We start from the raw sequence: 72089 nt of genomic DNA on the forward strand, positions 1-72089 counted from the left end.
GGCAACCGAGATAGGAAGGACGCCTGTATCTTTGTGGTGACTGGGTGTATTGATAACTTCACCATGCTCAAAGGGATATTTGTCTGCTTTTGAAAAAAATACATGCCCTACTTTGCAAGGCATTGGAAAACCTCCCTGGTCTTTGTGGTTAAATCTGTTTGAAATTCACTGCTTGACTGAGGAATTACAGATAATTGTATGTGTGGGGTATAGAGATGGGGTAGTCATTCAAAAACTGTTAAAAAGGGGCTCCCGAGTAACTCGGTGCAAGAGGCGTCACTATTATTATTACAGTCCCTGGTTTAAACCCAGGCTGTATCACATCTGGCCATGATTGGGAGTTCCATAGTGTGGTGCACAATTCTCCCAGCATCATATGGGTTTGGCAGTCATTGTAAATAAGAATTTGTTCTTAACTGACTTGCCTACTTCAAGGTTAAATAAAAAACACTATTGCACACAGTCCATGCAACGTAAGAACATCTTTGCTCCTGAACTTTAGGCTTGCCGTATCAAATGGGGTTGTAATCAAGAAATTTCATTTTTTTTTAAATCATTCCACTTTGACAATATGGGCCAGTGACATTTTAAATGCAGGCTATGATAAAACAATGTGGAAAAAGTCTAATAATGTCTGAAGGCACTGTAAATACTCCTGTGAGGGTGTTTGCTGGGAAAACATGAACATCGGGTCAAGAACATGCATGTGGGCATTCAGTACTTCTGTTGATCATATTGTAGAAGTGGCGTTATCAGTCATTAAATTAAATGTATAAAAGATGTGCTCCAATGTGTAATTTCCATGAATCGGTAAACTGCATCGAACTTCAGGTGTCTATCACTGTAGTGTTTACACACAGACAAACTTTGCAAAAGTTTTTTTAATTCATAAACATTAATATTAAAAAGGTGTTCCTACACACCAATCAATTTGTGACATTGCAATGAGGATTGTTCTGAAAAAGAATTTAAAAGGCAGAATTTGGCTCATATCAGTGCATCAATGAAGACAATCAAGTTTGATTTGTGAGATTATTTCTCTCATTGCAGTTAACGCTGCTTCTCAGGTTGTAGCACCACAGTGGCTGTCAGCTCATACCCCTTTGTACTCATGTGCACAGTAACCTGTAAACAGAGGCTCAGCTGGTATACCACGCCTAGTAGAGCAAGAGAAGACAGAAGGGGGGGAAGAGAAAAAACAGGAAGAAAGAGAGGGTGTTACCACATTGTACAGTCATGGCCAAAAGCTTTGAGAATGACAAATGTACATTTTCAAAGTCTGCTGCCTCAGTTTGTATATACTCCAGAATGTTATGAAGAGTGATCATATTAATTGCAAAGTCCCTTGTTGCCATGCAAATGAACTGAATCCCCCCCAAAAACATTTCCACTGCATTTCAGCCCTGCCACAAAAGGACCAGCTGACATGTGTTAATGAGAGAATCACTGACAAGTGTGAGTGTTGAGGAGGACAAGGCTGGAGATCACTAATGCTGATTGAGTTCAAATAACAGATGAAGCTTCAAAAGGAGGGTGGTGCTTGGAATCATTGTTTTTCCTCTGTCAAATATGGTTACCTGCAAGGAAACATGTGCCGTCATCATTGCTTTGCACAAAAAGAGCTTCACAGGCAAGGATATTTCTGCGAGTAAGATGGCACCTAAATCAACCATTTATCAGATCATCAAGAACTTCAATGAGAGAGGTTGTGAAGAAGTCTTCAAGGCACCCAAGAAAGTCCAGCACGCGCCAGGACCACCTCCTAAAGTTGATTCAGCTGCGGGATCAGGGCACCACCAGTACAGAGTTTGCTCAGGAATGGCAGCAGGCAGGTGTGAGTGCATCTGCACACACAGTGGGGCAGACTTTTGGAGGATGGCCTGGTGTCAAGGGCAGCAAAGAAGCCACTCCTCTCCAGGAAAAACATCAGGGACAGACTGATATTCTGCAAAAGGTTAATTTCTCTGAATCCCCTTTCAGGTTTTTTTGGGCATCCTTCAAAAAGCTTTTCCGGAGAAGACAAGGTGAGAGCTACAATCAGTCATGTGTCATGACAACAGTAAAGCATCCTGAGACCATTCATGTGTGGGGTTGCTTCTCAGCCAAGGGAGTGGGCTCACTCACAATTTTACCTAAGAACACAGCCACGAATAATGAATGGTAGCAACATCCTTCGAGAGCAACTTCTTCCAACCATCCAGGAACAGATTGGTGATGAACAACGCGTTTTCCAGCATGACGGAGCACCTTGTCATAAGGCAAAAGTGATAACTAAGCGACTCAGAGAACAAAATATTAATATTTTGGGTCCATGGCCAGGAAACTCCCCAGACCTTAATCCCATTGAGGACTTGTGGTCAATCCTCAAGATGCGGGTGGACAAACAAAACCCCACAAATTCTGACAAATTCCAAGCATTGACTATGCAAGAATGGGCTGCCATCAGTCAGGATGTGGCCACGAAGTTATATGACAGCATGCCGGGGCGGATTGCAGAGGTTTTGAAAAAGGGTCAACACTACAAATATTGACTCTCTGCATCAACTTCATGTATTTGCCAATAAAAGCCTTGACACTTATGAAATGCTTGTAATTATACTTCAGTATTCCATAGTAACATCTGACAAAAATATCTAAAGACAATGAAGCAGCAAACTTTGTGGAAATAAATATTTGTGTCATTCAAAACTTTTGGCCACAACTGTATACTTGAGTCAAGAGTTTTTTTTCCCCAATTCTTATAAGGGGGGTGCACCACATAATTAAATAGAACAGTACGTTTCTCTATGGGGGCGACTTACTGGACCATGCGACAGCGGTGCTGGATCAGACGACTATAAGCATCGTTTGTGTCTTTCACATCCTTGTCACTCCACAACCGCTCCCCCACAGCACTGGCACGGGGCCTGGGGATAGGAGAGAAACATCTTCACAGACTAACATTACAAACAGTGGATGGAGAGAAAAGGTATCCTATAAGATCTTTTTTGAAACATTTGAGTTTGTCTGCAGCGTACCAGAGTCTGGGGGTCAGGTTGGTAGCGTCCACGTATTCCCCCCACAGACAGGCCTCTCCGCCGACTACCAGCTTCTTCTGAGCATCTGTGCCTGGGTTCACAGGGTCAAATGTAATTCAGGGGTCAGGAGGGAATCACATGGAAAAGTTTCTGTATGCCCATTTCTGCATTTAATCTTTAAATGATGTGAATGGAGTTATTCATTCTACTACTTCAGTCAACAGGGTTGCACAGAAATAAAAACGCATGACCATCGGATCACAAGACAGAAGTGGTGGCTTTTGGCACGGAAGGAGTTCCCTGTTCAGGCTCAGAGCAGGTGGGTTGGACCTTAGCGGACTCGTATGACACAGGTCTATTAATTTAAAACAGCATGGTTAGGGCAGTCTTCCTTTATCACAAACAATAAAAGTCAATGTATTGGTCCTTGCTGCCCTAATGTAAATACAGTGAGGTATCGCGATAAGTGTCGCGACCTGTCGATGTAAAATATAAAACATGAAACTCCAACAGTCATTTATTATTATTATTTTTTAAATCACACAGTAAAAGAGTATTTTGTTTCAGAAATAAAGCATCTGCCTAAAGTGTCCAGATAGACACACACACCATTAAAGTCCTGTGGGTCTGCCTTGTAAGCGGCCTGCCAGTCTTGGCCGTAGGAGATGCGGTTCAGGTACCAGGGTGTGGAGAGCAGGGCCTGGTAGCCTGATGCTGTGACCCTTGCCATCTCAGCCTGGTACTGCTGCTGGTTGCCTTTCCACACGTGGATTAGCGTGTCTGCCTTCAGCTACATACAGTAGACACACATCACATACTGTAGATACACATGCAACGTTTGATTGAGGAGTATCCTTAGTAGTACTAATACTACACCTAAATACTAAGTGTAGAGTAGTATTTTTTTGGTGGGGGGTGAAGAAACTTAAGAAAGAATATGCCACAGGAGAGCCCTCCATGGAGAAGCGTGCCTCTGGGCTACATTCAAGACGCAAAACAACGTTGTAGAGAAGTGACAAATTGAAGCTGTCCCCTTGCAAGATGCTTCCAGTGAGGTGGTTTTCAACACATGGATCTCTTTTCATGGTGGGGCATCGCAAAACAAAATGGAGTAAAGTCCTGAAGTTGGCTGTATTTGTAAGGTTTCACGTCAACTTCTTGCTTATAATGTTCAACATGTTACAGTGTTGCTGATCTTGAATGTACCCCGAAATAAGAGCAGCGCTGTGAAGCCATGAATCATGTACGCCAAGTGAACATGCAAGAGTTGTCAGGGCTAGTATCTGGAAAGCCAAACGCGCTGCAGCAAGCAACAATGGTCAAATCAAGAAGTTCAATGTCCCAGTACAAACCAGAAACAAGACAGCCATAGGCCTCAACCTAGACCAGAACCAAAATGAATACCAAGCAAAGGCAATGCACAGCCCTAACTGGTTTACCCAACAACAATCTCCATCTCTACCATGAACCAAAGCTGGATACAAAAAAAATGTGTATGTCAGGTTTACCATGCTGGTCTAAAAAAAAAAAGTCTCTATACGCTTCGACTTTGGTCCAGAGAGCAGATGTTTCAATATGATACAGCAGTGCAATATTCAAGTGCAGACCTGTTGAATGAAGTCATTCAAATTTGAAGAAAATTTTTGCATTTTCAACCGCGGCATTTTAGTCCAAAACTCAGAGCTATTCCAGATCTCCTAGAACCCGGTCATCTTCTTTTATGTTGTTGTTAAACACTATCTGATGAAGATTATATTTTTTTATTAGGATCCCCATTAGCTGACGCCATAACGTCAGCTAATCTTACTGGGGTCCAACAAAAGGGAGGTGTCTGATGAAGATAACTGACCATTGAAGCTGAGTGGTTCGACCTTGTAGTACTTCTGCCAGTCCTGTCCGTAGCTAATGTAATCTAGGTACCAGGGGGCGGAGAGGATGGTGGTGAAGCCCGCCTCCGTCACCTTCTGAAGCTCCTCTTCAAACTTGTTCCCCATCCACACATGCACTACTGTGTTTGACTTCAGCTGCAAGTATTACACTGATATGTTACTCAGAAAGCATGTTTATTATTTGCAGCTGTGGTGGTCAGACATTGGTTTGAAATAATTTATTCTAATACTTTGAGCGCTAGCTTGAGTCTGCCTGGAGTGCCAGATGGGCGGGATTTGCAGTTCTGGGACTTTTCTATTGGTTTATTAAGCCAGGCAAGCTCAAACAGGCACAGATAAATACATTTTTTCAGTATTTGAAACACAGGTCTGGTGGTGGTTAGGAGATCGTATTAGCTTTTACTTTGTTACTCTAACAGGGGAAAAAAAAAATATATATATATATGAGCCAAGCCATGAAGCCACATGCACTACTACGTATGTAAATACCAGGTAAGAAGTGAATAAGGTACAGTTAAAGTCGGAAGATTACATACACCTTAGCCAAATACATTTAAACTGTTTTTCACAATACCTGACATTTAATCCTAGTACAAATGCCCCGTCTTAGGTCAGTTAGGATCACCACTTTATTTTAAGAATGTGAAATGTCAGAATAGAGAGAATGATTTCATTCTTTCATCACATTCCCAGTGGGTCAGAAGTTTACATTTACTCAATTAGTATTTGGTAGCATTGCCTTTAAATTGTTTAGCTTCCCACGATAAGTTGGCTGAATTTTGGCCCATTCTTGACAGAGTTGGTGTAACTGAGCCAGGTTTGTAGGCCTCCTTGCTCACACACACGCCTTTTCAGTTCTGCCCACAAATGTTCTATAGGATTGAGGTCAGGGCTTTGTGATGACCACTCCAGTACCTTGACTTTGTTGTCCTTAAGCCATTTTGCCACAACTTTGGAAGCATGCTTGGGGTCATTGTCCATTTGGAAGACCCATTTGCAACCAAGCTTTAACTTCCTGACTGATGTCTTGAGATGTTGCTTCAATATATCCACATAATTTTACTTCTTCATGATGCCATCTATTTTATGAAGTGCACCAGTCCCTCCTGCAGTAAAGAACCCCCACAACATGATGCTGCCACGCCCGTGCTTCCCGGTTGGGATGGTGTTCTTCGGCTTGCAAGCCTCCCCCTTTTTCCTCCAAACATAACAATGGTCATTACGTGCCAAACAGCACTTTTTTTTTTTCCATCAGAGGACATTTCTCCAAAAAGTATGATATTTGTCCCCTGTAAAGTGGCAAACCGTAGTCTGGCTTTTTTAATGGCGGTTTTGGAGCAGTGGCTTCTTCCTTGCCGAGCGGCCTTTCAGGTTGTGTCGATATAGGACTCATTTTACTGTGGATAGAGACACTTTTGTACCGGTTTCCTCCAGCATCTTCACAAGGTCCTTTGTTGTTGTTCTGGGATTGACTTGCACCAAAGTGCGTTCATCTCTATGAGACAGAACGCATCTCCTTCCAGAGCGGTATGACAGCTGCATGGTCCCATGGTGTTTATACTTGCATACTATTGTTTGTACAGATGAACATGGTACCTTCAGGCGTTTGGAAATTGCTCCCAAGGATGAACCAGACTTGTGGAGGTCTACAATTTTTTTTCCTGAAGTCTTGGCTGATTTCTTTTGATTTTCCCATAATGTCAAGCAAAGAGGCACTGAGTTTGAAGGTAGGCCTTGAAATACAATTGACTCAAATGATGTCAATTAGCCTATCAGAAGCTTCTAAAGCCATGACATCATTTTCCAAGCTGTTTAAAAGGCACAGTCAATTTAGTTTATGTACAATTCTGACCCACTGGAATTGTGATAGTGAATTATAAGAGAAATAAATCTGTCTTTAAACAATTGTTGGAAAAATTACTTGTCATGCACAAAGTAGATGTCCTAACAGACTTGCCAAAACTATAGTTTGTTAACAAGAAATGTGGAGTGGTTGAAAAACGAGTTTTAATGACTCCAACCTAAGTGTAAGTAACCTTCCGACTTCAATGATAACTGAAGATATTTTGATCATAGAAATATTAGAATTTCACTTCAGAAAATGGAGTCTGATTTCTAAATATCAGAGAGGCTGCTTCTCTCTGCCTGTGCTAATAAATGCTGCTGCTCTGTTACCTTAACTCCATTGTCAATCACCTCCTGCCAGATCATGTAGCCCTTGTTGGTAGTGGTGACGATATCCAAGAGCCTATCATGTGACAGAAAATAACCACATGATAATATGAATAATTCATCTTCGGACAATGGAGTGGGACATTTTTTAGAATATGCGGAAGTTAGTGGTTTTTTTTTTTTAGGTTGGCCGACTTACTTATTTGCTTCACTTTAAGGCCATGTCTAACTGAAGCCACACACCTCTGAATATAGAAAGACTCCAGCTTGCTGTAGTCCGTCCCAAAGCCTTGCTGCACCATGAACTTCTGGATGTCTGGGTTGGACTTCCTGTGGATCACAGAGGCAGAAAGTAGTGTTTTTATTGATGTGCTTGATGTTGGCGGAGACAGCCTACAGTACTGTTTTCATTTCCATTGACTGTCAAACAAGCCAGAGTCACATGGCTGTTGACAATTGTGGTCATATACTATACCTTTGTAGTGGATAAGGAGTCTGTGGGACAGTTGGTGCTGAATATTTAGACTTTGATTAAGTAACGTTTGAAAGAAATATCTGCTAGGGTATCTGCTATCTGTTTCTCCCTGCTCAACATAGTTGTTATATGCACCGATTGCCAGTCACCCTGGATAAAAGTGTCTGCTAAATTACAAATATAAAATGTCCTTATAAGCCTCTCACCAGCAGCTGAAGTCAACCTCGTCTCCTCCTAGATGGATGTAGGCATCGGGGAACACTGTGCTGACCTCCTTGAAGAACATGGCCATGAAGTCATAGGTGGTGTTGAGGATAGGGTTGACCGGTCCAAACGAGCCAGAGGGGCTGGCTCCAGAGTAACAGGGGGTCAGTAGGTCCTTCTGGCCTGGAAAGGAGGCATGAGAGAGGAGCAGACAAAACCAATGCAATATCAGGTAGCTGCACATTTCACTTCAATTCATACAAAAACATTATGCAAATGTGCATGTCTAAAAGGACAAAAGACTACCCTTACCCCCTAGAAATGAACCCCTTGATACAGCCAGAGGACTTTCATCTGAAATAACCCTTAAGTGACCCCACACTCACCTTTGCCCCATGACTGAGTGTGTCCAGGGGTGTCAAACTCAGAGACGACACGAATGCCCCTGAGGCGAGCAAACTCAATGATCATCTTCACGTCAGAGGGCGTGTACACATGCGTGTACGGGTGGTATGCTCCCTGCAGAAAAAAAACGATACATCAAAACAAAAGCTGTCATACACAAAAGGGAATTATTATATACATATGGATATGCATTGAGTAGTTTAAACCTTTACACTAGCCCTTACACGTTTACAACGTTGAAATGACTGATTTGGTGTAAGCAATACGGTAATAGATCCACCAAGACCACAAGGCTTGTGACACTCCCACCATAAACTTTTCAGCATTTTTTTTTGTTGCCATATGACCTTTGCCCATCTGGTCTTTTCAGGTGTGTGAAAGCTGTAGGTATAGCAGCTTAAATGGGACCAGGCTATTGATAACGTCTGCCTACCCACTCACCTGCTGGCTCAGCTGTGGGAAGGTACGGCTCATGTAGGGGAAGGAGGGGTCATCTACTATGTGCCAGTGGAACACATTGAATTTGTTCCACGCCATTGCTTCCTGTGTGTGGGTAAGGGGAGAATGAGGTTGATGATGACATTATGTAATGTTATGCCATTAATATACAAATTAATTTAACCATAACAACAACAAAGTGAACTGAAATCAGAAATCACATGTATCGTCCTCTAACCAGATTGGCTAAGATGACTTTGATGGGCAGGAAGTGACGAGAGCTGTCCAATAAGAGGCCTCGATGTGTAAACCGTGGAAAGTCCTGGATCTCTGTCCTATTGATGCTTTTCTGTGAAAATAAAACAAAGAAATTGAAAATGATCCATTAAAAAAATAGAAGTACCATTGAAATATTTCTACAATTTAATCCATTTGATGAATACTACGGAGGCAAAAACCACAATGTGGAATTGAAAATAGCTCGCTAAGTTGCTGGGAACTGAATTTCCAAATGCGTTGATGCATTAGAATGACTTGGAGTAGAGCTACTGTAAACCGGTAAGGTAGGCTACTTCCTCCATCATGTGACTTGTGTTCAGGCATGAGTGAGGCCTCCTTGTTTAACAAACTCTATTCATATGGCACTCATGTCAACTTACTGCTCCATATTCATCCTCATACACCAACTGGCTAAAAGTCTCCAGACCTGGTAATAAAAAGAGACACACAGACAATGATTAATAAACAGAATCACAGAACAACCACAACAGGATTGTAAACACATGCTTTACAACACACTGTAAACGTCTTGGATATGTATATAGTCTCAAGTCTAATCAAATCAAAGTTTATTGTAATCTGCACAGGATACAGTGTAGTGTTGTACAATGAAATGCTAACTTGCAAGCTTTCCTCTCAGTACGTAGGTATGAATTACAACATTTCCTGTAGCTTTCAAGGTCAAGACACAAGATGCTATACAACCACAGAAGTTGCACAAGCGTTATGAAAATAAGTGAAACGTTATAACAATATAGCTATGTAAATAGAGGAAGGCCTCACAGGTGACCAAACTTCTTTCACGACTATAAACATAGCAAAAAAGTATGTGTCTAGCATAAAAGCCATGACCCCTACCTCTCAGTGCACCCCACACCTTGGGTGCTTTCAGCACAGCAACAGGAGAGTCCACCGAGAGTTCGTCTGTGGACAGGCAGCAGAAAGAAGACTGTCAATCCTATGGTTGTTCTTAAAAAAAAAAAACTTATCTGATAATGCCCACTGATTTAAATTGCATGCATATGTCACTGTTACCCATCTAGGTAAGTGGATGTTTCTTCTTTGATGAGTAAGTAAATGCATGTTAGTTTCTCTTTTTTAGTCTGGGGCCTTAAGACACAGCTAAGACCAAACTTGCACGTGTACTACAGGTGTGCATTCATGAAACAGTAGCTAAGTGTCTTAACAACAAAATCCGGTGGTCTTATGCCTACTGACCTATTATCTTCCAAGACATTCTAGGTAATCTTTCTCTGTCTACTGGGGGATAATACCTTCCTAAACACTGATGTAGGATGACGAGACCCGGGCCTCAATCCTACTGGGAAGGCCCCTCGACTATACTTGTGAAGACTCTGCTATTTGTATTTACCCTACTAGAGTCCCAACCTTCCAAACTTGGGTCTGAATTCAGAGGAAAAGCGCTGATCTCGGAGCAGGTCTCCCTGTACATATAATCCTATTCATTATGATCTAAAAGGGAAATCTGATCCTATATCAGCATACTCTGAGATGCTTTGTGAATACTGTACCTGGCTTAGAGCACCAACAAGGAAGACAAACATCATGCCAGGGCACTCACATGACTCGTCAGATGTCACACTTGGGTAGCTGTCACACTCAGAGTCAGCTGATGTGATCCACACCTGTAACTCAGACACAGAGGCAAATGCCTTCTTTTTGTTTTGCCCTTGCATTCTGGAAATGGGGAATATGTATTCGTCATACCTGCAGGACAAGGAAGGAAGAACAAACCAGTTCACGTGACTGTATGTGAAAAAACGGCGAATTTCTGTGCATAAAACACATTCAACAGTTATAGCTCTATTCAGCACACAACGTTTTTCATACAATTTAACTAAAACGTGAATGATTTCAAATCTTACAGAGCCAACGCCAAACAAACATTTACATTACAGTAGGCCTGTCTTTGAAAATACGTAGGCGGCTATTCATTCACAATCACATATTATACCTTCGATATGCATTTTGAAGAAGGCTGCAGCTCGCGCCGGAAGACGATTCTTTCGCGTCAACTATCTGGAAACTAACACCGCTGAGTTTGAATGCTACCGTTGATATTTGGACTTTCTGAGGCAACGGCCAGAGAGATCCATACTGAGAATCGCCCAGGGTAGGCTCCTCGACATCTTTATAACCATAATCTTGCGTTGCCCGGCAGACAACAACAGCAAGTAATAATGTTGTAAACTTCAGCGTTGCGACCATGATGTACAACTACTGTATTGCCAACTATCAGTCAGCTGACAACTGGCGAGACAGGGGGGGTGTTTTGGTAATATAGCCTGGAGAGGGCGGGGCTTAGAATCAATGCGGAAATGTTAACTAACAAATCAGAACATTTCATAAAAACATTTTTTTTTAGCAAAAACCGTAAAACAATATATAATGTGATGTATTCGTGAACGCATAGTGTAATTGTTTGTTAAATTCATATATGCATAAAACAATTTATTCTGGTTATTCCTGAGAGTTAAAAATGTCCTCAGTCAGATACCGAGGCTATTTATTGTAAATACTTACTAACTAATGTCGAGAATATCTGCAGAAACACACCACGCCATGATTAGATATGTTAATTTTCATAATTGCTCTCATTCTCACCAGATGGACCGAAGACTTATTGCCACAGAAATAAATTAGGGAACAATAAGCAAATGGACAAAATACATAAGAAGCAGGTTGAAAGGTAGTCTTATGACAGTTCTTATGGTCACATATTATCGGCTGCCTAAACAAACAAATGCTCGATGTTCAGCTATAAAGATTTTTGACTCCTTGCTCTTTGAACTTTGCAGGCTCAACCCTCAAGCGTGGATTTTGTCCAGCAAGTGGCGTTGTTGTCATTTAAATAAGTGATTCACAAAATCATTGGTGATGATGAAGTTTCAAAGTTGTTTCCGTATCATTTATTTTTTCATTCATCATCGATATCTCTTCATTCAAAGACTCAATCATGGACACTCTTAATGACAGTTGTGGCTGCTTTGCGTGATTAGGTCTCTCTTTATGTAGTGGTGTGTTGTCTCTCTTGTCATGATGCGTGTTTGGTCCTATACTTATATCTATTTTTTATTTTTTTTTAATCCCAGCCCGTCCCCGAGGAGGCCTTTTACCTTTTGATAGGACATCAATGTAAATAAGAATTTGTTCTTAACTGACTAGCCTAGTTAAATAAAAAAAATAAAAAATCTCCACATTTCACCATTTCTAACTTGATTTGGGAAAATTTGATCAGACAAGATCTTTCTACAGTTAAGCTTTTTAAATGTTGTCAGTGTTGCATGCCAAGTAATGTACAGTATATACATCTAAATCATATTGTGCTGTGGTTTCTGTACAATTTCACAAATATGAACTAATTTATGCTGTAAGGCCCAGGCATGCAAAATGTATATTCCACTTAAAGTAGCTGTCCAGTGTTTCAAGATTTCTATGAATTATGATCTATAACTATTTACAATATGAGTGAAATGGTTTTCCTTCCCCAAAAATGTAATTATTCTGAAAGAGCCAATGCTATAAACAAACATTATTTACAATGAACAATTCTGATATATTTCATATTTTCAATGATATGTACGATATTTAACTGTCTTAAACTTCTATTTTGTGTGTTTACGATATTGAAGTGTATCAACATCGACCTCTTGCAATAGAATATGTTTGGAATATTACATTACTCCTGGATGCATACCCAGGTGTTTGTACTTTGATACTGATTATATGGTCCTGATTATATGGTCTTTCATTTTGCTTATAGAAAGAACTCTGATGGCCATTAACATAGTCTAAAATGTATTTATTAGGACACTGCAGAATATTGCATCGCCTCATATTTTAATTTCTGATGCAAGGACATGTTCTTGTTTTCATGCTTGAGGGTTGATGCTACAAACTTCAAAGAGCAAGGTGTCTAAAGCAGTTTTTCTGTGTTTGAATGGTGTTGCCATACCCCAACAACAGTTTAGTTTATTAATTTGACCGTTTAAAAAAAACAAGCACCGAGGATAACACACAATAAAGTCTGGGACTTATTTTCCGTTGTGGTCCTCTTGAGACAAGATGGCTATACAAAATCGAACACAGTATGGCAGTGAAATAATAAAACAAAAACATAAAAGAAGAACATCTATCTCATCATTCCACTTACATCATAGGGGTTATTCATATGGTCACAGAGGACATCAAACATATTTTTACTTTATTTTTAAAGCTGTCCAGAGAGGATGTTGTTTTTATAGGCAGAGGCAACTCATTCCATTCTGAGGCTCCAGTATACAAGAAAGTACCTTTCCCAGCATTACTCCTGAACCTGTATAAGCGCACATCAGCAACACTCCATCTGATGCTGTGATTGTGTGCATCCCTAACACGAGGAAAGTAATCACTTAAATATCTGGGCGCAGGACCATAAATACTCCTGTAAACCAAACCTAGTCTAATCTGGGACACACTAGCCTCAACAGGCAGCCAGTTTAGTTCCTGAAAGCAGCTCCTGCCTATGTGAGTACGTGGACTCACCTTCAATACTACCCTGATCTTATTCTGGGCTATCTGGAGCTTCCTCTTCATAAGTTTAGATAAGCTCCCAAACCAGGAAGTACTAGCATAGTCAAAATGGCATTGAATGAGGGCAGTAGCTAGCACTTTCATGGAGTCCTTATCAAGCAGCTTGGGCTTTCTAACCAAAAACTTAGTCCTGGCATTAACCTTCCCTAGCACCTTATTGGCCATGCTCACACCTCCCAAGCTTCCATCAAGGATACATTCCAAGTAGCTAACAGAGGTTTTAGTAGTCAGCACCTCACCCCCTAACTCCACTCTGATTTCAGACAACATACACAATTTAGGTCTGGATCCAAAAATAATTGCTTCAGTTTTCCCTAAGTGCAGAGATAGCTTATTATCTCCAGGCCATTTGCTAATGTTAGTGAGCTCTGTGCTAAGTATACTCTCCAACATAGTTTTACTTTTGTGAGACACCAGAAGTGTAGAGTCATCCGCATAAAGAAAAAGACGGCAAGAACAAGCATCTTTCATATCAATTAATATATAATAAAAACAGCAGAGACCCAAGCACGCTTCTTTGCGGAACGCCACAACTCATTGGTTTTGCCTGAAACAGTGAACCATTAACCTCTACTACTTGCTCCCTTCCTGATAAATAGGGCTTTATCCAGCCTATAGGGATACTGCTTAACCCCAGTGGCTCCAGTTTGGAGATTAGGAGACAGTGGTTAACTGTATCAAAGGCCTTCTGTAGGTCAAGCAGTACCATTCCACAGAGATTTCCCTCGTCAATCTCTTTACTGATGAAGTCAGTCAAGTAAAGTAGACATGAATCAGTGGAGTATGTTTTTCTAAAACCCGACTGAAAATCATACATTAGACCCTGTTTGTTAACATATTCATACATTTGCTCATGTACAATTCTCTCCAGGATCTTTGATGTTACACAGAGGATAAATACAGGCCTATAATTCCCAGGATCAGATTTGATCCCCTTATACAGTGGTATAACTTTAGCTTGTTTCATGTCCCTGGGAAAGGTGCCTTGTTCAAGAGAGAGATTAACAATATGCTTAATACAAGGGCCAATTTGCTCAGCAGAATCTATTAGAAACCTTGCAGGAATATTATCCAGGTCTGTGGCTTTGGAGCATTTAAGCTCTGCCAGCATACTGACTATTTTGACTGTTGCTACCTTTGCAAAAGAGAAAGAGTTTGGCTGAACCCCTAACTCTTCATAATACTTATTGGTGTGGGTGAATACTGGTCCATAAAAAATATGAATGACAAGTAAACAGCTGATTGGCCAGCTCAGCCAATTAGATGTCTCTACAAAAAACATGATGTTCATTATTTATGAGGAAATAGCAGCATTATTTTTAACATCTGTTTGAGATACAAGTTTGAGGTGGGGGTTTTGAAGAGTTTATTTTCTAATTTATGCTTTGGCCACAAATACAAATATAGGACTAGTCAACAACATTAGTTGGGAGTTAACAGATTATAAACTTTTAAGAGTGAGATTTTCACGGGACACTTACCCACCCCCCAACCCCAAACCACCTTCTGCGGCTATGCACAGGTATGGAGTGCATTCAGTCAAAGAGAGGCCTATATGAAAAAAAGCGTTATTCTTATCGTCCTCACCGTGTACACCTTTGATATGTGCCTACGGTAATTAAACTTATCCGTATGGAATTCTTGCCATTATTTTATATTTGCTGCTATGTGCAAAGGACCCAACCAAAGATCGACATAGCAAAGTGCAGGTGAATATTTGCAATCCCACGCCTGTGCTAATCTTTCATGAACAGATTCAGTGTGCTAAATTGAGGAGCTGACCAATTACACAAGACTTCAATTCTGGGTTAACCGAGATTACACCTGTGCTGGAGTGGCTATTAGGAATGTATGATGGCACAAGCCACTAGGCCCTGCATACAAAATGTTGATGATGAAACGCATCAATACTCCATGAGGAAGTTATAAAAAATGTATGGAAATGGACTTCCTGGAATTCAAATGAAGCCTCATGTAAATAATATCTGGTGCATTTTATCCAGTAGAATATGATGCAAAAAATATAAGCACATAAAAGCCTACATTACAGAGTGTATAGAGCTGTCCCAATAATGTACTGTTAAGGAGTGTAGCCGTGGAGCCGACCCTTAACATCCAAGGACCTTACTTGTTACTGTTCAGAAACAAACAGGTCCTGGAAGCCAAAACAGCCACATACTCCATCTAAACATGAATTGATTCTAAGTTATGGTATGGTTCTAGAAACATAAAGCCCTCTTCTTTCATATAACATCCAAATCAGTTCACAAATGCTAAATATACATATACTCTACACGGTTTCAACTTGCTTTAACAGCAACCAAAAGTATTTTTCAGTTACAACACGTTTTATTTTATTTTAAATTCTTTCTTGCAGATATGAAGGTTAATAAGCTCCAAATGTTTCTAAAAACGTATCTCAAACAACTCTTATAAAGGTTAAGAAAGAGCTTCGGTTCAGCGTTGGATGTGGAATGAGCCAATGCTTACGATTGGAGCCATGAGAAGTGCTAGTATAGCCCTACTCATTGATCACGATCCAATTCGTCTGTCCAACTTCCGTTTGTAATAAAGTTCTGCAGATGAGTAAATATTCACACTCTTGGATGTGAGTCGGCAGTTGGGCTCTCTCACTGGCTTTCACACTAGTTTACTGTTTTATTACCTCCACCTTGCCTTCTGATCAACAGAGGGCCCGATCTTCAGGTCTTGCGTTCTCAATCCATCGTCTCTACCTCTTGCTGTTCCCACCACAACACTAAGCTATTTTGCATACCCCTCCCACTCGCTTCTTCGACACGAGGATGGTCCTCCCCCTTTCTCACTATAAACACACCCCATTGACTTTACCTAGGGAAGACCCGACTCACCGAGCGCACGACATGCACTAACTAGCGACATAGAACTGCTATAGGATCAGACGCACGTCTGGAGTCAGGCTTGCTAGCGCAAATCCTTCTCCTTATTCTGTATTTATTGGTCCTAATTTTAACCTGGACAGAACGCTGAATTTAGAACTGGAGATCTAATCACTGAACTAAACATTTGGATGATTCGAGTCCATTGATATTTCGATAGGGATAGAAATAGTGTCTAGGTCCTCCCCAAATATAGCTATTCCTTACCGAGGAACACAAGACGCGCATACTCACAAGCACAAGTGGCTTGCTTGAACCAGCATCGTGGCTACTTTTACAGCAGTGGCATGTTCGAGGGATAAAGCGGACAAAATTGAACTCCCACCTAAGGAGGTATGTAATGGCACATAGCCTACTTGTATTTTCCACATTAGCGAATTGTTAATTGTCATTATTGTTATGATTTATATCCATGCATGGAGTAGCTGAGCATATTCTCATTCTCTCATTATCCATTGAGATGTGGCGTCGTGGACTTCAGAATTCATGGAGAAGCTCCATCATTATTGTGCCTTATTTTGGGGAAACGCGTAATTTATGAACATAGCCTAAAGACACGTTGTTTTAATGCATTTTGCAGCAAGATATTTAAAGCAATTCATCATACACAGGTCTATATGAGATCAGATGCCAAATTATAACAGTTTAGAGGGCAATATTCATAGGGAACTTTATTTTGTTTAACGTTTGCATTATCATGTTATTATTCTAGGCTGCATGTATTCTAGCCTAACTCAAGGAGAGAAGAAAGACAAAGCAAGGATTGTGATCATATAAAATGTGCTATTGTTAGGGCATAAGCTACGAGGAGTTTTAGACTATGCAGGCTATGTCGTTTAAATACAATATTTGATTGCCAGTCCCATCTAGACAACACACCAAATGAGGCTATTGGCTATTTGTAAACAGAAGAAATCATCCCTTGCAAATGTAATCCTTGCATTTTAGGATACCCTTTATATTGTGTTCTCTTATCATTGATTGCACCCGGTCTGTTCTACGTGGTCTCTCCGCGTGCCCTATTACAGCTGCTCCCGGTGTAACCGTATTAATAGGGGCACCAGGTTCGATATGGCTCCAACATAGCTGCTGATGTGTCATTTATGTTACTAATTTGGTTAAATTCGGTAAGGACCACAATTTTAGTCCCATTGAGCGTTGGGCTTAAACACAATTAACCTCTCGTGCAGAGATGGTGACACCCGGTTGGGGACCGCGCTGATTATATCGGTTACATGACAATTAGGACAGATTATATTTAATATACACTGCAGATGAGCATATGGTGGCAGTTTACCCAGACGGGTATTGTTGACATCTTGCCCGGTGACAGGGTTAATTTCTCCTGCAGCGATTGAACAGTTATAGGATATAGCCTACACTCTGAGAAGTAAAGGTGCCTGGAAGAACCTTTTGTGTTGCCACACTGGCAGAATCTTTGAGGAAACCCTTCTGAAAAGGATGTTTGAGGAAACCCTGTATAAAGGTTCAAACTGGGATCTTTTTTTGTGAGGGAGGGGTTCAATTTTGAACCTTTTTAATAATATATTTTTGATTGGATACCAGATTGGAGGCGCAGTTTATTGGAGGTGTGGCTTTCAGATAGTTCATTTTGGCCACCCGTTGGCATTAATCTCTGCAAATAAAAATGTCCTTGAATATTTATGCATATGACATATTCTTAAATATAATATTCATATTAACATTGCTAATATTTTATTTCACCTTTATTTAACTAGGCAAGTCAGTTAAGAACACATTCTTATTTACAATGACCACCTACCCTGGCCAAACCCGGACAACGCTGGGCCAATTGTGCGCCGCACTATGGGATTCCCAATAACGGTCAGATGTCATATAGCCTGGATTCAAATCAGGGACTGTAGTGACACCTCTTGCACTGAGATGCAGTACCTTAGACCACTGCGCCACTCGCAATAAAGTGGTAACTGATCCAATTTTGGGATTAGCACAGGTTTTTGAGGAACTCATACACCTCTTTTAGCTTTGTTGAAGCTACAAAACTGTCTGTGTTCAACTTTAATGGGGAAGAAGTGAAAACAGTAGCTTAGCATTACAGATTAGTTATACGAAGTAAACAGCCACCTACAAACATGTCTGACGACAAAATATTTGAGTGAGGAAGAAAACTACCGGAGTGCCACAGATGTTTATAATCTGTAATATATGTTCTATGGCAATGGGGCTCAAAGTAATTATATTGTTAGGACAGGTGGAGGTGGGGGTTACGAATACACAATAGACCAGACTACATGCAACCAAATAGTCCTACCCCTGGTGGTTCCTAGGACCATGTATTTCCCGCAAGGCTATACAGTTGTTAAAAACATGAAATGTTGTCATGCAAATGAACCATGGCTAGCCAACACATCAGACATTGGTGATTATTATTATTTAAAAAAATAGTAGACCTGATACTAAGTCAATTGCCCTTTCCTGCAGTCAATGACCAAAGCCTCATGGCTGCCCTCTTTGGCCTCATGGCTGGAATTTTATTCATATGTTTTACAATTTCATAATTCATATTTATGTAAAAAAAAAAAAAAAAAAAAAGGAAAATCAGCAGTTTCTGTCAAACAGTTTTTTAAATTATATTTTATATATATAAAAATGTATTTTCAACAAAAAAAATGTTCTTTATTATTTTCATTTTACTTTTTAAAATTGTATTTAGAAAATACACTTTTTTTAAATATATAAAATATAATTTAAACAACAGTTTGACATAGAAACTGCAGATTTTCATTTTGTTTATATTTTTTTACATAAATATTAATTATGGGAAAAAAAATGCTTTTTATAATTTTCATTATATTAATTTTACTTTGACCAACTATCCAATTGGTAGTTACAGTCTTATCTCATCGCTGCAACTCCTGTACGGACTCGGGAGAGGCGAAGATCGAGAACCGTGCGTGCTCCGTAACACAACCCAACCAAGCCGCACTGCTTCTTGACACAATGCCCACTTTAGTTAACCCGAAAGCCAGCCAAACCAATGTGTTGGAGGAAAGACGACCGTGTCAGCGTGCACTGCACCCGGCCCGCCTCAAGAGTCCCTAGTGCGCGATGGGGCAAGGACATCCCTGTATATAAAGTGTAATATTGGGATTCAAGTTCTCAGTGTAATACATTTCAACTCTACATCTGACATGATGCAGGTGTTTTTTTTAAAGGCCACAACCATGTGTGTAAGGTGTATGTTTTTGTTTCAAAGTAGATTTGTTTAAGACTACCAATAAACATTCTGTGTGACCCTGATTAAGCCCACTGTAGTAAAATGTTTTAAAATGCAACAACACCTTTCATTTTTATTCTGTCCATTCTGCAATATGACATGACAAAATGCACTCTCTATTACGATGTAAGGTGACACAATTACTGTGTATTATCTCCTCAACATATGCTAACCAGTACAGCGCCTATACTACAACACTATAAGATCAACTCGAACTGCGATGACTAGACTACAAACTTCCGCACGCTCGCTTTGACGCTTTCTCTTCTCAAAAGCGCCTCTGTATTTTGGCACGGCGACAGATCCAATCCATGGGAATACAGAAGGTACAGTTCTGTCTTTGAATTTTCTTCTGTGTTTTGTTTACCATCGTTTCTGATTGTATATCTTTTCATAGTCATCATCAATTAAGTGCTTACTAAACACATCGATTTGCAAGATTGGATGTAGTGGTGTTTTGTTCATATTTCCAGTCTTTTAATCGCGACTGGCCATTTTCTGCACCTGTCTGTATCTATCAACGGAAGACAGTGACATTTTGTGCCTTCTTCCATAAAACTCACATCTGTGACGTCAAACTTCAAAGAAGGGCATACAGTGCATTCAGAAAGTATTCAGACCCCTTGACTTTTTCCAAATGTTATTACGTTACAGCCTTATTCTGAAATGGAATCTGTCATGTTTGTCATTTATTATCTTGTCTTGTCCCTGTGCTTCCCATGCTATTCGTTTCCCTCTGCTGGTCTTATTTGGTTCTTTCCCTCCTTCTAGCCCTCTCTCTCCCCCTCCCTCTCTCACTCTCTCGCTCTCTCTTCTCTCTATCGTTCCGTTCCTGCTCCCAGCTGTTCCTATTCCCCTAATCATCATTTAGCCTTCCCACACCTGTTCCCGATCCTTTCCCCTGATTAGACTCCCTATTTATTCCTTTGTTATCCGTTCCTGTTCCATCGGTTCCTTGTTTTGTATTCCATGCTGTAATTGCGTTTCGCCCTGTCCTGTCGTGTTTTTTGCCGTGATTGTGTATCACCCTGTCCTGTCGTGTTTTGTGCCTTCTTCAGACGCTGCGTGTGAGCAGGTGTCTCAGTTGACTACGGCCTGCGCCTACCCGAAGCGACCTGCAGTCTGTGGCCGCTTCTCCAGTTGTTTTCCCCTCTACTATCTAGAGGATTTCAGTTATTCGGTTTTGAGCATTAATAAACTCTGTTTCTGTTAAGTCGCGTTTGGGTCCTCCTTCACCTGCATGACAGAAGGAACCGATCAAAGAATGGACCCAGCGACTTCAGACGCTCGTTACACTGCCGTCGAGATCCAAGGAGCCATGCTCGGCAGACACGAGCAGGAATTGTCTGCTGCTCGTCATGCCGTGGAGAACCTGGCCGCTCAGGTTCCGACCTCTCTGGACAGTTCCAGAGTCTACGTCTCGTGCCACCTGTTACTCCCTGGCCTGCCGAGCCTCCTGAACCCAGGGTTAATAACCCACCTTGCTACTCCGGGCAGCCCACTGAGTGCCGCTCCTTTCTCACGCAGTGTGAGATTGTGTTCTCTCTCCAACCCCACACATACTCTAGAGAGAGAGCTCGGGTTGCTTTCGTCATTTCACTCCTTACTGGCCGGGCTCGAGAATGGGGCACAGCTATCTGGGAGGCAAGGGCTGATTGCTCTAACAGATTCCAGAACTTTAAGGAGGAGATGATTCGGGTTTTTGACCGTTCAGTTTTTGGTGAGGAGGCTTCTAGGGCCCTGGCTTCCTTATGCCAAGGTGAACGGTCCATAACGGATTATTCCATTGAGTTTCGCACTCTTGCTGCCTCTAGTGAGTGGAACGAGCCGGCGCTGCTCGCTCGTTTTCTGGAGGGACTCCACGCAGTGGTTAAGGATGAGATTCATGTTCAGCACGTTCGACGTGTTCTACAGCGCCTTTTAGAGAATTGTCTCTACGTAAAGGCTGAGAAGTGCTCTTTTCATGTCTCCTCCGTTACTTTTCTCGGTTCCGTTATTTCCGCTGAAGGCATTCAGATGGATTCCGCTAAGGTCCAAGCTGTCAGTGATTGGCCCGTTCCAAGGTCACGTGTCGAGTTGCAGCGCTTCTTAGGTTTCGCTAATTTCTATCGGCGTTTCATTCGTAATTTCGGTCAAGTTGCTGCCCCTCTCACAGCTCTTACTTCTGTCAAGACGTGTTTTAAGTGGTCCGGTTCCGCCCAGGAGCTTTTGATCTTCTAAAAGAACGTTTTACGTCCGCTCCTATCCTCGTTACTCCTGACGTCACTAGACAATTCATTGTCGAGGTTGGCGCTTCAGAGGTAGGCGTGGGAGCCATTCTATCCCAGCGCTCCCAGTCTGACGATAAGGTTCATCCTTGCGCTTATTTTTCTCATCGCCTGTCGCCATCTGAGCGCAACTATGATGTGGGTAACCGTGAACTGCTCGCCATCCGCTTAGCCCTAGGCGAATGGCGACAGTGGTTGGAGGGCGACCGTTCCTTTTGTCGTTTGGACAGACCATAAGAACCTTGAGTACATCCGTTCTGCCAAACGACTTAATGCCCGTCAAGCTCGTTGGGCGTTGTTTTTCGCTCGTTTCGAGTTTGTGATTTCTTACCGTCCGGGTAGCAAGAACACCAAGCCTGATGCCTTATCCCGTCTGTTTAGTTCTTCTGTGGCTTCTACTGATCCCGAGGGGATTCTTCCTTATGGGCGTGTTGTCGGGTTAACAGTCTGGGGAATTGAAAGACAGGTTAAGCAAGCACTCACGCACACTGCGTCGCCGCGCGCTTGTCCTAGTAACCTCCTTTTCGTTCCTGTTTCCACTCGTCTGGCTGTTCTTCAGTGGGCTCACTCTGCCAAGTTAGCGGGTCATCCCGGTGTTCGAGGCACTCTTGCGTCTATTCGCCAGCGCTTTTGGTGGCCGACTCAGGAGCGTGACACGCGCCGTTTCGTGGCTGCCTGTTCGGACTGCGCGCAGACTAAGTCGGGTAACTCTCCTCCTGCCGGTCGTCTCAGACCGCTCCCCATTCCTTCTCGACCATGGTCTCACATTGCCTTAGACTTCATTACCGGTCTGCCTTTGTCTGCGGGGAAGACTGTGATTCTGACGGTTGTCGATAGGTTCTCTAAGGCGGCACATTTCATTCCCTCGCTAAACTTCCTTCCGCTAAGGAGACGGCACAAATCATTATTGAGAATGTATTCAGAATTCATGGCCTCCCGTTAGACGCCGTTTCAGACAGAGGTCCGCAATTCACGTCACAGTTTTGGAGGGAGTTCTGTCGTTTGATTGGTGCGTCCGTCAGTCTCTCTTCCGGGTTTCATCCCCAGTCTAACGGTCAAGCAGAGAGGGCCAATCAGACGATTGGTCGCATACTACGCAGCCTTTCTTTCAGGAACCCTGCGTCTTGGGCAGAACAGCTCCCCTGGGCAGAATACGCTCACAATTCGCTTCCTTCGTCTGCTACCGGGTTATCTCCGTTTCAGAGTAGTCTGGGTTACCAGCCTCCTCTGTTCTCATCCCAGCTTGCCGAGTCCAGCGTTCCCTCCGCTCAAGCGTTTGTCCAACGTTGTGAGCGCACCTGGAGGAGGGTGAGGTCTGCACTTTGCCGTTACAGGGCACAGACGGTGAGAGCCGCCAATAAACGCAGGATTAAGAGTCCAAGGTATTGTTGCGGCCAGAGAGTGTGGCTTTCCACTCGCAACCTTCCTCTTACGACAGCTTCTCGTAAGTTGACTCCGCGGTTCATTGGTCCGTTCCGTGTCTCCCAGGTCGTCAATCCTGTCGCTGTGCGACTGCTTCTTCCGCGACATCTTCGTCGCGTCCATCCTGTCTTCCATGTCTCCTGTGTTAAGCCCTTTCTTCGCACCCCCGTTCGTCTTCCCTCCCCCCCCTCCCGTCCTTGTCGAGAGCGCACCTATTTACAAGGTACATAAAATTATGGACATGCGTTCTCGGGGACGGGGTCACCAATACCTAGTGGATTGGGAGGGTTACGGTCCTGAGGAGAGGAGTTGGGTTCCGTCTCGGGACGTGCTGGACCGTTCGCTCATCGATGATTTCCTCCGTTGCCGCCAGGATTCCTCCTCGAGTGCGCCAGGAGGCGCTCGGTGAGTGGGGGGGGTACTGTCATGTTTGTCATTTATTATCTTGTCTTGTCCCTGTGCTTCCCATGCTATTCGTTTCCCTCTGCTGGTCTTATTTGGTTCTTTCCCTCCTTCTAGCCCTCTCTCTCCCCCTCCCTCTCTCACTCTCTCGCTCTCTCTTCTCTCTATCGTTCCGTTCCTGCTCCCAGCTGTTCCTATTCCCCTAATCATCATTTAGCCTTCCCACACCTGTTCCCGATCCTTTCCCCTGATTAGACTCCCTATTTATTCCTTTGTTATCCGTTCCTGTTCCATCGGTTCCTTGTTTTGTATTCCATGCTGTAATTGCGTTTCGCCCTGTCCTGTCGTGTTTTTTGCCGTGATTGTGTATCACCCTGTCCTGTCGTGTTTTGTGCCTTCTTCAGACGCTGCGTGTGAGCAGGTGTCTCAGTTGACTACGGCCTGCGCCTACCCTTCAGCGACCTGCAGTCTGTGGCCGCTTCTCCAGTTGTTTTCCCCTCTACTATCTAGAGGATTTCAGTTATTCGGTTTTGAGCATTAATAAACTCTGTTTCTGTTAAGTCGCGTTTGGGTCCTCCTTCACCTGCATGACAGGAATCAATCGTTTTTTTCTACACACACAATACCCCAAAATGACAAAGCAAAAACAGGTTTTTAGAAATGTGTGCCAAAAAAAAAATCACTTTACGTAAGTATTCAGACCCTTTACTCAGTACTTTGTTAAAGCACCTTTGGCAGTGATAACCGCCTCGAGGCTTCTTGGAATTTGACTCTACAAGCTTAGTACACCTGTATCTGGGGAGTTTCTCCCATTCTTCTCTGCAGATCATCTCAAGCTCTATCAGGTTGGATGGGGAGTGTCTCCAGCGATTTTTGATAGAGTTCAATTCTGGGCTCTGGCTGGGCCTCTCAAGGACATTCAGAGACTTGTCCCAAAGTCAATCCTGCGTTGTCTTGGCTGTGTGCTTACGGTCGTTGTTGGAAGGTGAACCTTCGCCCCAGTCTGAGGTCCTGAGCACTCTGGTGCAGGTTTTCATCAAGGACCTCACTGTACTTTGCTCCGTTAATCTTTCCCTCGATCCTGACTAGTCTCCCAGTCCCTGCTGCTTAAAAACATGCCCACAGCATGATGCTGCCACCACCATGCTTCACCGTAAAGATGGTGCCAGGTTTTCTCCAGACGTGTTGCTTGGCATCCATGCCAAAGAGTTCAATCTTGGTTTCATCAGACCAGAGAATCTTGTTTCTCATGGTCTGAGAGTCCTTTAGGTGCCTTTAGGAAAACTCCAAGCAGGCTGTCATGTGCCTTTTACTGAGGAGTGGCTTCTGTCTGGCCACTCTACCATAAAGGCCTGATTGGTGGAGTGTTGCAGAGATGGTTGTCGTTCTGGAAGGTTCTCCCATCTCCACAGAGGAGATTGAGCACTGTCAGAGTCACCTCCCTGACCAAGGCCCTTCTCCCCCGATTGCTCAGTTTGGCTTGGGTGGCCAGCTTTAGGAAGAGTCTTTTTGGTTCCAAACTTCTTCCATTTAAGAATGATGAAGGCCACTGTGTGAGGCCACTCGACACAATCCTCTCTCGGAGCGCTACGGACAATCCCTTCGACCTCATGGCTTGGTTTTTGCTCTGACATACACTGTCAACTGTGGGACCTTATATCGACAGGTGTGTGCCTTTCCAAATCATGTCCAATCAATTGAATTTACCACAGGTGGACTCCAATCAAGTTGTAGAAACATCTCAAGGATGATCAATCAAAACAGGATGCACCTGAGCTCAATTTTGAGTCTCATACATACGTTTTCAGGTCTGAAAACTTATGTAAGTAAGGGATTTTATTTTTATGCATTTGCAAACATTTCTTACCACCTGTGTTCGCTTTGTCATTATGGGGTATTGCAGGTGAAGAAGCCGGATGTGGAGGTACTGGGCTGGCATGGTTACACGTGGTCTGCGGTTGTGAGGCCAGTACTTCCAAATTCTATAAAACGGCATTGGATGGATCTTATGGTAGAGAAATTAACATTAATTTCTCTGGCAACAGCTCTGGTAGAAATTCCTGCAGTCAGCATGCCAATTGCATACTCCCTCAACTTGAGACATCTGTGGCATTGTGTTGTGTGACAAAACTGCACATTTTAAAGTGGACCTTTCATTGTCCCCATCACAAGGTGCACCTGTGTAAAGATCATGCTATTTAATTAGCTTCTTGATATGCTACACCTGTCAGGTGGATGTATTATCTTGGCAAAGGAGAAATGGGATATAAACAAATTTGGTGCTCACACATTTTAGAGAAGTAAGCTTTTTTTCCGACTAGATCACCATCATGATCAACACAATGGAGTGTGCAGTGGATGCACACAGTCTAATATATGTGCGTATGGAACATTTCTGGGATTTTAAAAAATATTTCAGAACATGAAACATGGGACCAAAACGTTACATGTTGCGTTTACATTTTTGTTCAGTAATAGTTTCAATGTATGGAATCACTTGAGACATTTTTTTTTTCTAGCAACTTTAACATGTGATGACAATACAACAGAACAGATGAACAGGACTGACATTTACTCTAACGGGGCACCAAAAAAAGCCACACTCTTACTAATCCACGCTTCCACTCCAGTGTTCCTCCAGGAACCCAGTGCTACATTGAACCAAAAAGGTTCCTCCTAGAACCCCTCAACTAATCGAAGGTGCAAATATGAACCATTGGCTAGCATCTGTTCCTTAAGGAACTCTAGGGGTGTACATGCCTTGCTGTTTACTTTAGAAAGTTTTCTCCCCCTAGCCAACCCTTACAAGGTATCTAAAAAGTTGTTGCAATGTTGCTAAAGTTGTCAGTAATGATATTCGAACACGCAAGCTTTGGGTTGCTATACTTTCGCTTTATACAGCTACCCATCCACCCTGACCCACCACCCTCATTTAATTTTCCCTTAAGTAACCTTCTGTCTTATGTAACGATACCAAATGTATTTGAGTGTTCTGGATTTTTGTTTACTGTGTTAAGTCTTGTCTGAGACCAGCCTGTCCTAGCCCAGTGAGCGACCCTGCTGATATTGATCACATCAGACACCTGTCCCCGGAATCAAAATGTGACTGAGCCTGCATCCCAAATGGCACTCTATTCCCTATATAGTGCATTCTTTTGACAAGGGCCCCTATCGCTATATAATGTATAGGGTGCCAATTGGGAAGCACCCTGAGACTGAGATGGTGACTCAGTACTCTTCCCTAGGACTGTGTAGAGATGAGTTAGGCACTCTAACAGGGTTTAACTTGGACTAGCTTTCATTTGTATTCTGGTTTTCTGGTCAAAAAAATCTACAGTTCAAAGTCCCTATGTCCCCATGCTTTTAATATCTTATCATGCATTTTTCTGTTTACGTATTATTGGGTATATATGGGCTACTGGTTTTCATTTTGTGAATCACTCATGCCAATGGCTGTGTGTTTTACTTTGTTATGATACGTTATGTATTCTAAATCCAATTTCTGTTTTTTCTTCTATTTCCCAGGATTCAATGAAAATGTCTGTCTGCGTCCACGAGAACCGCAAGTCGCGTGCCAGCACCGGCTCCATGAACATCTACCTGTTCCACAAGTCATCATATGCCGACAGCGTCCTCATGCACCTGAACACGCTGCGGCAACAGCGTCTCTTCACCGACGTCCTCCTCCATGCCGGGAGTCGCTCCTTCCCCTGCCACCGTGCTGTGCTGGCTGCCTGCAGCCGCTACTTTGAGGTAAATACACTTATTACCAAGAGAGGGAACCATTAGCATTTCCCATAAGAAAACATGCATGTTCATCCTAGCTGGGCAAAAAGGTTTACAAACTAATTAGCTAACGCTCTTGGTTTCCGATCCTCTTTGTTCTCTGACAGGCCATGTTCTCTGGCGGGCTGAAGGAGAGCCAGGCCAGCGAGGTGGACTTCAGGGACTCTATCCACCCGGAGGTCCTGGAGCTCTTATTAGACTATGCTTACACATCCCGGGTTGTCATCAATGAGGAGAATGCAGAGTCCCTCCTTGAGGCCGGGGACATGCTGGAGTTCCAGGACATTCGAGACGCCTGCGCCGAGTTCCTGGAGAGGAACCTGCACCCGTCCAACTGCCTGGGCATGCTGCTGCTTTCCGACGCCCACCAGTGTACGAAGCTGTCTGAGCTCTCCTGGGGCATGTGCCTCAGCAACTTTCCCACCATCTGCAAGACAGAGGATTTCCTCCAGCTTCCCAAAGACATGGTGGTGCAGCTCCTGTCCCACGAGGAACTGGAGACAGAGGATGAGAGGCTGGTTTACGAGGCTGCCCTCAACTGGGTCAACTACGACTTGGAGAGGAGGCACTGCAACCTGCCTGAACTGCTGCAGACCGTCCGCCTGGCTCTACTCCCTGCCATCTTCCTCATGGAGAATGTGTCCACAGAGGAGCTGATCAATGACCAGTTGAAGAGCAAGGAGCTGGTGGATGAGGCTATCCACTGCAAGCTGAAGATCCTTCAGAACGATGGTGTGGTGAAAAGCCCCTGCGCCCGGCCCAGGAAGACCAGCCACGCCCTGTTCCTGCTGGGAGGACAGACCTTTATGTGTGACAAGCTGTACCTGGTGGACCAGAAGGCCAAGGAGATCATCCCCAAGGCAGACATCCCCAGCCCGAGGAAGGAGTTCAGCGCCTGCGCCATCGGCTGTAATGTCTATGTGACTGGCGGGAGGGGCTCAGAGAACGGTGTGTCCAAAGACGTGTGGGTCTACGACACCTTGCACGAGGAGTGGTCCAAGGCGGCGCCCATGCTCATCGCTCGCTTTGGCCACGGCTCGGCCGAGCTGAAACACTGCCTCTACGTAGTTGGAGGACACACGGCCGGCACTGGCTGCCTCCCCGCCTCGCCCTCAGTGTCCCTGAAACAGGTGGAGCAGTTCGACCCCGGGGCCAATAAATGGACCATGGTGGCGCCGCTGAGGGAGGGTGTGAGCAACGCAGCGGTGGTCAGCGTAAAGCTGAAACTCTTTGCCTTCGGAGGCACCAGCGTCACCCACGACAAACTACCCAAGGTGCAGTGCTATGACCCGCAGGAGAACCGCTGGACGGTGCCCGCCTCCTGCCCACAGCCCTGGCGCTACACCGCCGCTGCTGTCCTTGGAAACCAGATATTTGTGATGGGTGGGGACACAGAGTTCTCAGCGTGTTCGGCCTATAAGTTCAGCAGCGATACGTACCAGTGGACTAAAGTGGGAGACGTGACAGCCAAGAGAATGAGCTGCCAGGCCGTGGCGTCAGGTAACAAACTGTACGTGGTGGGGGGCTACTTTGGCACGCAGCGGTGTAAGACTCTGGACTGTTATGATCCGACGCTGGACGCGTGGAACAGCATAACTACCGTACCCTACTCCCTCATCCCAACAGCCTTCGTCAGCACCTGGAAACATCTCCCTGCCTGAGCTGCAAGGGATCCTGGGATAGCCTGACACCTCCATCCCAACCCCCCTCCCATGAGGTATGGAGAAAAAGTCTCTCCGTCTCTCTCGCTCTCTGTGTTGTTGTCTGTTTGTTACTGTGGTGGAGAGAGATGGAATATATAATGTATAAGTGATATTCTGGAGAATCCAAACCGGAGAGTTTCAAAGCCGAGCTGAGTGCATGAGTTTCTTGTTGTCAGTTTTTCTTATAAACACAGTCATATATCTATTAGGGCTGTGTTTTGGAACATTCACATACTGTAACTTCAATTCCCAGCTGTTTTCATTCAGTAGCTGTCTCTCTTTTACAAGGACAAATATCCTGATTGAATCAAGGACAAATTGACTATTGATAGACTAATTATATTGCCACGAGAATTTGGCCATGGCTGAACTGCATGCTTTGAATACTAACCAAGCAGCCGCTGCTATTTGACTTCTTTATTTATTTCCTAGTCTTGTCGTCTGGTTTTCAGCCCCGAGCAGACAGTATGTGTGGCTTGCTGACTCTCTGTCTGGCACTACTAAAATAATGTGTAGGCAGAGCCAACACAAATACAGCATGTAATGGATAGATATATTTTCCACATACAGTATGTATGTTTGACATGATATGTATGTACAGTTACATTTCAGGAGAATCTACTCCATGACAGACACATCTCTCCCATGATGCCAGTAGGTGATTGCTCAGTGATTCAGCAGCAAAGCTGGAACCATTGTCTGAGTACTGAGTGTTTTTTGAGTGGTTGTGTCTGTCGATACCACGGAAAACCACAGATACAGGGATAAACTAAATGCATCCCACCACATATTTCACCATAGCTGGACATCCCTTTGTGTTTGTGCGTGTGCATGTGGGACCATGTAGAGAGAGGGGTGGGAGGGCTAGAATAGGGGATAGGGGTTCGTATGGGTAGGTTAAGTGAGTTTTGAGGCCGCAGGGTTGGAGTGAGGGAGGAGGGACAGAGGGGTAATTGAAACAGAATACTTTTATTGTCCCTGTGGGGGAAATTTGTCTGAGGGGAGTGAGCGGAGGGGAGGCCAATTAAACAATCTACATGCAGCCAGGCAGGCTACCACAGCCTGCTGAGGCTAATCCACTCTCAATCGCCTCCTTTTTATGGGTTTATGGTGTGAGAGAGAGAGAGAGAGGCTCTTCAGTTGCTGTCTGGGGTTACTGAGATGAGAAGACACAGGGTGGTCGTAGGGAGGAGTGGGGAAGGAGTAAGGCTTTGGCGCCTGTCTTTTAGAGAAAACACGTCTGCACAGCCATACAGATGAGAAAAACACACAGCCCACACACATATACCATGCCCTGACAAATATAAGTGCCTAACCTGGAGGTGAGTGTTCACTGTTGGCCTGAGCAGCCTCAGTCTTCCCCACTTCTCCCCTGTGTCAATTTGTACGCCCATATAGTAACCTCTCTCGGCCTCAGTGAAGATAATCAGGCCAGACGGATGTAGTGCATAGACCATTGGCAACCCTGCTCATTCTGAACACTGGAGACCCTGGTGTCATAGTCCGACTTGCTTTCACACTCCTACACGAATGCATAAAGGCAGACATGCACACACGCAAACAGGCAGTCGTGCACACACATGCATGCATACACACATTTGACAGACCTTATTTCGCAAACATTTTGTGAAATGGCTGCGTGCTCTCAGCTCATAAGAGATGGGAGCCAAAGAGATGGCGAGAGAAACAGGAAAGAGTGAGAGAGACAGACAGAGAGAGAGAGAGAGAGGGACAGAGAAAGAGAGAGATAGAGAAAAAGAGAGGAGAGGAGAAGTATGATTGGGCTGCAGCTGTCCAGCATGCTCCAGTCTCCTGTTTGGTAATGCCAGGGAGCGGCTAGGAGCAGCCTCACCGCTCTGTCTGGGATGCTGATGTGCCTCTCCTCTCTGCTCTCCTTGGATGAAATGCTCCCTGACTTAGAAGGGGTCCTTTTTCTTCAGTGACTCATCTCTGAAACAGAGACTGTAGTGAAGGCTTTAAACCTCTCTAGACCAATGCAAAACGACTGATTTTGGTTGTACAATTATTTTAGATGGCAGTCAGTCACTGAGGTAGTGTAAGTGTTGACTGCACAGAGACACAGTAATAGTGATATATTACTGTCTACCAAATAGTGGGAGGGGAGGAGAGGGGGAAGAAGAGAGGAGAGAAGGGTCTCTACTCAACACTTTTCACAGGGACTCAACTCTACTTTGCCCTCTCTCTTCCTCCCTTCCCTTTCTTAGGCATATTCCTTCCTGTTGGTTAAAGCCCCAAAGGAATCTGGTTTCAAGCAAATCAATGTTTTTATTCAGAGATCTGCTTTAGTCTCGCAAGAGTGCCAATACTGATAAAATCAAATGTGTTATCGTTCCATTTCGTAACTTCCAAGGTTTCTCTGAAACAGAGACTGTAGTGAAGGCTTTAAACCTCTCTAGACCAATGCAAAACGACTGATTTTGGTTGTACAATTATTTTAGATGGCAGTCAGTCACTGAGGTAGTGTAAGTGTTGACTGCACAGAGACACAGTAATAGTGATATATTACTGTCTACCAAATAGTGGGAGGGGAGGAGAGGGGGAAGAAGAGAGGAGAGAAGGGTCTCTACTCAACACTTTTCACAGGGACTCAACTCTACTTTGCCCTCTCTCTTCCTCCCTTCCCTTTCTTAGGCATATTCCTTCCTGTTGGTTAAAGCCCCAAAGGAATCTGGTTTCAAGCAAATCAATGTTTTTATTCAGAGATCTGCTTTAGTCTCGCAAGAGTGCCAATACTGATAAAATCAAATGTGTTATCGTTCCATTTCGTAACTTCCAAGGTTGGTAAAGACTAGCGAACTCCAGTTTATAGAATCCCCCAAAAATCTCAAATTAGGTTTCTTTTATCAGTCAGATTGCTCATTCCACTGATGCGTTGGAGAGGATACAGATGTTTGCTTATTGTTATTCCTCCTTCGCTATGCTATGACATCCAAGCAGATCTGCCCATCGCTGGGCTAGAATACCTAGAGCTTCTTCAAGAATAAATTAGAAACCTCTTCTGGGAGGAAAATTTGGCTGCTTGTACTGGATGTACGGGGGCTACTGTTATGTGTGCCTGTGTGTCCTCTAGATACCACAGTCATTTGTAAGACCGGCTTCCCCCCTCGGCCCTCTAGATAGGGCCACAGGGAAGAAGGCGAGACAGATGGAGGGGGTGGATATCTTTCAAATTGATATGGAGTGTTCCCTAGGCTATAAATCATCGGTGGCGTAATGCTGGAAAAATAAAGATATGCGCTTTTAAAACAAAAAGGTCAGAATGAGATGCAGAACCAAAGCTGGTCAGATGTGAAATATCTAGCTGGATTTAGAGTTGGGGGAATGTTAAAAAAATAAAAGCCTAACTGTTTTGGGGGAGGAAATGGGAGGAAAGTGGATAACGTTTACAGAGGAGAGAATTAGCCTTTTAGCTTTAATACTTGATATCACTGACACACGTCTGTAGAGAAACAGGTGCAAATGCCAGGCCAGGGCAGGCAGTGTCTGTTTTGTTTTTGCTGAGGGGAGAAAAAAAATGAATGAGGGGTTATGGTAAAATAGTGAAGATAGGATCCGGATCCTATCTGAGTGATTTTTCCATCCCTGAACTAGTGACTCTTACGGAGTGTGTTCATTTTACTTTGCCTGTTTTTTTCCGGCATGAAAGGAGAGATACTTCCCATGACCTCTTAAACACTGTTTGCGTTCCCGCTTTCATTCACACAAGTCCTCTGTCGTGTTCTTTGTCTAATGCTTTTTTTCTCTCTCTTATTTTTCCTCAGATTTCCCTGTTTTGCATCATCCACTGGATTGGAACTTCCTGTCTGTGCAAAAAAAATGTTTAAAAAAATAATCCATAAATAGACCTGAACCATGGTGTGAGTGTGAAAACACACCTTGATCCATCCTGATGATGCTGTGAGTACACAGATGTTTAAAGAACCATCAATGCTCCTGGGTGGTCCTTGTACACAGAATGATGTCACAATGTCAATGACGTCATATCGTTTCTGAGAGGGAGGTTAGGATATTGTTCATGCAAATGCGCTCAAAAAACTGCTGCTTGTGCTGTAAAATAACAACAACTCCTTAATCCCAGTGTACTATTGGCAAATGACGCCGTTGCTTCACAGCCCTTCATAAAATAACCATCAACATACCAGTCAGTCACACACTCACACAGCATTTCTTTCCATTCAATCATGAAAGACTTTGTCGTATTGCTATGTCGTTGCGCTTCTCACTCTGATAATTCTGTGAAATGAAACGGGGGGGGGAAAACGGAAAAAAACACACCCTCTGCACAGAGACTTTAATATAATGGCATGAAGAATACCTGGCTGGACATAGGATACATATGGAGAGAGGAGAGTGGAGAGTCAGTGATCAACATGTGCGTGATGGAGAGTCAGTGATCAGCATGTGTGTGACCAGACCAGAGAACAGGACAAAGACAAAACTCTTCAGCTTGTTTATAACCAGCTGATCCACAAACTGATCCAGGATATGCACAATGAAGGAACAACAACATCCCCTCTCTCTCCTCCCCTCCCCTCCACTCTTTACTCTTCCGTTCTGTTAGTTGCCTCCGTTGTGTATCTGATACATTAGACTCCTTGCGTTCCATCTGGGAGAGATTATATTGCTCTATTGGCCACCAGTCTTTCTGCCCTGCCAAAGAAGAGGAGAGAGGAGAGAGAAAAAGAGAGAGAGAACCTCCTCCCTTCCTCTTCCCGTCCCCATCACCTAGTGGGCGTTTGGGTTTTAAAACATTGTAATGGGCGTTGGGAGTTCCTGTTTGGCAGTTTTGTGTGAGACCTGGCTCTAGCTGTCACTACGTGTCCTTGGGACTTTAGGTGCCAGCACCAGCTGAGCCTGAGAGGGGGGTTGGCGGAGGGGGTGACATGAATATTTATGTGAGGAACCCCAAAGGAAGCACATTTTGGCTGTAGGCTACTACACTCTCCCCATGCAAAATAACACAAATCCAAGAACAGTAAAGGACAATGCAACACAGAACAGAAGAAAATGCTCATTCAAGCTCAGTAGTACTACACAAAATACTGTTTAGTCTTGGACACTATTTACAGATTGTTCTGATGTTATTCCAATGAGAATTATTGTTTTGTTGGAGTACTGATGGATTGATCTTCCGCTTTGCCTAAACGGTGATACTAAATTCTTCAAAACATCTATGGTCATGGTGACGTGATACGTTTGTCATGAAATTCTCTGGTCAAGAGAATCTTGTCAATTTGCTCACCCAAACTGAAACTGAAAATATTAATTTTCTGATCTTGCTGCAATGTATTATGTTTCAGAAGTCTTCATTTATAAGAAAATGACTTTACTTTATTTGTTTATGTAAAATAATGCTTAATCCTATATATTGTTTCTCTGCCTGCATTCATAAATTAGTAAGTGAATGAATGTTTATCGTTTAACGGGGTATATCATGCATGGCCCAAGTTAAAGCTGCTCTATTTTTGATCTAATTTGGGCTGCTTTTTTTGCACAGTTTCTCCCAATGTGGAACCTTATCTTTTTAAAGTGGGTTGGGGGGTTGTATGAACACCTCCAACCATTTGGCCAGTGAGGTGTACGGATCAGAGGTTAAGAGGTCAGGGGTTAGGGGTCAGAGTAGGGATGAACATGGGGAGGATGGACGTTGCTTAGATTACCCAGAGTGCAAGTGGGTAGTGTAATATCTCACATATTAATGTTGACTTGACTTCTATGAGGCATATCTGCTTAATTTGATTACATTTAACTAACAGACTCTGGTCAAACTGGGGCTTAAAGCGCTACACCAAATGGCCTTGTTGTTGAGTCAACAGAGACACTGCTAGAGGAAAAACAACAACAACAATGTTAATGACAAAAACAAGCAGGCTGTGAGAATTTGTACGTGTTCGAAGCTAGCGGCAGAGGCGTGCAGTAACTGTCAGGAACATCAGCACAGTGACACACAAACACACACACACACACACACACCCTGTGACCCTGACACCGCTAGCCAGGCCCTGTGCAGTTATGTGAGGAATGTGAAGGTGGCAGCTGTCCTTGGAACAGCTGGGGGACTGACTGTGTCACATCTACCCTGGGCTCAACCCCTTCAGGCGTTACTCTAGGTCCCCTCACTAGGTCCCCTCTGAGTCCCTGGGCCCTTTAAGTCCCCACACTCAAATATGAAATATTCTGAATTGAGATGAGTGTATGTAAATCAGACTTTCTTGTAAATAATTTATTAATATCAACGGGAGACTTGCATGACAATTTGAGCATGTAGATCTCAAGTCAGAATACTTCCCGTGTAGTTTGAGAGTGAAAATGAGGGGGATGAGGAAGCAGATGGGTTCGTTGAATCCTGTAATCTTGGTGTGTTGGTGTTGATAAGGGCAGGCGGACACCGCAGTGCTTTTCACAATAGTGTCACTGATGTATGGGAAGAAATATGAGAGTTCCTAAGACCAAAAAAGGGAATTCTGGACTTTTTGTCTGTCTGTCTAGGTGGCCAAAACATTGGCATATACAGTTTAGCATCAATGAAATCATTATGTATGTCAACAAAAAAGCTAACAGTTGTATAGATTTTCCCAGGATGTATAATGGTTGTATTCAGTGAATCGCCTCAACCCCTAAGAACTAAATGGGCAACATTCCACATTCCTGTTTGATTGTGCGAGCTACCCACTTCATAGCCCACCTCCCAGGCCTACAAAAGCAGGAATCGTTTGAGGAATTCTATGGAGACTCATTAGCACCTTGATGCCAACCCCCTAACCAACCCGTTCACAGAACACTGCCCAACTGGCCTCACAAATCAGACAAGCGGGTTACTTAAGTGATCATGGCCTCCAAGCCGGGGTTTGGAGGATAAATTGGCATGGGTGTTGTTAGGCCCTTGATGAAGTCAAGGGCCGGCAAACAGGGACAATATATCCTCCAAACCCCGGCTTGGAGGGCATTATCACTTTTATACAACAGGTTACCAACATATTCAAATAATGATTGACACATTTTCATTCAACTTTATTTTGATTAATTTATTCATACTATTTAATCCTTCCACAAGATATAGTCCCGACACAAATCTATGGTTGCTAGAGACGAGACCCAGTCGTTCGTTCGAAATGTTCCATTGCCATACTGGCTGGCAACGTTCTTACCCCTTGCTTGCTATCTAGCCAACTACGGGTAATTTACAGTCATGTCAAAAAGTGCAGCCAGAATAACAGCAAAGTAGCTGCATTTACATTTGTTTAAGCTGTTTCCTAGTGACATTTATTTGGATACATCCATAACAATAACTTAATGAGGCACGATTTCGCCTGGCATAGAAAATGTGCTCCCTCATCAGGACACTTGTTGTTCAGAGTACCTAGCCAACAATACAGCTACAGTAACACAATCACTTCAACCGGAAGCTGGAAAGACTGCAAATTAGCTGAGTTTAGTTTAACCTTTCTTCAATTGAATTTTTTTTTGTATATATGCCAAAAATTATGCCAGCTGATTCAGGATTTTGACTGGCTGAGAAACGCTGCCTGCCTGTCTGTCTCGTCCCGACTCATTCATTATTATGGGACAGCAGGAGATCGAATTTGAATATTGAAACAATGTTGCAAATGTCAGAGAGACAGACAGCAAGGTTTATACAAATCTCCAATGTTGAAATCAAAATGTTAGTCGAAAATAAATGTGAGATAATGTCCAGACGCTTTTTCTAGTGGAGATCAAGTTTATTAATTGCCTGGCTGGGCTGATGAGACAGTGGATTGCACAGTCAGATGAAACAGGCATTTTAACGTCATAGATTTAGCAGGTGGTAATTTGTGGAATAGACACTGTCTGGAATGCGGTTTTAACCAATCAGCATTCAGGATTAGACCCACCCGTAGTATAATCCTTTTAGAACAACAAATTACCCTGGCAACGGTCAACAATGACTGCCCCTCCAATTTACACAATTGTTGAGTGGCATTTTTTTCCACCTCTCTCATTTCTCTCTTCCCCCTTTATCGAGACTCAGCTTGGTCACATGAGAGTGTATTCTCCCCGGCAGGCTTGCTGTAGGCATTCACCAAAATGATGTAAAATTCAGACAGGATGCATCTTTAAAAGCACTGTTATCAATGTGCGTTTGTTTTAATTTCTTTTTCATGTCCAAGTAAAATTTTATTTAATTTTTTTACAACATTGTTTTGTACATGTGACAGATTTTTTTCACAATGTGAAATTCATAGCAAAATAAACATAAGAGTTTTTCCTCTTGACTTTAATTACTTGCCTTGTCTGTCTTTATTTGCAATTGAGCTTTTATACACTGAGTATATAACATATTACAAACACCTGCTCTTTCCATGGCATAGACTGACAAATGTAATCTAGGTGAAAGCTATGATTCCTTATCGATATCACATTTTAAATCCACTTCAATCAGTGTAGATGAAGGGGAGGATACAGGTTAAAGAAAGATTTTAAGCCTTGAGACATTGAGACAATGTGTATGTGGACCATTCAGAGGGTGAATGGGCAAGGCAACAGATTGAAGTGCCTCTGAATGCGGTATGGTAGTTGTTGGCAGGTGCACCGGTTTGTGTCAACAACTGCAACGCTGCTGGGTTTATCACGCTCAACAGTTTCCCGTGTGTATCAAGAATGGTCCACCACCCAAAGCACATCCAGCCAACTGGACACAACTGTGGGAATCATTGGAGTCAACATGTGCCAGCATCCCTGTGGAATGCTTTCGACACCTTGTAGAGTCCATGCCCCGACAAATTTAAGCTGTTTTGAGGGCAAAATGGGGTACAACTCAATATTAGTGCTCCTAATGTTTGGTATATTAACTGTGTAACTATTTGGTGCACGCACACACAATAGCCTCTTTAAGATTGGAATGAACTACTCTATGGTTTTTGCTTAAACCAAAATCCAACACCTTTCCTAGGCTACACACTCAAAGCATATGAAGGTTTTACATATAGGCTATCTATCACTCCTGAGGCAAACTTCCCCCATGAACCTGCTGCAAATATTTTGACATCACTCTTGAGTAGTAGTTGGTACGAGGAAAAATACAACGCACTCATTCCATCAGCAGCACCATAGCGTTGGGTCATGAAGGCCTAGCGAGCTCATTACCCCGTTTCATATAGTTAGGCAGCTTTACAGGGAATGTAGTTCACTTGAATTGTCCTAGTGGTATTAAAGCCCAGTGTATTACCATCCAAACATCCTTTTGTTCTGTTGGAGGAGAGACTGAAATCATCCTATCTATGCCTCTGGCTTTCCGCTCTGCTCTTCTCTGCTCTCTCTCTCTGAGCTGGGCTCCCTGCAGTGCTGGGACTGGATTGATGAGGTTAAAGAAGCAGGTCTCGGCACCGCTGCTCCTCTGTGATCGCAGCTGGTCACAGTGACGGAGAGGGTGAGAGAGGGAGAGGGAGAAAGGGGAAGAGGATAGGGAGAGGGAAGGAACAAGGAAACTAAACACAACCCAGACACTTTCCCTTTTTCTGACGAGTCAGCTAGGCAACAGTAACCTTTATCTGATGAAAACTGTGGGGGATGAGATATATAGATAGAAGGAGATCATGAAAATGTAACCAAAAAAAAGCCTTTATATCGCTTTCTTATTATCTCTTTCTCTCCGCTTTCTCTCTCCCTCATCTCTCACTTCCTATTCCCTCCACTCAATCTTTCCACATGAGACAGTGCAGAGAATACAGTGCAGAACTGCTTGGCAACTGTCGACTCCATGTGTTTGACGTCTCTCTCTAACACGTTTAGCATCCCATTAGTTTGCATACTGCAGAGCAGAGAGCACACAGCACAGCCCAGCTGCTCACTAAGACAGCACAGCAAATGCCACTATTCCCTATTTAGTGCACTACATTTAAGCAGAGCCCTATGGGGTTAGGGTTCTATTTGAGACTTAGCCTATCACTGTATTTCTCAAGCACTGTGGAGTCCAGCTTCTATGCTCTCCTTTCCTCTCCTCTCTGCTCCACTTAGTATTTCTGTTTACATTCATTGTCTGAAACAACTCCTAATCGGTGATGGCAGGTTGTGAAAAACCAGTTGAACTGAAACACACACACAGCCTTTCACAGGAAAGCGACTGAAAGAAGCATAGAAGTTTATAGGTTGGACATTCAGCTTCAAACAACAGTTTGTGATGCACAGCCATTTTTGCAGTGAATGAGTGAGATTATATGAATGTTCCTCCCACTTTCCTTTCCTGTTTCCAGCTGTTGCCAAGCTGTTGCCAAAGACCGACTCAAGATTGTTGCGGCCTTATGTCCCATCCAGGATGACGAGGACTAAGTAAGTACGTTTCTTCTCCCCCAGCGGCAATACTGCATAATAAGGATACACAGACTAGCACATGAGTTGATGTGTGGGTCTGTGTGTGAGGGACTGGGAGGCCCCTCTAGTGCCCCTCTGTGAGAAATATTCCCTTATTAATCAAGACAGGAAGTTGAATATCATTTCTAGCAGTAAATGGCTCCTATTTCCCTAAACATAACATACCAACGATGACTTGACCTCCAGTGATTACTAGTCTGTCCTCACCAAGTTCACTTCAAACCTCTGGTGTGTGTTGCGAATGGATGGATGGAGGGAGGAAGAGAGAGTGAGACAGAGAGGGACTAACAGAGACAGCGAGAGAGAGAGAGAGCAATGAAGTGTATTCAGACTAAGAAAAACTGCATCTAAGTTATAACAGGAACAGAATGATTGCCTACCCAGGTACCCACTTACACACTGGCAGCGTGTACGACGTGTCTTCAGGCGATAAAAACAATGTCCCCGCATGTCACCATCGCCTGGCAACACATATAGCAGCTCTCTGATTCAGCCTTTACAGTTTACACACACGCACGCACGCACGCACGCACGCACGCACGCACGCACACACACACACACACACACACACACACACACACACACACACACACACACACACACACACACACACACACACACCTTTCCTCTGTGAAAGTAGAGTTGAAAAGAGAGAGATGTCCTTTGAGTTGTGCCAGCTCTAACTGACTATCCTACCGATCCTCGACTTCGGTGATGTCATCTACAAAATAGCTTCCAATACTCTACTCAGCAAACTGGATGCAGTTTATTACAGTGCCATCCGTTTTGTTACTAAAGCACCTTATACCACCCACCACTGCGACCTGTATGCTCTAGTCGGCTGGCCCTCGCTACATATTCGTCGCCAGACCCACTGGCTCAAGGTCATCTACAAGTCCATGCTAGGTAAAGCTCTGCCTTATCTCAGTTCACTGGTCACGATGGCAACACCCACCCGTAGAACGTGCTCTAGCAGGTGTATCTCACTGATCATCCCTAAAGCCAACACCTCATTTGGCCACCTTTCGTTCCAGTTCTCTGCTGCCTGTGACTGGCGCCTATCATATACCTTCCACCTCCATGTGGAGAATAATTCCTCAATCGGGTTAAGGAAAGGAAAGTACGGGGGTAAGTACAGGGTGGTAAATTGTGGTTGGGCCTGAAACCATGCTTGCACCATTTGAGCATGGTGGAACCTGACAGTATCCCACACAATGACATAGGTCATGCCATCAGCTCTACAGACCTGATTTAGCTCATCAGGGAAGGTTACATTCAAACAGCGAATCATGTGGCTGCCTGCAACTCAATATATAGAGTATATAGAGTAGAGAGCTTTAGATGTTGTTCGACCAAACATTAGAACAGGCAAGATGAGTAATCTAAGCAACTTTGACTGTGGTATGATTGTTGATGCCACACATGGTGATTCCAGCTTGTCAGAAACAGCTGCCCTCCTGGGATTTTTACGCACTACAGTCTCTAGAGTTTACAGAGAATGGTGCGATAAACAAAACACATTAAGTGAGCGCCATTTCTGTGGACAAAAACAGCTTGTTAATGAGAGAGGTCAGAGGAGAATTCCCAGACTCATTCAAGCTAACAGAAAGGCCACAAATGCTCAAAAAACAGCTGTTTAAACCAGTGGTGTGCAGAATGGCATCTCTTAACATACAACACCATGAATAATTCAGGCTTTTGTCAAGGCAAAAGGGGGTCCTACCCAGTACTAGATAAGTGTACCTAATAAAGTGAGTGCACAGTAATGTCAAATCTGAAAACATGGTCTGGAAAAGTGGTACATGGGACCATAGAAACAGTGTCTGATAAAGAATGATGATATAATATGACATCCATAGATAATGTAATCCAATTGGTTCATGTTCCACGGTAATTGATGTTAATGGATCTCGTTATCCTGAAACTTTCATGATCTAAACATGTCAATTTCCATAAAACTATGCATTAAGAGTAATGCAACAGTTACTTATCATTTTGAGCAGTTGTATCAATTGATATTTAGATAATTGTAATGAAAGGAATAGACAGTCTTCTCAGATGTAATGTGTGAATTGCATTTTGAAATGGTAATACTTTGATGTCAATTTGTGTCATTTTGAACAGGTTATTTTAGTTCAATGAACAAATGATCTTAGCTTTATGTGTATTGTATCCAAGCAATTGGAAAAAGTGTTAGTTTTGAAAAATGTGCATTTTGATCATTGGTTGTGAGTTTTGTTTGTAGCGTTTTGAAAAATGACATCAACGTTCTGAAATTAGTGCCAAAGTGATTGTAAAAAACTATAATTGGATTTGGTTAAAAGTTGGGTGAAAGAAAATGCCCTTACGTTGATGACTTTCTGCAAATCCAATCAGTTTTTCATGTTGATTCAACGTCATCGCATAGATTTTTCTGGCTGAAATGACATGGATACAACATTGATTCAAACTGTTTTTGCCCAGTGGGATATGTCTTGGAGGTGCTCAGTAAAATCTGAAGTACTGTATGTTTTACAGTACTTAGGCCAGGCTATGTTACATCACAAATAAAAGAAAGATAGATCTGCACAGAGACCAAGGAGCTTCAGGCAGACAGAAATCTGTGAACGTCAGACTGCAGAAGACTGTGTAGACCTCTGGAGGGGCTGCAAGTGACAAAGTAAAACATTCTCTTCAAATGTTGGGGCCATTTTCATGTCGAATCCAGGCTCCCATTTAATTTCCACTTGTGAGACAAGGTTGCTGATCTGTGAGGGAGTTGGGAAATGGTCAATAGGATACAGTTGAATTATTAATGAGAGGAAACATAGATCTCTCACACAGTATGTGGTTAGATGTACTGGTTTGAAATGAGAATGTTGCTTTTTTTTACAACCAAATAATAAATAAAAAATGTAAATGTCCAGACAATGTCAAAGCTTACCCCAACCAGTGATTCACTTCCTCACCCTTGTTTTGCTGTATAGGGGGCTCCTTTTAGAAATGGAAAAGCTGAACTTTATCCGCAATGTTATATTCCATTATGTTGCAACTCGAGCGATACATCTCTGTTCATTTTAGCAGTAGGCTACATGTGAAACAGCGGAATTGGAGAATAGAGTTCGTAATGACACAATGCGGTTGCGGATAAAGTTTGGAATGACACAATTTCATGTGTACAAAATCTAAAGATCTGTATCACCATACTCAGGGTGTTTCCATTTTTAAAGGGACCTAGGCCTTTTTTGGTGTTGTTGGATAATTTTTTTCTCTTTTTTTTCCCACCCAGAGCCCCTGTACTGCACCATGACGATGAGGAAGTGAATTGTTGGAGTAAGTTTCTCAAAAACAAGTGAAATCGAGAAAAAAAAAGTGTAAGGGCAGAGAAAGTTGCTCAGTAACAGACGCTGGACTGCGGCAGTAAAGGAAGCGAGGGGCTCAGGGGTCTACTGTAGGTCTGGACCACACAAGAGTATCTTAACGCAGGTCAGGTTCTGTGTCTTTTCTTTTGCGTGTTGCACAGTACTGGGTAGAGCGAAAATGAAGATTATCTTTGACTGTTGTAAATGACATTCGGAATCTGATTGCACATAGATTGCACTTCCCTTGCTGAAAGATTGTTGATTGCTCCATCACAAGAGAAAATCTAGAGAGAAGAATATGAGTACAAGTGCTCTGTTCGTATCTGATAGGTCCCAATCTTTCCATAGAGTGGGAGAGAGAGGAGATGGTTCTTTTGACCCTTTGCAGCGTGATTGGAAATGGATATAATGAACCAGTCAGAACGCATTACAATTTATCTTCTCTCGCTTCCACATTCGGTCTCTCTCTCTCTCTCTCTATATATCTTCTTGCTCTCTTCTTCTCTCTCGCTCTCTGCACTCATTCTCTTTTAACTCCCTTCTTCCTCATCTTGTCCTCCTAGCTTTGTCATTTTTTGCTCTATGTGTGCTATTCAGAGAGAGATTTGATTGGGTCGCTTTCCAAATGCATTCAGTGCCTGATTTCCTACTTGAACATCATCTGAAGTGATTTTCCATTAGAATGAGGACAGTAGTTAGTTACGCAGTGTAATTAATAGAACGCTAGGGATTAACAAACAACTACCCACCCTTGCCTGTCCGCTCTGCCTCTATCCTCTCTCCTCTTCCAGATTGGATCTACAAAGACTTTAAAAAAACCTAAAACACTTTAGGAAAACAAAACACAAGCTCTTGGGGTTGTTGCTTATGTGAAGAGACCGGTGACTGTGGGTGCATCCCAAATGGCACCCTATTCCCTTTATAGTGCGTTACTTTTGACCAGGGCCCACACAGCACTGTACAGGGAATAGGGTGCCATTTGGGACATAGCATGGGTGAGTGTCAGGAGAAGGACAGGGGAAACAGAGCCTGGTGTCTCAGTCAGATGCTCCGCTCCGCTTGGCTTATTAGTGTCAGAGTTGACACACCTCATCTGTGGGATAAAGCACCAGGATACTCCCTAATCCGTCCCTGTCTCATTCCAGACACCTCTCAGCGGGTTTACAGATGCTGACTGGACGTGACACGGCAAACAATTTGGGTCACGATGTGCTGCTCAATGCTGTCGTTCTGATGTGAGTGTTAACAAAAGGGACTATATTTGATGTTGGCGTATGGGGAGGGCGTCAAGTCTTGTCTGACTAATAAGACAATATTGCAACAGATTCTGGAGGCTTTTTTGGGGGAAGTAGCCTAGGGTCAGAATGGTCTGACTTTGCCCAATCAAAGTATATGCATGTAGTACATTGCCAAATTCCATAAATAAGATATTTCTGACAATGTCTTTGGATAGTTGTACACGTTTACATTACTCTAGATTAGGTGTATGCTGTCAACTTCGAAAAAGCCTGTGAAAATGGCTGTTCATAGCAATGTCATCAGAAGCAATATGTTTTATTAGGGCGTTATATGGAGGAGCCCAAAAAAGCTCTGCTTTGTCCAACAACTACCTACGTCGCCGTGCAGCAAATCTTCCAGGTTCACGCCTAGAGGCTAATGATTTTACAAGGCTTTATCCTTGCGAAGGAATGAAACTCCCTATCCCATACTGATAAGAAAACTGACTGCTGCTCTCTCTCTCTGCGAAGCACTGTGGCTGAGGTCCCATACCTTTGTGTAGCAGCCTAGCAACTCGTTGCCCGCTCGCATTCCTCTGACAGCAGCGGATTTAAAAGCCTTCCTTCCCTCATACTTTGTGCTTGTAAATCCCAAACCCCCCCAATGCATGGCCTCGTTGAATATACGATAAGGATTTTTCTATCAGACTCTTTCATGTAAGATAAAATGTGTTTAGGGTCGTTAGAGCGTAATTACTAACGTCTTAAGTATTGCTTTTAGGGCCACTTAGCTTACCTCAACTCTCAGAGGCTTATCTCATGGATGGAGATGAAACATCACAGGGACTGCTTCATAAGGTGGACGTAGGCTGTGTCCCACCCCATTTCCTATAAAGTGCACTACTTATGACCAGGTCCCATAGGGTAGAGGGTGTCATTTGGGATGCAGATGTAATAACAGTGTGGTACAGGTCTAAATCACTGCGGGCGGGCGGTGCAGCAGGCAGCCTCATAACATCTCTCTTTTAATCAGGCTCTCACTCAAAGCAAAGTCATTCGTCTGACCCTGCAATTTCTGCTGTTCTAAGGTTTTTTTTCGCTGGGGTGTGGTTAAGGTTGATGTTGGGATAAAGAGAGGGTGAGAGAGAGGAGGAGGGGTTGCTGAATTAGCTAGGTGGGTTCTTTATTCTTTTCACTTTAAAGTAGCAGAGTTTTAGTGAAGTCTGTTAAACAGTAAACATTATTCCCCAATTGAAGTGAGCTAACAGGGGGTGGAATCAAACCAATATATTACATCAGCCTTCTAATTACAACTAGGAATGTGCCAATGAATCTGTTGCCTGGCAGTTGAACAGTGCCTATTGGCTCTGATCAGAAGTAGTGCACTATATATGGAATAGGGTGCCATTTCGGTTATAGCCAGTGATCCTGCCTCCACTATTATTAGCTGCCCTTTTCAAACACACAGAGGTGATTAGAATGAGGAACCAGCACAGAGGATGTCAATATTCAAATAAAATATATTTTTGTTTGTCACATGCACCGAATACAACAGGTTTACCTTACTGTGAAATGCTTACTTACAAGCCCTTAACCAACAATGCAGTTTCAAGAAAAATAAGAGTTTAAGAAAAGATTTACTAAATAAAATAACAATAACAAGGCTATACACAAGGGGTACCGGTACTGAGTCAATGCGCAGGGGTACAGGTTAGTTGAGGTAATTGACGAAATATGTACATGTAGGTAAGGGTAATGTGTCTATATATAGATAATAAACAGCGAGTAGCAGCAGCGTAAAAATTGGGGGTGGGTGGGGGTCCAGGCAACCATTTGATTAGCTGTTCAGCATTCTATTGGCTTGGGGTAGAAGCTGTGTAGAAGCCTTTTGGACCTAGACTTGGTGCTCCGGTACTGCTTGCCATGCGGTAGCAGAGAGAACAGTCTGTGACTAGGGTGGCTGGATTCTTTGACAATTTTTAGGGCCTTCCTCTGACACCGCCTGGCATATAAGTCCTGGAAGCTTGGCCCCAGTGATGTACTGAGCCGTACTCATTACCCTCTGTAGCGCCTTGTGATCGGAGGCCGAGCAGTTGCCATACCAGCCGGTGAATCAACCAGTCAAGATGCTCTTGATGGTGCAGCTGTAGAACCTTTTGAGGATCTGACGACCCATGACAAATCTTTTCAGTCTCCTGAGGGGGAATAGGCGTTGTCATGCCCTCTTCATGACTGTCTTGGTGTGTTTGGACCATGATAGTTTGTTGGTGATGTGGACACCAAAGAACTTGAAGCTTTCAAGTTGCTCCACTACAGCCCCGTCAATGAGAATTGGGGTGTGCTCGCCCTCCTTTTCATATAGTCCATGATGATCTTGTTTGTCTGGATCATGTTGAGGGAGGGGTTGCTGTCCTGTTACCACACAGTCAGGTCTCTGACCTCCTCCCTATAGGCTATCTCATCATTGTCGGTGATCAGGCCTACCATTGTTGTGTCATCAGCAAACTTAATGATGGTTTTGGAGTCGGGCTTGGTCCACTCCTGTACTCCCTATCATGGGTGAACCGGGACTACAGGAGTGGACTAAACACGCACCCCTGAGGGGCCCCCGTGTTGAGGATCAGTGTGGCAAATGTATTGTTGCTTACCCTTACCACCTGGGGGCGGCCCGTCAGGAAGTCCAGGATCCAGTTGCAGAGGGAGGTATTTAGTCCCAGTGTCATTAGCTTAGTGGTGAGTTTTGAGGGCACTAGTGTTGAATGCTGAGCTGTTGTCAATAAATAGCATTCTCATGTAGGTGTTCCCTTTGTCCAGGTGCGAAATGGCACTCTGGAGTGCAATAGAGATTGCGTCATCTGTCGATTTTATTTTATTTATTTCACCTTTATTTAACCAGGTAGGCTAGTTGAGAACAAGTTCTCATTTGCAACTGCGACCTGGCCAATATAAAGCATAGCAGTGTGAACAGACAACACAGAGTTACACATGGAGTAAACAATTAACAAGTCAATAACACAGTAGAAAAAAAAATGGGCAGTCTATATACAATGTGTGCAAAAGGCATGAGGAGGTAGGCGAATAATACAATTTTGCAGATTAACACTGGAGTGATAAATGATCAGATGGTCATGTACAGGTAGAGATATTGGTGTGCAAAAGAGCAGAAAAGTAAATAAATAAAAAACAGTATAAAAACAGTATGGGAATGAGGTAGGTGAAAATGGGTGGGCTATTTACCAATAGACTATGTACAGCTGCAGCGATCGGTTACCTGCTCGGATAGCTGATGTTTGAAGTTGGTGAGGGAGATAAAAGTCTCCAACTTCAGCGATTTTTGCAGTTCGTTCCAGTCACAGGCAGCAGAGTACTGGAACGAAAGGCGGCCAAATGAGGTGTTGGCTTTAGGGATGATCAGTGAGATACACCTGCTGGAGCGCGTGCTACGGATGGGTGTTGCCATCGTGACCAGTGAACTGAGATAAGGCAGAGCTTTACCTAGCATGGACTTGTAGATGACCTGGAGCCAGTGGGTCTGGCGACGAATATGTAGTGAGTGCCAGCCGACTAGAGCATACAAGTCGCAGTGGTGGGTGGTATAAGGTGCTTTAGTGACAAAACGGATGGCACTGTGATAGACTGCATCCAGTTTGCTGAGTAGAGTGTTGGAAGCCATTTCGTAGATGACATCGCCGAAGTCGAGGATCGGTAGGATAGTCAGTTTTACTAGGGTAAGCTTGGCGGTGTGAGTGAAGGAGGCTTTGTTGCGGAATAGAAAGCCGACTCTTGATTTGATTTTCGATTGGAGATGTTTGATGTGAGTCTGGAAGGAGAGTTTGCAGTCTAGCCAGACACCTAGGTACTTATAGATGTCCACATATTCAAGGTCGGATCCATCCAGGGTGGTGATACCAGTCGGGCATGCGGGTGCAGGCAGCGATCGGTTGAAAAGCATGCATTTGGTTTTACTCGCGTTTAAGAGCAGTTGGAGGTCACGGAAGGAGTGTTGTATGGCATTGAAGCTCGTTTGGAGGTTAGATAGCACAGTGTCCAATGACGGGACGAAAGTATATAGAATGGTGTCGTCTGCGTAGAGGTGGATCAGGGAATCGCCCGCAGCAAGAGCAACATCATTGATATATACAGAGAAAAGAGTCGCCCCGAGATTTGAACCCTGTGGCACCCCCATAGAGACTGCCAGAGGACCGGACAGCATGCCCTCCGATTTGACACACTGAACTCTGTCTGCAAAGTAATTGGTGAACCAGGCAAGGCAGTCATCCGAAAAACTGAGGCTATTGAGTCTGCCGATAAGAATATGGTGATTGACAGAGTCGAAAGCCTTGGCGAGGTCGATGAAGACGGCTGCACAGTACTGTCTTTTATCGATGGCGGTTATGATATCGTTTAGTACCTTGAGTGTGGCTGAGGTGCACCCGTGACCGGCTCGGAAACCAGATTGCACAGCGGAGAAGGTACGGTGGGATTCGAGATGGTCAGTGACCTGTTTGTTGACTTGGCTTTCGAAGACTTTAGATAGGCAGGGCAGGATGGATATAGGTCTATAACAGTTTGGGTCCAGGGTGTCTCCCCCTTTGAAGAGGGGGATGACTGCGGCAGCTTTCCAATCCTTGGGGATCTCAGACGATATGAAAGAGAGGTTGAACAGGCTGGTAGTAGGGGTTGCGACAATGGCGGCAGATAGTTTCAGAAATAGAGGGTCCAGATTGTCAAGCCCAGCTGATTTGTACGGGTCCAGGTTTTGCAGCTCTTTCAGAACATCTGCTATCTGGATTTGGGTAAAGGAGAACCTGGAGAGGCTTGGGCGAGGAGCTGCGGGGGGGGGTGGAGCTGTTGGCCGAGGTTGGAGTAGCCAGGCGGAAGGCATGGCCAGCCGTTGAGAAGTGCTTATTGAAGTTTTCGATAATCATGGATTTATCGGTGGAGACCGTGTTACCTAGCCTCAGTGCAGTGGGCAGCTGGGAGGAGGTGCTCTTGTTCTCCATGGACTTCACAGTGTCCCAGAACTTTTTGGAGTTGGAGCTACAGGATGCAAACTTCTGCCTGAAGAAGTTGGCCTTAGCTTTCCTGACTGACTGCGTGTATTGGTTCCTGACTTCCCTGAACAGTTGCATATCACGGGGGCTATTCGATGCTATTGCAGTCCGCCACAGGATGTTTATGTGCTGGTCGAGGGCAGTCAGGTCTGGAGTGAACCAAGGGCTGTATCTGTTCTTGGTTCTGCATTTTTTGAACGGAGCATACTTATCTAAAATGGTGAGGAAGTTACTTTTAAAGAATGACCAGGCATCCTCAACTGACGGGATGAGGTCAATGTCCTTCCAGGATACCCGGGCCAGGTCGATTAGAAAGGCCTGCTCACAGAAGTGTTTTAGGGAGCGTTTGACAGTGATGAGGGGTGGTCGTTTGACTGCGGCTCCGTGGCGGATACAGGCAATGAGGCAGTGATCGCTGAGATCCTGGTTGAAGACAGCGGAGGTGTATTTGGAGGGCCAGTTGGTCAGGATGACGTCTATGAGGGTGCCCTTGTTTACAGAGTTAGGGTTGTACCTGGTGGGTTCCTTGATGATTTGAGTGAGATTGAGGGCATCTATCTTAGATTGTAGGACTGCCGGGGTGTTAAGCATATCCCAGTTTAGGTCACCTAACAGAACAAACTCTGAAGCTAAATGGGGGGCGATCAATTCACAAATGGTGTCCAGGGCACAGCTGGGAGCTGAGGGTGGTCGGTAGCAGGCGGCAACAGTGAGAGACTTATTTCTGGAGAGAGTAATTTTCAAAATTAGTAGTTCAAACTGTTTGGGTATGGACCTGGAAAGTATGCAAGCATTACTTTGCAGGCTATCTCTGCAGTAGACTGCGACTCCGCCCCCTTTGGCAGTTCTATCTTGACGGAAGATGTTATAGTTGGGTATGGAAATCTCTGAGTTTTTGGTGGCCTTCCTGAGCCAGGATTCAGACACGGCAAGGACATCAGGGTTAGCAGAGTGTGCTAAAGCAGTGAGTAAAACAAACTTAGGGAGGAGGCTTCTGATGTTGACATGCATAAAACCAAGGCTTTTTCGATCACAGAAGTCAACAAATGAGGGTACCTGGGGACATGCAGGGCCTGGGTTTACCTCCACATCACCCGCGGAACAGAGAAGGAGTAGTATGAGGGTGAGGCTAAAGGCTATCAAAACTGGTCGCCTAGAGCGTTGGGGGCAGAGGATAAGAGGAGCAGGTTTCTGGACATAGTAGAATATATTCAGGGCATAATGCACAGACAGGGGTATGGTGGGGTGCGGGTACAGCGGAGGTAAGCCCAGGCACTGGGTGATGATGAGAGAGGTTGTATCTCTGGACATGCTGGTTGTAATGGGTGAGGTCACCGCATGTGTGGGAGGTGGGACAAAGGAGGTAACAGGGGTATGCAGAGTGGATCTAGGGGCTCCATTGTGAACAAAAACAATGATAACTAACCTGAACAACAGTATACAAGGCATATTGACATTTGAGAGAGATATACAGCGAGGCATACAGTAATCACAGGTGTTGAATTGGGAAAGCTAGCTAAAAACAGTAGGCGAGGCTAATCAGCTAGCACAACAAACAGCAGGTAAAATGGCGTTGACTAGGCAACTGGGCCGACAGATAAAACAACCAAGCAGAATGGAGTACCGTGATTAATGGACAGTCCAGCGTGCGTCAGCTATGTAGCCAAGAAATCAGTGTCCAGGGGGCAGCGGTGGATGGGCTGGGAAGCTGGACTGGCGAGTGATTATCCAGGTTTTAAAAAACTAACAATGACTAAATAGCTTGTAGCTAGTTAGCTGGTTAGCGTCTGGAGGTTCTTGAGTCATAAAAATAAAATTAAAATTAAAAGTAATAGCGATTCCGTATCGCAGTGGGTGAGGCAGGTTTCCGAAAGGTATAAACAAAATAAAAATCAAAAAGAGATAGAAAGTAAATGGGTTCAGAGAGTGTTTGGGACGCGGTGATTCAGACGGTTAGCAGGCCTGTGCTAACAAGCTAACAGTTCGTAGGCCCGGGCTAGACAAGGTAGCAGTTAGCGGACCGGAGCTAGACAAGCTAGCCGTTAGCAGGCCGAATTAGCAAGCAGGGAGATAGCGAGGGCTAGAGAGTTAACCTTTGGGGGACGTCGCGATGGGGTGAGTCTGTTTATTCCTCTTCATGCGGTGACATCGACAGACGGTCGTGGGCCCGGGTAATTGTAGCCCAGGAGTATGCTACAGGTGCTCTAGTACGCTAGGTGAGCTGGAGACACAGCGTTTCAGAAAGGTCGCGGGCCTTGGCCAGCAGATGGATCTTTGGCGATGTCACAACGGAAAAGCCTGTTGAAACCACCTCGAACGATTATGTCGGCGGACCAGTCGTGATGGATCGGCTGGGCTCCGTGTCGGCAGTAAAGGGTCCAGGCCAATTGGCAAAAGAGGTATTGTTGGACCTCTTCGGCTAGTCGGGAGATGGGCTTAGCTCGAGGCTAGATCTGTTGGGGTGGTATGCAAATTAGGGTGGGTCTAGGGTTTCTGGGATGATGGTGTTGATGTGAGTCATGACCAGCCTTTCTAAGCACTTCATGGCTACAGACGTGAGTGCTAAGGGTTGGTAGTCATTTAGGCAGGTTACCTTGGTGTTCTTGGGCACAGGGGCTATGGTGGTCTGCTAAAAACATATAGGTATCACAGACTCTGCCCGGGACAGGTTGAAAATGTCAGTGAAGAGATTTGTCAATTGGTCAGCACATGCTCGAAGTACATGTCCTGGTAAACCGTCTGTGAATGTTGACCTGTTTAAAGGTCTTACTCACATCGGCTATGGCGAGCATGATCACACAGTCGTTCGGAACAGTTGGTGCTCTCATGCATGCTTCAGTGTTGCTTGCCTCGAAGCAGGCATAGAAGTAATTTAGCTCCACTGGTAGACTCACTGGGCAGCTCGCGGCTGTGCTTCCCTTTGTAGTCTGTAATAATTTGCAAGCCTTGTCACATCCAACGAGCGTCAGAGCCAGTGTAGTAGGATTCAATCTTAGTCTTGTATTGAGGATTTGCCTGTTTGATGGTTCGTCATGGGCATAGTTTGATTTGTTATAGGCTTCCGGCTCCTTGAGAGTGGTAGCTCTACCCTTTAGCTCAGTGCAGATGCTGTCTGTAATCCATGGCTTCTGGTTGGGGTATGTGTACTACCGATCAAAAGTTTTAGAACACCTACTCATTCAAGGGTTTTTCTTTATTTGACTATTTTCTACATTGTAGAATAATTATAAAGACACCAAAACTTTGAAGTAACACATATGGAATCATGTAGTAACCAAAAAAGTGTTAAACAAATCAAAATATATTTTATATTTGAGATTCTTCTAATACCCCCCTTTGCCTTGATGACAGCGTTGCACACTCTTGGCATTCTCTCCACCAGTTTCACCTGGAATGCTTTTCCAAGAGTCATGAATGAGTTCCTACATATGCTGAGCACCTGTTCCTTGCTTTTCCTTCACTCTGCGGTCTGACTCATCCCAAACCATCTCAATTTGGTTGAGGTTGGGTGAATGTGGAGGCCAGGTCATCTGATGCAGCACTCCATCACTCTTGGTCAAATAGCCTGTACACAGCCTGGAGGTGTGTTGGGTCATTGTCCTGTTGATAGTCCCACTAAGCCCAAAACAGGTGGGTTGGCATATCGCTGTAGAATGCTGTGGTAGCCATGCTGATTAAGTGTGCCTTGATTTCTAAATAAATCACAGACAGTGTCACCAGCAAAGCACCACCACACCATAACACCTCCTCCTCCATGCTTTACGGTGTGGAGGATCATCCGTTAACCCACATCACGTCTCACAAAGACACAGCGGTTGGAACCAAAAATCTCCAATGTGGACTCCAGACCAACTGACAAATTTCCACTAATCTAATGTCCCTTGCTCGTGTTTCTTGGACCAAGCAAGTCTCTTCTTCATATTGGTGTCCTTTAGTAGTGGTTTCTTTGAAGCAATTCGACCATGAAAGCCTGATTCACACAGTCTCCTCTGAACAGTTGATGTTGAGATGTATCTGTTACTTGAACTCTGTGAAGCATTTGTTTGGGCTGCAATTTCTGAGGCTGGTAACTCTAATGAACTTATCCTCTGCAGCAGAGGTAACTCTGGGTCTTCCATTCCTGTAGCTGTTCAGAATTGACAGAACTTCATGTCTTAAAGTAATGATGGACTGTTGTTTCTCTTTGCTTATTTGAGCTGTTCTTGCCATAGTATGGACTTGGACCAAATAAGGCTATCTTCTGTATACCCCCCTACTTTGTCAAGACACAACTGATTGGTTCAAATGCATTAAGACGCAAAGAAGGTGCACCTGTTAATTGAAATGCATTCCAGGTGACTACCTCATGAAGCTGGTTGAGACAATGCCAAGAGTGTGCAAAGCTGTCATCAAGGCAAAGGGTGGCTATTTGAAGAATCTCAAATATAAAAATATATTTTGATTTGTTTTACACTTTTTTGGTTACTACATTATTCCATATGTGTTATGTTATAGTTTTGATGTCTTCACTATTATTCTTCAATGTAGAAAATAGTAAAAATAAAGAAAAATCCTTGAATGAGTAGGTGTTCTAAAACTTTTGACATTGCGTTCGGGAGGGAATCTTTAAAAGTTAGGAGGGGAAAGCAGGTCAGATGTTCCATCGGAACAACTTGAGTGAGGAGGGGAGGACGTGCAGTGTTGTCTCTCCACAGACAAGACAACAGCACACACAAATGATGTTGCAATGTTGTAGATGGATCAAAACAATCAATATTCCTTGCTGTTCTCCCTCCACAGCAAACAACCCTACCAAACCCCTAATGAAAATACCTGTCAGTAAGAAGGTCAGTGCTCCTGCCAGCCTGTCAGGCAAGCTAGTACAAACAACAGCCCTGAGCAAAGACCTCAATCTACAAAGAAAATCAACCACCGATAGAAAACGGTTAAGAAAACAAGGAAAAACATAGCTGCAGGAAAAGCCTTTATTTACCGATGCTTGAAACAAGACTTGTGATTAATGAATGGGGTCTGACATGATGAGGTAGTTAGCGTAGCCACCGTTACCTAATGTAAATGAAGCAGGGAGGAGGCCCATTTCTAAGGCACTTTTATGTGGTGTTGAGTGGAGCACAGGCGCGCTGTGGTGTGGAGTCAGACGGTGGTTTTGAAGTTTTCAAGCCTTCGTTCTCTTTCATCAATTAAAAGAGCTGCTCCTAATTAAACAGCTCGCTAGCAGATGGAGCGGAGGTAGGGGTCGGACGTGACCGGGACGGGACAGGGTGTGTGTGTGGGGGAAAGGAGGGTGGAGTGTGGCGTGTGTGTGTGGTGGAGTGTGTGTGTGTATGTGCACGTGTGCATGCATGCATGCATATGTGTGCCTGTGTATCTGCGCATGTGCGTAAGTGTGTGTGTGCAGGGGGAGTTTGGGGAGAGCGGAAGCCCACTGAGTTTGTAATTAGCAGAGTTAAGCAGGACGTCCAACAGCTGGCGAAGAATTTGACTGTTTTTATGCTCTGTCCCCCAGGCTTGTTAACGGTCTCAAAGAGAGAGACTCACTCTTCTCCGCCAACTAGGACTGACCCCTGACCTGTGGCATGCAGCTTCACTCCCCATACTGTATCTCTGCTACAAGCACGCACACGCACACCCACACCCCCACACACACAGTATCTTAACTACAGGCAGGAGAGATATAGTCAAACTTCAAACTTGAAGCGTCCATTAATCACAAGGATGCTTCACTTACTGTAACCATGTGGTCCACATCAGGGTGTCTGTATGTCCCTGTGCTGTGTATGGGAACTGGATGGGTGAAAGCCTCTGTTCCTCCTCATCTCTCTTCTTATCTGCTTAGAATTCCGCGTTGCTGTGCACACGCCAACTCTACTGATGAGTGTCCTGGTTTTGTTTCTCCATTTGTGAGACCACACACACACCCACCGACACACCCACCGACACCCACACACACACACACCGACACACACACACACACACACACACACACACACACACACACACACACACACACACACACACACACACACACACACACACACACACACACACACACACACACACACACACACACACACACACACACACACACACACACACACACACACACACACACACACACACACACACACACACACACACTCCCCTTATGGAAAAACCACATCAATTTCACATGTGAAGATGTGATCCTGTGTGATCTTAATGATTTAATGTGAAATGAATGTCAAATAAATGTGACAACATAGGGATGCATAAGTTCAACATGTGATAACATGAACTACACGTGACAACATGTGAGCGAGCACATGTGAAAACACAATCTCATGTGAAAGAAATGTGACAACATGAGGGTGTGATACCATGACACTACACATCTGACAACAGTTGAGCACATTTGAAAACCCAGGTGTTAAATGTCATTTAGAATATTTTACTTTGAAAGTTATAATTTACATTAATTCAATTTAAACAGTCTCGGTCCCCTGCAGGTTTTGTCTAGTTCCCAGTTTGTTTCAGGGATGTCTCCAAGGACGTGCTTAGAACGTTGTGTCATGGTTCCCTGGAAGGTTTTGTCTAGTTGAGGTGAAAATATGGTTAATCTACGACAGGTTAGTGTATTTTTACAGCTACATTCAGGTGTTAATGTTGAAGAACAGTATGATGCTGTATGCTGATTACTTGGGACTCACTTGGGATTTGAACTATGAAGATCATAAACCTGAAGTTCTTACTGCAACCTAAAGTTGCAGTGAAAATCTAGGAAATATTTTTGTATTCTGTATTCTGATTTAAATTAGTATAAAAAATATTGTTTATTTTTGTACTGTGACTCAACATTTGAACTCATATCCTCTTGGTTGCTAGTAATCTGAATTATATTGATACAGTGCAGCTACACCACCAGATCTGTAATCATGAAAGATATATACTTTCCTGAAAGCTGCCCAGAATCATGTAAATAATTATCCAATTATCACCATCAACATAAAACTAGCAGTGCTCAAGAACATAGAGTACAACATACATTCTTTGGGGATTTCAAATAAAACATTTCAAATAACATTTTATTTGTCACATGCACCAAATACAACAGTGAAATGCTTAGTGACAAGCCATTAACCAACAATGCAGTTTTAAGAAAATACAAAATCAAAGTAAGAGATAAGAATCACAAATAATTAAAGAGCCGCAGTAAATACCAAAAGCAGGGCTATATACAGGGGGTACAGGTGTTGAGATAATTTAGGTAATTATGTACACGTAGCTAGAGTAATTAAAGTGGCTATGCATAGATTATAACAGAGAGTAGCAGCAGTGTGGGAGGGGGGGGGCAATGCAAAAGTCTGGGTAGCCACTTGATTAGTTGTTCAGAAGTCTTATGGCTTGGGGGTAGAAGCTGTTAAGAAGCCTCTTGGACCAAGACTTGGTGCTCTGGTACCGCTTGCCGTGCAGTAGCAGAGAGAACAGTCTATGACTAGGGTGGCTGGAGTCTTTGACAATTTTTAGGGCCTTTGACACCACCTGGTATAGAGGTCCTGGATGGCAGGAAGCTTGGCCCTATTGATGTACTGGGCCATACTCACTACCCTGTGTAGTGCCTTGCAGTCGGAGGCCGAGCAGTTGCCATACCAGGTAGTGATGCAACCTGTCAGGATGCTCTTGATGGTGCAGCTGTAAAACCTTTTGAGGATCTGAGGACCGATGCCAAATCTTTTCAGTCTGAGGGGGAATAGGTTTTGTCGTGCCCTCTTCACGACTGTCTTGGTGTGCTTGGACCATGTTAGTTTGTTGGTGATGTGGATGCCAAGGAACTTGAAGCTCTCAACCTGCTCCACTATGGTGAGCTGTAAACCTGAGGATCTGAGGACCGATGTCAAATCTTTTCAGTCTGAGGGGAGGTTTTGTCTTGTGCCCTCTTCACGACTGTCTTGGTGTGCTTGGACCATGTTAGTTTGTTGGTCCCAGCTGTGGATGCCAAAACCCCGTTAATGAGAATGGGGGTGTGCTCGGTCCTCCTTTTCCTGTAGTCCACAATCATCTCCTTTGTCTTGATCACATTGAGGGAGAGGTTGTTGTTCTTGCACCACACCGTCAGGTCTCTGACCTCCTCCCTATAGGCTGTTTCATCATTGTCGGTGATCAGGCCTACCACTGTTGTGTCATCAGCAAACTTAATGATGGTGTTGGAGTCGTGCCATGCTGTGCAGTCATGAGTGATCAGGGAGTACAGGAGAAGACTGAGCATGCACCCTTGAGGGGCCCCCGTGTTGAGGATCAGCGTGGAGGATGTCCAGGATCCAGTTGCAGAGGGAGGTGTTTAGTCCTAGGGTCCTTAGTTTAGTGATGAGCTTTGAGGGCACTATGGTGTTGAATGCTGAGCTGTAGTCAAAGAATAGCATCATTTTGTCCAGGTGGGAAAGGACAGTGTAAAGTGCAATAGAGATGGCATCATCTGTGGATCTGTTGGTGCGTTATACAAATTGGAGTGGGTCTTGGGTTTCTGGGATAACGGTGTTGATGTGAGCCATGACCAGCCTTTCAAAGCATTTCATGGCTACAGACGTGAGTGCTACGGGTTGGTAGTCATTTAGGCAGGTTACCTTAGTGTTCTTGGACACAGGGACTATGGTGGTCTGCTTGAAACATGTTGGTATTACAGACTCAGGCAGGGAGAGGTTAAAAATGTCAGTGAAGACACTTGTCAGTTGGTCAGCGCATGCTCGGATTACACGTCCTGGTAATCTGTCTGGCCCAGCGACCTTGTGAATGTTGACCTTTTGAAAGGTCTTACTCACATCGGCTGCGGAGCGTGTGATCACACAGATTTGAATTTACAACCTCTGCAGTGCCACCAGGTTCATACTTATTCACGCTACTTTACATTAGCCAAAAGGGTATGTTTAGGGTACAATGTTGTTACCTGGGTACAAAAAGGTCAAAGGTACACTTCCCAGGTACACATATGAACTCATAAGGTACCATTCGGTACTTTGTAGGTATAATAGGATATTTTTCTACTCAATATTTTGAATATAAGGTATGATCACCACTGCACTGTGATACATTGCAGGTGTGGTCAATATATGTATTTTTGTTCCAACTGTCAGTGGAAGTGTTGTAGAAGTTTTTGATGGTTGTGCAGATGTAAGTAGATAACCTTTTTTGACACTGTCTGTTCTGTAAACTGTTCTGTAAACTGTGAAGAATGTGTCAGTAATGAGCTGAACTGTGAAGAGTTTGTTGTGCATTTTCAACTAACTTAATGGCAACTTGTTGCTGTGAATTTGTCATTTTGTTAACTGGGACGAAATTCCCGCTTATGGAAAACCAAAAAGAGCTAGTTGAAAACCATGCCTGTTATCTTCTGATAGGTTGCAGCTGTTACAGTATGCTGCCAATCAGCAAGTGATGTGCATGATTTGACAAAATATAACCCAATCAATCAAATTGTAATCATTCAATAAATAACACCTGTGAAAATGGGTATCTGATGTGAAAATAAATGTTTTCCCCAAACAACTGCCATTTAAACAACTTTCTAATGAAGATACTGTCACGTTCTGACCTTTATTTTCCTTTGTTTTGTATTTATTTAGTATGTCAGGGCGTGAGTTGGGTGGGCAGTCTATGTTTGATTTTCTATGATTTGGGATTTCTATGTTTCGGCCTAGTATGGTTCTCAATCAGAGGCAGCTGTCATTAGTTGTCTCTGATTGAGAATCATACTTAGGTAGCCTGGGTTGCACTGTTTGTTTGTGGGTGATTGTCTATGTTAGTGGCTTGTGTCAGCACAGGTCTCATTTGTAGCTTCACGGTCGTCATTGGTTTATTGTTTTTGTAACTCTTTTGTATAGTGTTGCAGTGTTCAGTGTTCTCTTTATTAAAATTCACTATGAACACATACCACGCCGCATATTGGTCCTCTGATCCTTCTCGACCCTCCTCTCCTCTTCATGAGAGAGGAGGAAGACCGTGACAGATACAGAAAAACATATAGCATATTGAGTCTTCCTTGAGTTTTAAGGTTTGAATATCTGAAATCGGAATAGAAATAGCTTTTACTGCTAACTGTTTTAGTGACCAATGTTTTTACATTTTATGGAATGTTCTGTGATCAGATGCTTTCTTATCTGGATAGTATATTAAACATAAATCTGCATCAAAACAAAATACAAAAAGTATTTAGTCTTACATATGATAAAGAAAGACACAAGTAATATAATATTAATAAAATAATAACTTATTGAAAGAATAGGGTTAGGGGTTTATTGTCTCATTGAAACCTGTAAAAGAAAGTGAAATTTACATCGCTATCATAGCCTTAACATTATATACAATGTTCATCTCGGGGATATTGTCATCAAAATCGATGTTTAATTACATAATGATACGAATAAGGCATATAATAACAATAAATGGCTTTTACAACAGTTGGCATGGCATCAAGCATATTTCTATCACCTCCCTAAACCAGCCTGATCTTGCAAGCTCACGTTCTGTTTCACTGCAAGTGAAGTGAAACCAGTGTGAGCACAGTCGTCAATCTGGTTTCACAAGGGTATTCTATTCAACATCAATATGGAGCATAATCTTTAATATTCGCATTATGTGTTTGGACATACTGACCCATCTGCTTGTGTGATGCCTTCCTCAGAATCTCAGTCTGTTTGACAGCCAGACTTCTCACACAACCCAGCTTCTATCAGCCAAATGTTAGTGTGGTCTTCCATCAGATTGTAACATATAGCCAACTCCTATGGTAACATGGCATGACAACAATCATACAACAGGATAAACAGATGTGGGACCAGGCTAGCCAAATGTCAATTCTCTGCCAGTCAATGTTCACCTGCCTGTCCTTTGTGTGTTAGTGTGTGTCCTTTTACCTTTGCTTATCATATTGTGCTCACCTGGGCTGTGAGGGTGTGTCCTGTGAGGGTGTGATTGTCCCTCAGCCCTCTCTGCAGCCCTAGCAGCATGTTATCCAGTCTCTCCAGTCCTTGTCCCCGTGGGGACAGCTTCTACAGTGTCCTTCTCAAAAAGGTCTGAGAGCCGGCAGTCCATCACACTGAGGGAGAGAATATTTTAAAAAAGATAGACCTAATATACTGTATATACAGTGGGGAGAACAAGTATTTGATAACCTGCAAAATTGGCAGTGTTTCCTACTTACAAAACATGTAGATTTTTATCATAGAGAGACGGAATCTAAAACAAAAATACAGAAAATCACATTGTATGATTTTTAATTAATTCATTTGATTTTATTGCATGACATAAGTATTTGATACATCGGAAAAGCAGAACTTAATATTTGGTACAGAAACCTTTGTTTGCAATTACAGAGATCATACGTTTCCTGTAGTTCTTGACCAGGTTTGCACACACTGCAGCAGGTATTTTGGCCCACTCCTCCATACAGACCTTCTCCAGATCCTTCAGGTTTCGGGGCTGTCGCTGGGCAATACGGACTTTCAGCTCCCTCCAAAGATTTTCTATTGGGTTCAGGTCTGGAGACTGGCTAGGCCACTCCAGGACCTTGAGATGCTTCTTACGGAGCCACTCCTTAGTTGCCCTGGCTGTGTTTCGTTGTCATGCTGGAAGACCCAGCCACAACCCATCTTCAATGCTCTTACTGAGGGAAGGAGGTTGTTGGCCAAGATCTCGCGATATATGGCCCCATCCATCCTCCCCTCAATACGATGCAGTCGTCCTGTCCCCTTTGCAGAAAAGCATCCCAAAAGAATGATGTTTCCACCTCCATGCTTCACGGTTGGGATGGTGTTCTTGGGGTTGTACTCATCCTTCTTATTCCTCCAAATACGGCGAGTGCAGTTTAGACCAAAAAGCTCTAGTTTTGTCTCAGACCACATGACCTTCTGCCATTCCTCCTCTGGATCATCCAGATGGTCTTTGGCAAACGTGCAGTTAATACAGGTAATGAGTGGAGAACAGGAGGACTTCTTAAAGAAAAACTAACAGGTTTGTGAGGGCCGGAATTCTTATCGGTTGGTAGGTGATCAAATGTCATGCAATAAAATGCAAATGAATTACTTAAAAATCATGCAATGTGATTTTCTGGATTTTTGTTTTAGATTCCCGTCTCACAGTTGAAGTGTACCTATGATAACAATTACAGACATCTACATGCTTTGTAAGTAGGAAAACCTGCACAATCGTCAGTGTATCAAATACTTGTTCTCCCCATTGTATGTTAGTATGTTAGTCTAAAAGTGCATAATAATAAAATGGCAAATCAGCCAATGCCTTCATGGTCCTCTTCCTCCACATCCTAATCTACTATGAGTCTGACCTCATCAGAGCTGTCAGTGGCCTCCTCCTCTGTAGGGAGTGCAGTAGATAAGCCGATTTTGTGTCCATCCATCTCTACCTATACAACATTGATAACGTTATACTGTAATTAGTTGCCTTGTTTCATAAATCCATAACACATAATATACTGAACAAAACTAGGAATACAACATGTAAAGTGTTGGTCCCATGTTTCATGAGGTGAAATAAATCATCCTAGAAATGTTCCATATGCACAAAAAGCTTATTTCTATAAAATGTTGTGAACAAATTTGTTTACATCCCTGTTAATGAGCATTTCTCCTTTGCCAAGATAATCCACCCACCTGACAAGCGTGGCATATCAAGAAGCTGATTAAGCAGCATGATCATTACACAGGTGCACCTTGTGCCAGAGAAAATAAAAGGCCACTCTAAAATGTGCAGTTTTGTCACACAACACAATGCCATAGATGTCTCAAGTTTTAAGGTAGCGTGCAATTGGAATGCTGACTGCAGGAATGTCCATCAGAGCTGTTTCCGGATAATTTAATCTTAATTTCTCTACCATAAACCGCCTACAACGTCGTTCTAGAGAATTTTTGTAAATGCTCTCCTTCGATGGCCACTGGCACGCTGGAGAAATGCACTCTTCACGGATGAATCCCAGTTTCAACTGTACCAGGCAGATGAGCGTGTATGGCGCCATGTTTGCAAGCGTTTTGCTGATGTCAATTTTGTGAACAGAGTGCCCCATGGTGGTGGTGGGGTTATGGTATGGTCAGGTATAAGCCACGGACAACGAAGATGCACAGAGATACTGTGATGAGATCCTGAGGCCCAGTGTCATGCCATAAAGTAATATATAATAATAATATAAATAATATAATAATATAATAAGGAGTTGTTCACTATTTTACAACATGATGTTAGATGGTTTCTCACCCTGAATGTATTGAGGGGAAACCGAGTCTTTCTAAAGGCTTCAGCTCTTTCACCAAATTGTGCCGAAAATGTGTTAATTACTCAGCGCTTCATTATTTGTTCAAAATGCACATTAGTGACATCTGCTGGTCAGCAATGAATAGCAGCGTTTGATTATCAGATAGATGTTGTTTTTCTCCACAGTTTTCAAATTACATGGTGCAGCCGTAAGTCATAGCCTATAATCAGTTGAAGGTAATCTTTGGGCCAGGAGAAACTGTAATACATGGTTCAGTTTTCTTTAACTCTTTGACGTGTAAAAACACACAAGTGTGATCATTCAACAATGGTCTTTGAGCTTATGTTCAAACCGGTGTGATTAGAACACTTAATTTGAACTTTTAGTTACGATTGACGCAACAGTCAGCGTTTCAGCTGGCCACACAGTTTTTTAACAGAAACATAATAATATTGACCTAATAGCAATTGCTATTTACAATTCCTCACATCACGGGTAAGTTTACCAGTGATCAAAATAAAATCTAAAGTAATCTGACGATGAGTAGAGTTTGTACGCGCCACCATGTTTGTTTTTCCGCATCAACCAAAGATAAGAAGAGGTGACAAGATGTGTTGGGTCTGTTTGCAGTATGCATGTTGAAGGGGGTGTATCGTCTACCATCATTCTCTTCCCATAATTCACTTCCGGAAGTTTACTCGAAAGATGATTGAACCGTCCCTTCACCTCATATTGTTAAAAAATATTATTTAAAAAATCAGATATTTACGCGACACCCAGAATGCATTTTATGATGTTAGCAAACATGGCTCCAAATATAGCTAACAATTAGCTTAGCAATAGCTAATCATAAACAGTACAAACTTCAAAAAGGTGTTTTACACTCATTATATAAGTCTCAAGAATCAGAATGCAATATTTGTCACCATTACTTGAAAACGTGAATAAAACAGTACATAAATAATTCCCACACAAACCACCTTTCTGATAATGATTTATTGATACAAGTGGGACATACTGGCAGTCAATCACATAAACTTTGACACTCACTCGGAGCCATTGTTCTTTATGTGTGTAGCTAGTGGGCTAAGCTGTAGCACTAGCAATATCTTTCAAAAGGAGACAACTCACAAATGCACAAAATCTTTTGTCAATTCTGACAATGATTATTTCACTGTTAGTCTACACCTGTTGTTTACGAAACAATACAATTTGATTTGATTTGAGAACACAATTTATCAAATACATTATACATCAGGGTCCACCCCTGACATCCAACATTATGAGGGGCTTGGGGCGTCCGGGTCCGTGATAATGACCATGCTGGCTCCTCATCTCGGGAAGGGCCACACTTTGTATGTGGACAATTGTTACAGCAGTCCCACACTCTTTCAGCATCTGCTCTCCAACAGCACAGGGGACTGTGGCACAGTTCGGTCGAACAGGAAGGAGAGGACGGCATTTGGGAGATGTAGAGGGGGGAGGTGGAGCTCAACAGCTGGCAGTAAAGTGGCATGACAAATGAGACGTCTATGTCTTCTCCATTGTACATTCAGCAACCATGTCAGCCACAGGGAAGGTGGACCAACTGACGGGAGAGAGAAAGATCAAACCAGACTGTGTACTTGACTATAACCTAAAAATGAGGGCAGTGGATAAGGCGAACATGATAAACAGCTTTGTGAAATGCGTTCGGAAAACTACCAAGGGATGAAATAATATTTTTCCACCTACCCACTCCCTCATCACCCTCCCCACTACCTCTCCCCCATAGATAAAGCAATTACCTACCAAAAGTACAGAGAACCTCATGAGAGAGCTGCTGGAGAAGCACTACACCCCTCAGCGTCCATCCACGGGGGGCCGTCCTGCTGCTGACAATCCCCTACGCCTCACTGCAAGGCATTTCCCCTCAAATTTCTGCCCAAGGCGGTCGCACACAGATGCACTGCAGTCTGCCTGTCCAGCACCAGTAGAAGGAAGCAGGGGAGGTTGACAAAGTACGTCTTTAGCTTGTGACACACCACTGTGTGTTGCGTCATGCTTTGATGAGTACCATACGCTCAAGCACTAATGAGCAAATCTGCACTCACTGACCTGACAGGTGACCTGCCATGATACAATGCCTTTAGGGGTGGGGGGTGAGAATACAGTTGTTGTTGTTCAATCAGTACATGGATATTGAAAAATGGGTTGTCACGCCCTGACCATAGTAAGCTGTTTATTCTCTATGTTGGTTGGGGCGTGATAGTGACTAGGGTGGGTCATCTAGGTTTTTGTATGTCTGTTGGTCTGATATGGTTCCCAATCAGAGACAGCTGTTTATCGTTGTCTCTGATTGGGGATCATATTTAGGTAGCCATTTACCTCATTTGTGTTTGTGGGATCTTGTCTTACATTGAGTTGCCCGAGTGCACACCAGTAGCTTCACATTGCTTTATTTTTTTGTTTTGGTGAGTTGTAGTTTATCAAAAATATGTGGAACTCTATTCACGCTGCGCCTTGGTCTACTCTTTTCAACGAGCGTGACAGATGATCCCACCAAAAATGGACCAACCAGTGCGCCTCCACAGTCCAGTACCTCCTGTGCCTCCTCCCTGCACTCGCCCTGAGGTGTGTGTCACCAGCCCGGTACTACCAGTGCCGGCACCACGCGTCAGGCCTCCAGTGCACCTCGTTTCGTTTGTGTTTTTTTTTTTTTGGTGAGTTTCAGTTTATTAAAAAAATGTGGAACTCTATTCCCGCTGCGCCTTGGCCTACTCTTCTCAACCAGCGTAACATGGGTCATATATATTTCTTGCAGTTTTTGCTCGTATAGTAAAACTACTTTTTGCCTTTGTTGTTCAACCACTATTGCTACTTGAATAAAATAGGCAACCATTACATATAGGCCTATGCATTTTCTTGCTGTTTCTTCCTCCAGTAAACAGTATGTTGACGGTTGACAACTCCATTGTGTCCTCCTCCCAGAGCGCTAAGAACCTTGGTGTGATCCTGGACAACACCCTGTCGTTCTCAACCAACATCAAGGCGGTGGCCCGTTCCTGTAGGTTCATGCTCTACAACATCCGCAGAGTACGACCCTGCCTCACACAGGAAGCGGCGCAGGTCCTAATCCAGGCACTTGTCATCTCCCGTCTGGATTACTGCAACTCGCTGTTGGCTGGGCTCCCTGCCTGTGCCATTAAACCCCTTCAACTCATCCAGAACGCCGCAGCCTGTCTGGTGTTCAACCTTCCCAAGTTCTCTCACGTCACCCCGCTCCTCCGTTCTCTCCACTGGCTTCCAGTTGAAGCTCGCATCCGCTACAAGACCATGGTGCTTGCCTACGGAGCTGTGAGGGGAACGGCACCTCAGTACCTCCAGGCTCTGATCAGGCCCTACACCCAAACAAGGGCACTGCGTTCATCCACCTCTGGCCTGCTCGCCTCCCTACCACTGAGGAAGTACAGCTCCCGCTCAGCCCAGTCAAAACTGTTCGCTGCTCTGGCCCCCCCAATGGTGGAACAAACTCCCTCACGACGCCAGGACAGCGGAGTCAATCACCACCTTCCGGAGACACCTGAAACCCCACCTCTTTAAGGAATACCTAGGATAGGATAAGTATTCCCTCTTCCCCCCCCCCTTTAAGATTTAGATGCACTATTGTAAAGTGACTGTTCCACTGGATGTCATAAGGTGAATGCACCAATTTGTAAGTCGCTCTGGATAAGAGCGTCTGCTAAATGACTTAAATGTAAATGTAATGTATGTTGCTAGCATACAAAAGCTGACCTCAATCTTTGCTGAGAAATATGTTCAGTTCAGGTATGAGGTAGGCAAATAATGTTATATACTGTTTGAATGTGTGGTTTCTGAAAGTACACAATAAAGAGGAATTATTAGTAATTAGAATAGAATATCAGGATATAGCAATACAACAATATTACAATGAAGTAACATTACAGTGCCTTCAGAAAGTATTCACACCTCTTGACTTTGTATTGTTACAGCCTGAATTTGAAATTGTTTACATTTAGATGTTCTTATCACTGGAATACACACAATACCCCATAATGTCAAAGTGGAATTATGTTTTTAATTTTGTTTACAAATGAATAAAAAATTGAAAAGCTGAAATGTCTTGAGTCAATAAGTATTCAACCCCTTTGTTATGGCAAGCATAAATAAGTTCAGGAGTAAACATTTGCTTAACAAGTCACATAATAAGTTGCATGGCGGGTGTCCAATAATAGTATTTAACATGATTTTTGAATGACTACCTCATCTCTGTACCCAACATATACAATTATCTGTAAGGTCCCTCAGTCAAGCAGTGAATTTCAATCACCTATTCAACCACAAAGACCAGGTTTTTGTGGTTTTTCCAATGCCTCGCAAAAAAAGGGCACCTATGTTAGATGGGTAAAAAAATAAATAATCTGACTATAGTTAACGAACAAATGGCCTACCAAATGTCTAAAATTATAAGCAGAAACTTATCCAAAGTAGGAGAGACAGTAGCCTAAGCTAGTACAAGTAAGATGCATCAGCTAAATAAATTATTATGGAATTATTATGTGGATTGAACTGCGCAGGTATAGCCTACTTTTTTAAGCGATTTGTTTGACATTCAGATGAAAACATCATCACATAACACCCAAGACACTGAGCCTATGCAGACCACGAAAAACAAACAAACGGGAGAAGATGTTTACAGTAGAGGTCAACCCAGATAATCATAAATGGCCGATTATCAATTATGCGAGTGCAGCAAGGAGCCAAGGTAAGGTGCTAGCAAGCAAAAACAATCCATCTTAACACAATCACTAGTTAATGACACATGATTGATGATAGTACTAGTTTATCTAGCTTGTCCTGCGTTGCATATAATCGATGCGGTGCCTGTTAATTTATCATTGAATAGCCTATTTTGCTAAATGGGTGATTTAACAAGCGCATTCGCAAAAAAAGCACTGTCGTTGCACCAATGTGTACCTAACCATAAACATCAACGCCTTCCTTAAAATCAATACACAAGTATATATTTTTTAATTAAACGTGAATATTTAGTTAATATTGCCTGCTAACATGAATTTATTTTAACTAGGGAAATTGTCACTCCTCTTGCGTTCTGTGCAACAAAGTCAGGGTATATGCAGCAGTTTGGGCCGTCTGGCTCGTTGCGAACTGTGAAGACTATTTCTTCCTAACAAAGACAACCAACATCACCAAACGGGGGATGATTTAACAAAAGTGCATTTGCGAAAAAAGCATAATCGTTGCACGAATGTACCTAACCATAAACATCAATGACTTTCTTAAAATCAATACACAGAAGTATATATATTTAAACCTGCATATTTAGTTAAATAAAATAAATTAATGTTAGTAGGCAATATTAAAATATTAAGTCAACAGTTTTGGCCGCCTGGCTCGTTGCGAACTAATTTGCCAGAATTTTACATAATTATGACAGAACATTGAAGGTTGTGTAATGTAACAGGAATATTTAGATTTATGGATGCCACCTGTTAGAATAAATACGGAACGGTTCCGCCAAATTCAAATACAGAAATACTCATTATAAAAATTCAGAAAAGATACAACTATTTTACATAGGTTTAAAGATGAACTTCTTGTGAATCCAACCACGGTGTCAGATTTAAAAAATGCTTTACAGTGAAAGCATACCGTACAATTATTAGATCCCCAAAAACCTAAAAAAATGTGCGTTTTCATCAGTAATCCACAGGCTCAAACGCAGTCACAACAGGCAGACAAAAAATCCTAATTGTATCCGTAAAGTTCATAGAAACATGTCAAATGATGTTTATATTCAATCCTCAGGTTGTTTTTTAGCCTAAATGATCTATAATATTTCAACCGGACAATAACGTCCTCAATATAAAAGGTAAACAAGAAATGCACATGCGCCTGAAAAAACTCTGCGTCACGTTAGGATCCACTCGTTCAGACTGGTCTTACTCCCTCATTTATAAGAATACAAGCCTGAAACGATTTCTAAAGACTGTTGACATCTAGTGGAAGGCTGCAACTGGAGCGAGCTGCAAAATAACACTCATACTGGACAGCTTTATCTCTTCACTCAAAGACTCAATTATGGACACTTGTGGCTGCTTCGCATGATGTATTGGTGTCTACATTTTTGCCCTTTGTACTGATGTTTGTGGCCAATAATGTTTGTACCATGTTTTGTGATGCTACCATGTTTTGGGATGCTACCATGTTGCGCGGCTCCCATGTTGTGTTGCTACCGTGCTGTGTTGTTGACTTAGGTCTCTCTTTATGTAGTGTTGTAGTGTCTCTCTTGTCGTGATGCTTGTTTTGTCCTATTTTTTGTTGTTGTTAATCCAACCCCTGTCTCTGCAGGACTCCTTTTTCCTTTTGGTAGGCTGTCCTTGTAAATAAGACTTATTTCTTAACTGACTTGCCTAGTTAACTTGCCAATTCATGGTGGCCAATATTGAGAGATATCGTGAGGCTACACTACATATCTGAAATGACATGATCAATTGATGTTTTACTGATAATTAAAGCATGCAGTTATACTTGCTGTATATCTCTCACGATAGAGCTAAATCTGCACATGGAAATGTCTAGGTTTGACTATGCTCTTTTGACTATGCACGCAGTTGTCAATGGTTTTAGCGGAGCTGTGGGTCTCCTTGCTCCCCAGCCGTCAAATCCAACACCCTACACCTTGTTGTGACCTTTTATTGCAAATGACCTATTACTGTACAAATGTACCTTATAATGACTGTAAAATTTACCACCGAATTAGCATCAATGGCTAATAGTGTCGTTTCATGTTATCACATGTTGAAAATCACAATTTCACACGTTTTTTAAACACTTCACGTGACATCATGTTTTTGGAACAATTCACGTGATCACGTTTTCAAATGTGCAGTTCCATGTGTTACTGCTGTTCAGCTAAACTAGAACCACACCTGGAATTTTAACTCACAACCTCTGTATTTGAGGTACGCTGATCTTTCTGCTGCACCACAAAGTCTGAAATATTCCCCGAAACATTTATTAAATTAAATAGATCCCTGCAGTTAGCAATAGTTAGAATTTATTCCGACTATTCTCTCATCATTGATTTAATTGACTTATTTCAGAAATGTGAACTTTGACATCCAAAGTGTAGGAATACATGTGAAATTGGAAGATTGGAATGCTATGAACCAAGAGGCTATGAGTTCAAATCCCAGGTAACGACATGTTGAATAATGATTAATTTGAATGTAAAAAAAAAGTTGTTCTGTATATTTGAGATGATATGACCACTGTGGACAGTTTTATATAAATGCACATACACATTGTAGTTATGTGTGTCCAATGTGTAAGTTAAAAGCACTGTGTGTGTAATATAATGACTAATCTTTGTTTACAGGGCATAAACTGTGAAATCTCATTGGAAAATTTGAATCCACATGTGAAAGGTTATTTGATCACAAATGAAACTTCATGTGAAATATAATGACATTTTAAGTGTTCCATAAACACATGGTTTCACATGTGCAAAATGTGGAAATGTCACGTGAAATCATGTGTTTTTTCTATACAATTCATAACCACAACCATGTGCTAAACACACTTCCAACCACCCACAAAGGCATGTGCTCAACCAAAGTCATTCAGACATAGACCCCCCCACACACTCATAGACACCATCCCAACCACAGCCCACACATGCTCCAAAGACATGTCAAAAAGCCACAAAGCTGCGCATCAGTACAGATGAGAGACTTGCATCCGATAAGAAACCTATCTACCACTCAAACACTCTGATGGTTTTACAGACCACATCAAAGTTGCATTCTCGCCTCTTCTCTTCTGAACTGGTGTTCACATGTAAGAGGAGAGCACTCAATGCCTCACAAGTGACACAAATTAGAGATTAGGAGAAGGGTTAGATTTATGGTTAGGGTTATCTCATTGATTCCATTGCGTCAGACAACTTAAATTGATCACAGCTAAAGTATTTGAACGAATACTATTTTAACCCAGCTCACGTGACAAGTGCTGTGTGTTACAGTTCTATAACAAGAGTGTTGTAACAGTTTGGGGGCATATATACAGTGAGGGAAAAAAGTATTTGATCCCCTGCTGATTTTGTACGTTTGCCCACTGACAAATAAATTATCAGTCTATAATTTTAATGGTAGGTTTATTTGAACAGTGAGAGACAGAATAACAACAAAAAAAGTCCAGAAAAACGCATATCAAAAATGTTATAAATTGATTTGCATTTTAATGACGGAAATAAGTATTTGACCCCTCTGCAAAACATGACTTGGTACTTGGTGGCAAAACCCTTGTTGGCAATCACAGAGGTCAGACGTTTCTTGTAGTTGGTCGCCAGGTTTGCACACATCTCAGGAGGGATTTTGTCCCACTCCTCTATGCAGGTCTTCTCCAAGTCATTAAGGTTTCGAGGCTGACGTTTGGCAACTCGAACCTTCAGCTCCCTCCACAGATTTTCTATGGGATTAAGGTCTGGAGACCTAAGGACCTTAATGTGCTTCTTCTTGAGCCACTCCTTTGTTGCCTTGGCTGTGTGTTTTGGGTCATTGTCATGCTGTAATACCCATTTTCAATGCCCTGGCTGAGGGAAGGAGGTTCTCACCCAAGACTTGACGGTACATGGCCCCGTCCATCGTCCCTTTGATGCGGTGAAGTTGTCCTGTCCCCTTAGCAGAAAAACACCCCCAAAGCATAATGTTTCCATCTCCATGTTTGATGGTGGGGATGGTATTCTTGGGGTCATAGGCAGCATTCCTCCTCCTCCAAATACGGCAAGTTGAGTTGATGCCAAAGAGCTCCATTTTTGTCTCATCTGACCACAACACTTTCACCCAGTTGTCCTCTGAATCATTCAGATTGGCAAACTTCAGACGGTATGTATATGTGCTTCCTTGAGCAGATGGACCTTGCGGGCACTGCAGGATTTCAGTCCTTCACGGCGTAGTGTGTTACCAATTGTTTTCTTGGTGACTATGGTCCCAGCTGCCTTGAGATCATTGACAAGATCCTCCCATGTAGTTCTGGGCTTACTCCTCACCATTCTCATGATCATTGAAACTCCACAAGGTGAGATCTTGCATGGAGCCCCAGGAGCTGGTGTAACTGAGTCAGGTTTGTAGGCCTTCTTGCTCACACACGCTTTTTCAGTTCTGCCCACAAATGTTCTATAGGATTGAGGTCAGGGCTTTGTGATGGCTACTCCATTTCCTTGACTTTGTTGTCCTTAAAGCCATTTTGCCAGAACTTTTGAAGTATGCTTGGGGTCATTGTCCATTTGGAAGACCCATTTGCGACCAAGCTTTAACTTCCTGACTGATGTCTCGAGATGTTGCTTCAATATATCCACACAATTTTCCATCTTCATGATGCTATATATTTTGTGAAGTGCACCAGTCCCTCCTGCAGCAAAGCACCCCCACAACATGATGCTACCACCCCCATGCTTCATGGTTGTGATGGTGTTGTTCGGGTTGCAAGCCTCCCCCTTTTTTTCCAAACATAACAATGGTCATTATGGCCAAACATTTCTATTTTTGTTTCATCAGACCTGAGGACATTTATCCAAAAGGTCCTCATGTGCAATTGCAAACCATAGTCTTGATTTTTATGG

General features: G+C 43.3%; 2 protein-coding genes across 6 annotated transcripts; one reads left to right on the forward strand and one right to left on the reverse strand.

Annotated features, from left to right (window-relative positions):
• Positions 1-863: 863 nt before the first annotated feature.
• hexb (hexosaminidase B (beta polypeptide)) lies at positions 864-11173 on the reverse strand. Of its 5 annotated transcripts, none has more exons than XM_046317290.1 (14): positions 10855-11173; positions 10462-10607; positions 9738-9803; positions 9260-9306; positions 8839-8949; positions 8604-8705; positions 8144-8276; positions 7760-7940; positions 7322-7408; positions 7082-7154; positions 3627-3807; positions 3018-3108; positions 2802-2906; positions 864-1157 (listed from the first exon to the last, which is right to left on the reverse strand). In XM_046317290.1, exons 1-14 carry the CDS (start codon positions 11106-11108, stop codon positions 1094-1096), a joined length of 1641 nt encoding a protein of 546 aa, XP_046173246.1. In that variant the 5' UTR covers positions 11109-11173; the 3' UTR covers positions 864-1093. The 5 variants fall into 5 exon arrangements, 3 of the variants coding, with proteins under 3 accessions (XP_046173246.1, XP_046173247.1, XP_046173248.1); XM_046317291.1 differs by lacking the exon at positions 3627-3807 and adding an exon at positions 4867-5041 and having other exon boundaries at positions 10855-11172; XR_006833862.1 differs by lacking the exons at positions 864-1157; positions 2802-2906 and adding an exon at positions 4867-5041 and having other exon boundaries at positions 10855-11172.
• Positions 11174-16346: 5173 nt separating this feature from the next.
• Positions 16347-37514, forward strand: LOC124007233 (ectoderm-neural cortex protein 1). The gene is made up of 4 exons (XM_046317649.1): positions 16347-16723; positions 27266-27493; positions 27634-29243; positions 33012-37514. Exons 2-3 carry the CDS (start codon positions 27272-27274, stop codon positions 29185-29187), a joined length of 1776 nt encoding a protein of 591 aa, XP_046173605.1. The 5' UTR covers positions 16347-16723; positions 27266-27271; the 3' UTR covers positions 29188-29243; positions 33012-37514.
• Positions 37515-72089: the final 34575 nt, after the last annotated feature.

This window comes from Oncorhynchus gorbuscha, linkage group LG20, assembly GCF_021184085.1.
Source record: "Oncorhynchus gorbuscha isolate QuinsamMale2020 ecotype Even-year linkage group LG20, OgorEven_v1.0, whole genome shotgun sequence".
NCBI classification, from domain to species: domain Eukaryota; kingdom Metazoa; phylum Chordata; class Actinopteri; order Salmoniformes; family Salmonidae; genus Oncorhynchus; species Oncorhynchus gorbuscha.

Coding starts and splice junctions, on each gene's coding strand:
- LOC124007233 (XM_046317649.1), top strand. CDS start 27,272: ATGAAAATGTCTGTCTGCGTCCACGAGAACCGCAAGTCGCGTGCCAGC. Junction 27,494..27,633: donor CCTGCAGCCGCTACTTTGAG/GTAAATACACTT, acceptor GTTCTCTGACAG/GCCATGTTCTCTGGCGGGCT.
- hexb (XM_046317290.1), bottom strand. CDS start 11,108: ATGGTCGCAACGCTGAAGTTTACAACATTATTACTTGCTGTTGTTGTC. Junction 8,706..8,838: donor AAGTCATCTTAGCCAATCTG/GTTAGAGGACGA, acceptor ACCCACACACAG/GAAGCAATGGCGTGGAACAA. Junction 3,808..7,081: donor TGATTGACAATGGAGTTAAG/GTAACAGAGCAG, acceptor TACTGTATGTAG/CTGAAGGCAGACACGCTAAT.